This window comes from Balaenoptera acutorostrata, chromosome 4 (assembly GCF_949987535.1).
Source record: "Balaenoptera acutorostrata chromosome 4, mBalAcu1.1, whole genome shotgun sequence".
NCBI classification, from domain to species: domain Eukaryota; kingdom Metazoa; phylum Chordata; class Mammalia; order Artiodactyla; family Balaenopteridae; genus Balaenoptera; species Balaenoptera acutorostrata.
Window position 1 is genome coordinate 31,523,821 of NC_080067.1, and position 62,104 is coordinate 31,585,924.

The window sequence follows — 62,104 nt, forward strand, 5'->3', positions numbered from 1 at the left end:
GAAATCCCAGGACCCTATCCCATTCCTTAGCTCAGGACAGCATAGAAGCCTCAATTGTTCAACTTGCCCTTGGGTCTCATATCTTTGGGGCTCCCGTACATACATCATTAAATTTGTCTTTTTCCTGTTAAACTGTTTTATGTCAATTTAATTATTAGACCAGCCAAAGAACCCAGAAAGGTAAGGGAAAAAAGTCTTTCTCCCCTACAAAAGTATTGAGAAGCATACCATTACACAGCCACAAGTATGCCTAAAATGGAAAAGACCAAACAACCACACCAAATGTTGGAGAGGATTTGAAACAACCAGAATTCTCATACTTTGTGATGGTGGGAAAATATAAATGACACAACCAGCTTGGAAAGCTGTTTGGCAATTGATTAAAAAGCTGAAGATAAACTTACCCTTTGACCCTGCAACTCCAATCCAAGAGAATTGAAAGCATATGTCCACAAACACCCTTTTATAAGAATGTTCAATCAAATTTATTCATAATAAGCAAAGTCAGCCAGATATCAGCAACAGGAGAATGGATAAACAAACTGTGGTAGATTCATACAGTGAACATATTGTGTGTGTTCCTCACAATAAAAAGGAGCAAACCTCTGATACATCCAGCAACATGGATGAATATCAGAATATTGTGCTGAGTGGAAAAAGCCAGAAACAAAAAATATTCTGTGTGTACAGTCCTAGAATAGGCAAAACTAACTTATAATGATACAAATCAGATCAGTATATTCCTTTAGCTTCAAGGGTGGTAGAAACTGACCAGGAAAGAGCACAAAGGAACTTTTTTGGTTTATGGAAATGTTCTGTGTCTTGAGTGAGTGTGTCTACATTTGTCAAAGCAAATTGAAAAATTCACTTAATATTTGAATATATTACTCTATGTTTATAATAGCTTGACACTTTGAAAATTCAAAAGTATTCAGAGGACACTTCAATCATACAATTTTTAATACTTTATTTGAACAATCTAATACTATTCATTAGCTAGTTCAGGATATTTGATTTAACTCAGATTTTTAAGGTAATGTTTTACTAAGAAGTTTTGGGATGAAATTGTACTTTAACAAACTGAAAATTAGTAAAAACATCATTACTCTGATAATAGTCCAAGACAGTACAATTCAATACATTCTAGACTGCTTCAGATGCCTGTGCAAATTTTTAAATAAGGAAACTGTATTGAAAGAAAAACATTAAATCACCTGGATGCTGATATCTCATAGAGCATTTCCATCCTCTACTTCACCAGTTAGACAGCTATTTAACTATTAGCATCACTTATGATAAAGCTTGAGCTTTGGAAAATGATAGACAACCATCTAACTAGCCGTTGAGCAAGATACCTAATTACTCTCAGCTTTTCTCTCACTTACTAAACAACATATAAAGCATCTAAAATAGAACCAGGCACATGATATAAACTTAATAAATGTCAGTTATATTCTTGCACATAAAGTACCTTCAAAAATGTGTTTTCCTCCTCCTCCTCCTCCTTTTCCTTTTTCTCTTTTTTCTACCTTTTCTTTTCCCCTTTCTTTTTCTCTCCTCATGTTCCTGCTTCTTCTTCCTCCTTTTTCCTGAACCTTTCACAATATAGTCCCATGACAAGTAGGGAGAAAATAAGAGAAATGCTTATGTTTGAGGTTTTTAAAATCTGTCCTTTCTAGTTATCTTCAGATCTGTTACCTAATGTATTTAACAAATGTGAAAATAAAGGAAAGTATATTTCTGTTGCATAAATAAATTCTAAATTTTTGAGCTTAGAAATTTAAGACTAGAAGATTTTTCGTTGGATAGAGTGTGAGTCTTTTCTGTAAATATGCATGAATTCTAGGTATTAACTTGACTAGGAGAAGAACAAATAACAATCACTGAGCAGCTGTAAACACCGCTATTGGGAAATCTTGGCTGCCCCATCCCATAAAATCTAATCTGACAGGAGGAAATAGGCAGTCTACCTGAAAAAGAATCCAGAGTAATGATAGTAAAGATGATACAAAATCTTGGAAATAAAATGCAGAAAATACAAGAAACGTTCAACAAGGACCTAGAAGGACTAAAGAGCAAATAAACAATGATGAACAACACAATAAATGAAATCAAAAATTCTCTAGAAGGAATCAATAACAGAATAACTGAGGCAGAAGAACATATAAGTGACCTGGAAGATAAAATGGTGGAAATAACTATCACAGAGAAGAAAAAGAAAAAGGAATGAAAAGACTTGAGAACGGTCTCAGACACTACTGGGACAACATTAAATGCACCAACATTTGAATTAAAGGGGTCCCAGAAGAAGAGAAAAAGAAAGGGACTGAGAAAATACTTGAAGAGATCACAGATGAAAACTTACCTAATATGGGAAAGGAAATAGTCAATCAAGCCCATGAAGTGCAGAGAGTCCCATACAGGATAAATCCAAGGAGAAACGTGCCCAAGACACATATTAATCAACCTATCAAAAATTAAATATAAAGAAAAAATATTAAAAGTAGAAAGGGAAAAGCAACAAATAACATAAAAGGGAATCCCCATAAGGTTAACAGCTGATCTTTCAGCAGAAACTCTTCAAGCCAGAAGGGAGTGGCAGGAAATATTTAAAGTGATGAAAGGGAAAAACCTACAACCAAGATTACTCTACCCAGCAAGGATTTCATTCAGATTTGATGGAGAAATTAAAACCTTTACAGACAAACAAAAGCTGAGAGAGTTCAGCACCACCAAACCAGCTTTACAACAAATGCTAAAGGAACTTCTCTAGGCAGGGAACACAAGAGAAGGAAAAGACCTACAATAACAAACCCCAAACAATTAAGAAAATGGTAATAGGAACATACATATTGATAATTACCTTAAATGTAAATGGATTAAATGCTCCAACCAAAAGACATAGACTGGCTGAATGGATACAAAAACGAGACCCATATATATGCTGTCTACAAGAGACCCACTTCAGACCTAGGGACACATACAGACTGAAAGTGAGAGGCTGGAAAAAGATATTCCATGCAAATGGAAATCAAAAGACAGCTGGAGTAGTATTCTCATATCAGACAAAAGAGACTTTAAAATAAAGACTATTACAAGAGACAAAAAAGGACACTATATAATGATCAAGGGATCAATCCAAAAAGAAGATATAACAATGGTAAATATTTATGCACCCAATATAGGAGCACCTCAATACATAAGGCAAATGTTAACAGCCATAAAATGAGAAATCGACAGTAACACAATAATACTAGGGGACATTAACACCTCACTTTCACCAACGGACAGAACATCCAAAATGAAAATAAATAAGGAAACACAAGCCTTAAATTACTCATTAAACAAGATGACTTAAATGATATTTATAGGACCGTCCATCCAAAAACAACAGAACACACTTTCTTCTCAAGTGCTCATGAAACATTCTCCAGGATAGATCATATCTTGGGTCACAAATCAAGCCTTGGTAAATTTAAGAAAATTGAAATAACATCAAGTATCTTTTCTGACCACAATGCTATGAGACTAGATATCAATTACAGGAAAAAAACTGTAAAAAATATAAACATGTGGAGGCTAAACAATACTAAATAACCAAGAAATCATTGAAGAAATCAAAGAGGAAATCAAAAAATATCTAGAAACAAATGACAATGAAAACACAATGACCCAAAACCAATGGGATACAGCACAAGCAGTTCTAAGAGGGAAGTTTATAGCAATACAATCCTACCTCAAGAAACATCTCAAATAAACAACCTAATCTTACACCTACAGCAATTAGAGAAAGAAGAACAAAAACACCCCAAATCTGGCAGAAAGAAAGAAATCGAAAAATCAGATCAGAAATAAATGAAAAAGAAATGAAGGAAACAAGAGCAAAGATCAAAAAAACTAGAAGTTGGTTCTTTGAGAAGATAAACAAAATTGATAAAGTGTTAGCCAGACTCATCAAGAAAAAAAGGGAGAAGACTCAAATCAACAGAATTAGAAATGAACAAGGAGAAGTAACACTGACACTGCAGAAATACAAAGGATCATGAGAGATTACTACAAGCAACTATATGCCAATAAAATGGACAATTTGGAAGAAATGGACAAATTCTTAGAAAAGCACAACCTTCAGAGACTGAAACAGGAAGAAATAGAAAATATAAACAGACCAATCACAAGCACTAAAATTGAAACTGTGATTAAAAATCTTCCAACAAACAAAAGCCCAGGACCAGATGGCTTCACAGGTGAATTCTATCAAACATTTAGAGAAGAGTTAACAGCTATCCTTCTCAAACTCTTCCAAAATACAGCAGAGGGAAGAACACTCCCAAATTCATTCTACGAGGCCACCATCACGCTGATACCAAAACCAGACAAAGATGTCACAAAGAAAGAAAGCTACAGGCCAATATCACTGATGAACATAGATGCAAAAATACTCAACAAAATACAAGCAAACAGAATCCCACAGCACATTAAAAGGATCATACACCATGATCAAGTGGGGTTTATCCCAGGAATGCAAGGGTTCTTCAATATATGCAAAACAAACAATGTGATACACCATATTAACAAACTGAAGGACAAAAACCATACGATTATCTCAGTAGATGCAGAAAAAGCTTTTGACAAAATTCAACACCCATTTTTGATAAAAAAAACCCTCCAGAAAGTAGGCAGAGGGAAGTTACCTCAACATAATAAAGGCCATATATGACAAACCCATAGACAACATCGTTCTCGATGGTGAAAAATTGAAACCATTTCCACTAAGATCAGAAAAAAGATAAGGTTGCCCACTCTTACTACTATCATTCAACATAGTTTTGGAGGTTTTAGCCATAGCAATCAGAGACGAAGAAGAAATAAAAGGAATCCAAATCAGAAATGAAGAATTAAAACTGTCACTGTTTGCAGATGACATGATACTATACATAGAGAATCCTAAAGATGCTACCAGAAAACTACTAGAGCTAATCAATGAATTTGGTAAAGTAGCAGGATACAAAATTTATGCACAGAAATTGCTTTCATTCCTATACACATATGATGAAAAATCTGAAAGAGAAATTAAGGAAACACTCCCATTTACCATTGCAAGAAAAAGAATAAAGTACCTAGGAATAAACCTACCTAAGGAGACAAAAGATCTGTATGCAGAAAACTATAAGACATTAATGAAAGAAATTAAAGATGGTACAAACAGATGGAGAGATATACCATGTTCTTGGATTGGAAGAATCAACATTGTGAAAATGACTATACTACCCAAAGCAATCTACAGATTCAATGCAATCCCTATCAAACTACCACTGGCATTTTTCACAGAACTAGAAAAAAAAATTTCACAATTTGTATGGAAACACAAAAGACCCCAAATAGCCAAAGCAATCTTGAGAAAGAAAAACAGAGCTGGAAGAATCAGGCTCCCTGACTTCAGACTATACTACAAAGCTACAGTAATCAAGACAGTATGATACTGGCACAAAAACAGAAATATAGATCAATGGAACAGGATAGAAAGTCCAGAGATAAACCCATGGACATATGGTCACCTTATCTTTGATAAAGGAGGAAAGAATATACAGTGGAGAAACGACAGCCTCTTCAATAAGTGGTGCTGGGAAAACTGGACAGCTACATGGAAAAGAATGAAATTAGAACACTCCCTAACACCATACACAAAAATAAACTCAGAATGTATTAATGACCTAAATGTAAGGCCAGACACTATAAAACTCTTAGAGGAAAATATAGGCAGAACATTCTATGACATAAATCACAGCAAAATCCTTTTTGACTTACCTGCAAGAAAAATGGAAATAAAGACAAAAATAAACAAATTGGACCTAATGAAACTTCAAAGCTTTTGCACAGCAAAGGAAAACATAAACAAGATGAAAAGACAACCCTCAGAATGGAGAAAATATTTGCAAACGAAGCAACTGACAAAGGACTAATCTCCAAAATATACAGGCAGCTCATGAACTGCAATCAAAAGAACAAAAAACCCAATCCAAAAATGAGCAGAAGACCTAAACAGACATTTCTCCAAAGAAGATATACAGATTGTCAACAAACACATTAAAGGATGCTCAACAGCACTAATCATTAGAGAAATGCAAATCAAAACTACAATGAGGTATCACCTCACACCAGTCAGAATGGCCATCATCAAAAAATCTACAAACAATAAATGCTGGAGAGGGTGTGGAGAAAAGGGAACCCTCTTGCACTGTTGGTAGGAATGTTACAGCCTCTATGGATAATAGTATGGAGGTTCCTTAAAAACCAAAAATAGGACTACCATATGACCCAGCAATCCCACTACTGGGCATATACCCTGAGAAAACCATTATTCAAGAAGAGACATGTACCACAATTGTCATGGCAGCACTATTTACAATAGCCAGTACATGGAAGCAACCTAAGTGTCCATGGACAGATGAATGGATAAAGAAGATGTGGCCCATATATACAATGGTATATCACTCAGACATAAAAAGAAATGAAACTGAGTCATTTGTATTGAGGTGGATGGACTTAGAGTCTGTCATACAGAGTGAGGTAAGTCAGAAAGAGAAAAACAAATACCGTATGCTAACACATATATATGGAATCTAAAAAAAATGGTTCTGAAGAATCTAGTGGCAGGACAGGAATAAATGCGCAGTCATAGAGAATGGACTTGAGGACACGGGGAGGGGAAGGGTAAGCTGGGATGAAGTGAGAGACTGGCACTGACATATATACACTACCAAATGTAAAATAGATAGCTAGTGGGAAGCAGCTGCATAGCACAGGGAGATCAGCTCAGTGCTTTGTGAGCACCTAGAGGGGTGGGATAGGGAGGGTGGGAGTGAGACGCAAGAGGGAGGAGATATGGGGATATATGTATACATATAGCGATTCACTTTGTTGTACAGCAGGAACTAATACATCATTGTAAAGCAATTATACTCCAATAAAGATGTAAAAAAAAAAAGAAATAAAAAGAACCCCAAACAATTATGGTTTAGTAACTGTAGGACATTGCCCAGTTTTGAATCTCTTAGCAAATTCATTTCAGCTCCTTTGGAACAACTTACAGTATAAATCTGCATTCCTTGCCTCCTCCTTGGAACCACTCTTGCCATCATTTTGTTTCCCTCATTAATAAGTTGAGGAAAATTTTTGACACATGTTCATTCTAAAAAAAAAATAAAATCTAATCTGGCAGATACATGTTCTCATTTCTCCAGAGCAAAATTGAGTCCTTGAGTACATTCCCATGACAACTTTCTTCTTTTTTCAGTGTTCTTTCAAGCTGTTTGGTCTGAAGAAGATTATAAGTGAGACCTAATCAATTTTATATGTTTTTGTACATACCTTAGTTTGAGGGTTTTGGGTTTTTTTTGTTTTTTTTTTTGATGTTGCCTCCTGGTGGAAGCCACATTAGATTTGGGGGAGGAATTTGGCAGAAGAGATGCTATCTTTTTTTGTTGTTGTTGTTGGCCACGCTGTGTGGCATGTGGGATCTTAGTTCCCTGAGCAGGGATCAAACCTGTGCCCCCTCCACTGGGAGTGTGGAGTCTTAACCACTGGACCACCAGGGAAGTCCAAGATGCTATCTTTTTATCATTCTATTAATCTTGTACATGATGTTGAATTTTCTTATCATTGGAGTTGTTAACTTTGACTACTTAATTAAAGGGGATCCTGCCAGGTTTGTTTGTTTGTTTTTCTCACTATATGGTGGCTCTTTTATCCTTTATCACTAATAAGTATTTTGTGAGGAAATACTTTGAGATGTAAATATTCTATTCCTCATCAAACTTTCACCTATAGTTTTCACATCCTTTGATATTTCTTGGCTGAATTAATTATTACTAGGATTGCTGTTTGTTGCTTTTTTCTACTTTTGTTGTGTTTTTTTCCCTACATTTATTAGTTGACGTTATATGAAGGAAAACCTTTCCCTTCTTCTTTATTTATTTATATTTAGTATGGAGCCATGGATTCTTATTTTGTTCCATTGATTATAATCCATTATTATAAGTCTTGTCCCAAAATTGTCCTAAACTTGGTCAGCAGTAACCTTTTGAAGCTGACTCCTATGTCATTTTGACATACCCCCATCATTCTTTGAGAATTCCTTACTTTCTGGTACAAAATAATGTTGTTCCAGGTTCATTGTGTGCTTTCCCTTCTCCAGTCCCAGAAACAGCCATTTATTTCCTCAAGGAGTTCCAGTTTCTTTAGTGAATAATATTTGATAGAAATCAACATCTGGGTGATAGCTATGCCCATTATTATTGGGGTGTTTTTATTCATAGAGCTGGGGAACATGCACTGTTTATACACATGCATTTATAACCATATTCATTGCCACATTGAAAACCATCACATCTACCATTTGAAGCCCAAGCCACAGTTTTATATAATGTTCTCATTTTCTATATTTGCATCTCCTGTCTCTGACATGGCTCTTATTAACCTTAATTTATTTTTGGTTCAATTCCCCCATGCACAACAAATGTCCCAGTGTTACCACTGCCCTTCGTCCCCAACACCTCTCCTCCCTCCCTCAGATTCTGACACCTCACGCTGAGTCCCTGCAACCACCACTGCCCTCCTCTCCGATGCCCTTCTTGCCCCGCTGCTCGACTCCAATATCCTGCACAGGCCGAGGCCACCAGCACCACCAGCATCCTTCTCCCACTGCTCAGGCTCTACCATCCTGCTCTAATAAGTGGACACCCTCATTCAAAAGCCAAATTTAAGCACTTATGTTAGTCCTGGTCCCCCAAGAAGCAGACATCAAGATTGGAGTAATGTAGAAGGATTTAAGTCAAGGACACGTCTGTATGAAAGAAAATAGGGAGGTAGCCAGACAACTGTGGGAGAGCCCTCAGGGTGCAAACAAGTCTGACTCCAAGTGTAAAGAAAAAGTTGAGAAAGGCTGGATGGCAGTGTCTAAGGGAATTTTGACAAACTCCTCAAGGGGTCCTCCACCCAAAGCAGATTATCAGAGGAGTCCTGTGTCTCCCAGTTATCTTTCTGCTTCAGTATCCATCTCTGCCATGCTCCATCATTGAGCGCAAAGAGCCTGTCGGGAGTGTGGGATGAGCACAAAGCAAGGGATGGATTTCAGAGCCTAACAGCTGGGAGCCCTCAGCAACCATACGCCCTGTGGTTAGAGAAGCATGATCTACATTCTCTTGTAGAACATTTAGATCATTTTTCCCTTTAAAACATTTTTCCCTTCAGAGCCGCAACAAAGCAAACTCTTTCTTATCTATTGAGTTTATCAATAAGAAGACATTCTTTACCAAACCATTGGGCCTTTATTTTTTCTTCACAACTCAGAAATAAAGACAGCACCACATAGTCAAACACTTTTAATATAAAGAAGATGTTTGCAAGTGTGTCCTTTAGGAACTTTCTGAAGAAGAGTTCTTATTGCATAAGTAGTTTTTAGTTATCAAATCACTGGACCTCGTGGCTGGTATTAAGAGGCAATGCTGAACATATTGAATGAACACTTTTTTGGCAAGTATATTCCTTAACGATGGTGCCAGGAGGCTGGCAAAGATGATGGGGAGTGTGGGAAGTCTGGTGGTTGGAGGGGTGGGTGGGGGGAAGTGGGGGCTGGGTGGGGGGATGCTCTGGGGTAGGAGAAAAATAGCATTTCAGAACTTTGATTTCTTTATTGAGTATGTTGTATTTTTCTTAATGTTGTGTCAAACTTTCTCAAATAAACAAATACAAAGAGTAGGCAGAGTATTTACATTTTGGAAAATGTAAGCTAAACAGGAGGGTGTCATAGCAATAAAGAACAGTTTTATATTACACAGTTTTATTGAACAGTTATAGACATAACTGAGCCTCAGAACTACAACTTAGCATTTCCTGCTTTCCTGAAAATTACTTCTGCATTTAATCCTCACATTTTAACAACAATTTGGGTGGAGGCCATATGTTCAAACTTCATAAGCTCAGCTTAAATTTGGCATAATTCTGAAAAGCCCTGTTGTCCCCAAATACATAAAAATGTTATACAGGAAAGATAGCAAGGAAGTGTAGATAAAGATATAAAACTAGGCACCTAGAGCAAATAGAAAAAGATATAAAATATTAGACACTTGTAATGATTTTTCTGATGAAAATTTTAAAATCTAATTTCCACAAACATCCCTGAAATTTAGAATGTGCCTTAGAAAGTAGGAGAAATTCACAGGAGGAAAAAATTTGAGAAGAAAACCCAAGACCAAAGCACATTGGTATGACAAAGAAGAAAACTATTTTTTAAAAAATATTTATCATTTACAATCATTCAACATTTTATACAGATATATGGAATGCCTACTGTGTGGTAGATATTGTCTTTCCATGCTCAAAATGTTGTTCAAATTGGAATTCTCCAGTCACATATATTTACTGAGCACTTAAAATTGGGCTAGTTCAAACTGAGGACATGTTTTAAGTGCGAAATACACACCAGATCTCTGAGACTTAGGATGAAAAAAATAAAAGCAAAATATCTCATTAGTAATTTTATACTGATTCTTTGTCAAAATTATATTATTTGGATATATTTAATTAAATAAAATATTTTATTAACATTAATTTAACCCACTTCTTCATACTTCTCTAATGTGGATACTAGATCATTTTAATTACATATGTAAATCCCATTATATTTCTATTGGAAAAAAATGTGATACCTAGTATTTTAGTAGATATTCACAATGTTCACTAAACAAATCTATCTTTCCATCCTTTGTGGTGCCTGGTAGGATGGTACTACCTCACACCTCTTGAAGTTAAGAGTGGCCAAGAGGGCTTCCCTGGTGGCGCAGTGGTTGAGAATATGCCTGCCAATGCAGGGGACATGGGTTCGAGCCCTGGTCTGGGAAGATCCCACATGCCGCGGAGCAACTGGGCCAGTGAGCCACAACTACTGAGCCTGCACGTCTGGAGCCTGTGCTCCGCAACAAGAGAGACCACGATAGTGAGAGGCCTGCGCACGGCGATGAAGAGTGGCCCCCGCTTGCCGCAACTAGAGAAAGCCCTCGCATGGAAACGAAGACCCAACACAGCCAAAAATAAATTAATTAATTAATTAATTTAAAAAAAAATAGATGAAAGTCAAAGTCTTATTAAAAAAAAAAAAAAAAAGAGTGGCCAAGAGAGGTTTCCTTTGACTGAAAAATTATGAGGGGAAGAAAGTGTCACTTCCCAGAAGAGATGTTAAGAGTCAGTATGTATTTCACTTTACAGCTGCTGTTACTACAGAAACAGATGTTGTAAAGAGCCTTCCGTCTTCCTGGCTGCCCCACTGCAGGCATGTAGTGTGACATAGAAACTGTTAATGCTTTTTTAAGCCATTAAGTTTGGAGTTGTAGCATAACTTGGAGTCTAGTATTTCCCAATCGTCAGCATACATCAGAAACACCAGGAGGTTTGTTAAAACACAGACCACATGTCTGACAATTTCCCAGAGGATGCTGATGCTGCTGGTCTGGAGATGACATTTTTGAAAACCACTGGCCTAGGCAATCCTGACAGGTAGGTGTTATGAATAGAAAATTTAAAAAAGGAAGAAAAGAGTGCTATGAAACTTGGGGTTGACCAACAGTTTAAACAACCCCTATAGAATTGTTGATAATGATTCCAATATTACTGCTTATCAAAATATACTAATGAGATGAATGTCAGTACATCTATGTTATGAGAAGTTAAGATTATGGATTAAACAGGTTTTTAAAAAAAATTAAAATATGCTTTTACTTACTCTATTTTATCTCAGGTATTGTCCACATCAATACAAATGACATTTTCTACTGATCACTTTCCTTTGCCTACCCATTAGAAAATACAGGGGATAAGTTGTATTCCAGTCACACAATTTATAACTTGGTTTCTAAAAAGAAGTCTTGTTAGAACTTGAACAAAAAAATCTTAAAATTTGTATGGAGACACAAAAGACCCCTAATAGCTAAAGCAGTCTTGAGGGAAAAAAACAGAGCTGGAGGAATCAGACTCCCTGATTTCAGACTATACTACAAGCCTACAGTAATTAAGACAATATGGTACTGGCACAAAAACAGAAATATAGATCAATGGAACAAGATAGAAAGCCCAGAGGTAAACCCATGCTCCTATGGTCAACTAGTCTATGACAAAGGAGGCAAGGATATACAATGGAGAAAAGACAGTCTCTTCAATAAGTGGTGCTGGAGAAACTGGACAGCTACATGCAAAAGAATGAAATGAGAACACTCCATAACCCCATACACAAAATTAACTCAAACTGGATTAAATACCTAAATGTAAGACCAGACACTATAAAACTCTTAGAGGAAAACATAGGAAGAACATTCTTTGACATAAATCACAGCAAGATTTTTTTGACCCATCTCCTAGAGAAATGGAAATAAAAACAAAAATAAACTAATGGTACCTAATGAAACTTCAAAGCTTTTGCACAGCAAAGGAAACTATAAACAAGACGAAAAGACAATCCTCAGAATAGGAGAAAATATTTGCAAATGAATCATCGGACAAAGGATTAATCTCTAAAATATATAAACAGCTCATGCAGCTCAATATTAACAAAACAAACAAGCCAATCAAAAAATGGGTGGAAGATCTAAATAGACATTTCTCCAAAGAAGACATACAGATGGCCAAGAGGCACATGAAAAGCTGCTCAATGTCACTAATTATTAGAGAAATGCAAATCAAAACGACAATCAGATATCAACTCACACCGGTTAGAATGGACATCATCAGAAAATCTACAAACAACAAATGCTGGAGAGGGTGTAGAGAAAAGGGAACCCTCCTGCACTGTTGGTGGGAATGTAAATTGATACAGCCACTATGGAGAACAGTATGGAGGTTCCTTAAAAACCTAACAATAGAATTACAATATGACCCAGCAATCCCACTACTGGGCATATACTCAGAGAAAACTATAATTCAAAAAGAGGTATGTAACACAGTGTTCATTGCAGCACTGTTTACAATAGCCAGGGCATGGAAGCAACCTAAATGGCCATCGACAGACAAATGGATAAAGAAGATGTGGTACATATATACAATGGAATATTACTCAGTCATAAAAAGGAACGAAATTGGGTCATTTGTAGAGACGTGGGTGGACCTAGAGACTGTCATACAGAGTGAAGTAAGTCAGAAAGAGAAAAACAAATATCATATATTAACGCATGTATCTGGAATCTAGAAAAATGGTACACATGAACCAGTTTGCAAGACAGAAGTAGAGACACAGATGAAGAGGACAAACGTATGGACACCAAGGGGGGAAAGTGGGGGATGGGGGGTGGTGGGATGAACTGGGAGATTGGGATTGACATATATACACTAACATGTATAACATAGATAACTAATAAGAACCTGCTGCATAAAAAAATAAAATAAAATAAAATTCAAAAAAAAATGTCCTGTTAGATGGTTTCTGACAAATTCTAGAATTTATTTACTAATGAAAAAAGGAAGTAAAATTATTTAACTTGTGCTGAAACAATTTTTAAAAAAAAATTAACCTGGAATCCATAGAAGGTACTCTTAATGTCCACAAGGGATAATGACATAGTTTCTAGCTATTTTTCAAGATGGAAAATGGAAACAAAGATCCTCAAGAATATCCACTGATTATAATTGACTAATGTGAAAAAACACAAAGGAAGCACAGACACAAAAACTCAATATGCAGGTGGCTCATGCTTCTTCACTTGGGGGCAGAATAAAGAGCCATTTCTCCAACAATGTTCCACAGAAAATCATCCACTACATACAAATAAAACATAACTTTTAAACAACTGATGGTACACCCTGTGCTCATATTTTATTTCTAATACAATTTTCCAATTTCTCCTTGGAGACAGGGCAAAATGAGCCTGCAGCATCTTGAAGTGCCCCAAAGTAAGAAAGTACACAAAAGACAAGACAATGGAGGTGATATGTCCAAAGAACACAGGAGCCAATTGAAAGAGCTCTAAATGGTCAAAGTTGGAATAATTGGAACACCAAAAATAACATAATATTTCATCATACCTCAAAGAATAAAATAAATATCCATGAGTCCATAGTGAGATAACTGATTGAATATGTAAAATCTCCCTTGCAGAAAAATTCCTAATTATATAGATATTCTCCCCTCAAAGAGGTAAAGCTGAACTCCCCACCCTTGAATTATAAGCTATGCTTAGTGATTTGTTTCCAAATAGTAAAGTATGGGAAGCAGAGTGGGAGGAACAAGTCACTTCACAGTGGAGAAGCCTGGCAGACCTTACTTTTTCCAGGTGATCAAGGTCAACATCATTGATAATAGGTCATGTGGCTAAAATGTACCCTTAATACATTAATATATTAATATATAATGTTGAGAGTGGCACTTCACCTCTGTGGTCTTCCTCCCCAAAACCCATAACCTACCTAACCTGAGAAAAACATCAGACAAACCTAAATATCAGACATTCTGCAAAATACCTGACCTGTACCCCTCAAAAGTGTCAAGGTCATAAAAAAGCAAGGAAAGTCTGAGAAACTGCCACAGCCCAGAGGAACTTAAAGAGACATGAGGACTAAATGTAATTTGCTATTCTGGGAACAAAAACAATGAAAAAAAATTAGAGAAAAACTAATAAAATCCAGAGGTCAGACAGCAGAAGCAAGAACTAAAATCCTGTAGCCTGTGGAACAAAAACTACATTCATAGAAAGATAGACAAGATGAAAAGGCAGAGGGCTATGTACCAGATGAGGGAACAAGATAAAACCCCAGAAAAACAACTAAATGAAGTGGAGATAGGAAACCTTCCAGAAAAAGAATTCAGAATAATGATAGTGAAGATGATCCAGGACCTCGGAAAAAGAATGGAGGCAAAGATCGAGAAGATGCGAGAAATGTTTAACAAAAACCTAGAAGAAATAAAGAACAAACAAACAGAGATGAACAATACAATAATTGAAATGAAAAATACACTAGAAGGAATCAGTAGCAGAATAACTGAGGCAGAAGAACGGATAAGTGACCTGGAAGACAGAATGGTGAAATTTACTGCTGCAGAACAGAATAAAGAAAAAAGAATGAAAAGCAATGAAGACAGCCTAAGAGACCTCTGGGACAACATTAAATGCACCAATATTTGCATTATAGGGGTCCCAGAAGGAAAAGAGAGAGAGAAAGGACCAGAGAAAATATTTGAAGAGATTATAGCCAAAAACTTCCCTAACATGGGAAAGAAAATAGCCACCCAAGTCCAGGAAGCACAGAGAGTCCCATACAGGATAAACCCAAGGAGGAACACACCGAGACACATAGTAATCAAACTGGCAAAAATTAAAGACAAAGAAAAATTTTTGAAAGCAGCAAGGGAAAAATGACAAATAACATACAAGGGAACTCCCATAAGGTTAACAGCTGATGTCTCAGCAGAAACTCTACAAGCCAGAAGGGAGTGGCAAGATGTATTTAAAGTGATGAAAAGGAAGGAACTACAACTAAGATTACTCTACCCAGCAAGGATCTCATTCAGATTCGATGGAGAAATCAAAAGCTTTACAGACAAGCAAAAGCTAAGAGAATTCAGCACCACCAAACCAGCTCTACAACAAATGCTAAAGGAACTTCTCTAAGTGGGAAACACAAGAGAAGAAAAGGACCTACAAAAACAAACCCAAAACAATTAAGAAAATGGTCATAGGAACATACATATCGATAATTACCTTAAAGTGAATGGGTTAAATGGTCCAACCAAAAGACACAGGCTTGCTGAATACATACAAAAACAAGACCCATCTATATGCTGTCTACAAGAGACCCACTTCAGACCTAGGGACACATACAGACTGAAAGTGAGGGGATGGAAAAAAATATTCCATGCAAACAGAAATCAAAAGAAAGCTGGAGTAGCTATACTCATATCAGATAAAATAGACTTTATTTATTTTTTTTTTCAAACATCTTTATTGAAGTATAATTGCCTTACAATAGTGTGTTAGCATCTGCTTTATAACAAAGTGAATCTGTTTTACATATACAATATGTTCCCATTTCTCTTCCCTCTTGCATCTCCCTCCCTCCCACCCTCCCCATCCCACCCCTCTAGGTGGTCACAAAGCACCGAGCTGATCTCCCTGTGCTATGCGGCTGCTTCCCACTAGCTATCTATTTTACATTTGGTAGTGTATATATGTCCATGACACTCTCTTACCCTGTCACATCTCACCCCACCCCCTCCACATATCCTCAAGTCCATTCTCTAGTAGGTCTGTGTCTTTATTCCCGTCTTGCCACTAGGTTCTTCATGGCCTTTTTTTTTTTTTTTTTTTCCCTTAGATTCCATATATATGTGTTAGCATACTGTATTTGTTTTTCTCTTTCTGACTTACTTCACTCTGTATGACAGACTCTAACTCCATCCACCTCATTACAAATACCTCCATTTCATTTCTTTTTATGGCTGAGTAATATTCCATTGTATATATGTGCCACATCTTCTTTATCCATTCATCTGTCGATGGACATTTAGGTTGCTTCCATTTCCTGGCTATTGTAAATAGAGCTGCAATGAACATTTTGGTACATGACTCTTTTTGACCTATGGTTTTCTCAGGGTATATGCTCAGTAGTGGGATTGCTGGGTCGTATGGTAGTTCTATTTGTAGTTTTTTAAGGAACCTCCATACTGTTCTCCATAGTGGCTGTATCAATTTACATTCCCACCAACAGTGCAAGAGTGTTCCCTTTCCTCCACACCCTCTCCAGCATTTATTGTTTCTAGATTTTTTGATGATGGCCATTCTGACTGGTGTGAGATGATATCTCATTGTAGTTTTGATTTGCATTTCTCTAATGATTAATGATGTTGAGCATTCTTTCATGTGTCTGTAGGCCATCTGTATATCTTCTTTGGAGAAATGTCTATTTAGATCTTCTGCCCATTTTTGGATTGGGTTGTTCGTTTTTTTGTTATTGAGCTGCATGAGCTGCTTGTAAATCTTGGAGATTAATCCTTTGTCAGTTGCTTCATTTGCAAATATTTTCTCCCATTCTGAGGGTTGTCTTTTGGTCTTGTTTATGGTTTCCTTGGCTGTGCAAAAGCTTTTCAGTTTCATTAGGTCCCATTTGTTTATTTGTGTACTTATTTCCATTTCTCTGGGAGCTGGGTCAAAAAGAATCTTGCTGTGATGTATGTCATAGAGTGTTCTGCCTATGTTTTCCTCTAAGAGTTTGATAGTGTCTGCCCTTACACTTAGGTCTTTAATCCATTTTGAGTTTATTTTTGTGCATGGTGTCAGGGAGTGTTCTAATTTCATACTTTTACATGTTCCTGTCCAATTTTCCCAGCACCACTTATTGAAGAGGCTGTCTTTTCTCCACTGTATATGCTTGCCTCCTTTATCAAAGATAAGTTGACCATATGTGTGTGGGTTTATCTCTGGGCTTTCTATCCTGTTCCATTGATCTATATTTCTGTTTTTGTGCCAATACCAAACTGTCTTGATTACTGAAGCTTTGTAATATAGTCTGAAGTCAGGGAGCCTGATTCCCCCAGCTCCATTTTTTGTTCTCAAGATTGCTTTGGCTATTCGGGGTCTTTTGTGTTTCCATACAAATTGTGAAATTTTTTGTTCTAGTTCTGTGAAAAATGCCAGTGGTAGTTTGATAGGGATTGCATTGAATCTGTAGATTGCTTTGGGTAGTAGAGACATTTTCACAATGTTGATTCTTCCAATCCAGGAACATGGTATATCTCTCCATCTATTTGTATCATCTTTAATTTCTTTCATCAGTGTCTTATAATTTTCTGCATACAGGTCTTTTGTCTCCTTAGGTAGGTTTATTCCTAGATATTTTATTCTTTTTGTTGCAGTGGTAAATGGGAGTGTTTTCTTAATTTCACTTTCAGATTTTTCATCATTAGTGTATAGAAATGCAAGAGATTTCTGTGCATTAATTTTGTATCCTGCTACTTTACCAAATTCATTGATTAGCTCTAGGAGTTTTCTGGTAGCATCTTTAGGATTCTCTATGTATAGTATCATGTCATCTGCAAATAGTGACAGCTTTACTTCTTCTTTTCCGATTTGGATTCCTTTTATTTCTTTGTCTTCTCTGATTGCTGTGGCTAGGACTTCCAGAACTATGTTGAATAATAGTGGTGAGAGTGGGCAACCTTGTCTTGTTCCTGATCTTAGTGGAAATGGTTTCAGTTTTTCACCATTGAGGACAATGTTGGCTGTGGGTTTGTCATATATGGCCTTTATTATGTTGAGGAAAGTTCCCTCTATGCCTACTTTCTGCAGGGCTTTTATCATAAATGGGTGTTGAATTTTGTCAAAAGCTTTCTCTGCATCTATTGAGATGATCATATGGTTTTTCTCCTTCAATTTGTTAATATGGTGTATCACATTGATTGATTTGCGTATATTGAAGAATCCTTGCATTCCTGGGATAAACCCCACTTGATCATGGTGTATGATCCTTTTAATGTGCTGTTGGATTCTGTTTGCTAGTATTTTGTTGAGGATTTTTGCATCTATGTTCATCAGTGATATTGGCCTGTAGTTTTCTTTCTTTGTGACATCTTTGTCTGGTTTTGGTATCAGGGTGATGGTGGCCTCGTAGAATGAGTTTGGGAGTGTTCCTCCCTCTGCAATATTTTGGAAGAGTTTGAGAAGGATAGGTGTTAGCTCTTCTCTAAATGTTTGATAGAATTCGCCTGTGAAGCCATCTGGTCCTGGGCTTTTGTTTGTTGGAAGGTTTTTAATCACAGTTTCAATTTCAGTGCTTGTGATTGGTCTGTTCATATTTTCTATTTCTTCCTGGTTCAGTCTCGGCAGTTTGTGCATTTCTAAGAATCTGTCCATTTCTTCCAGGTTGTCCATTTTATTGGCATAGAGTTGCTTGTAGTAATCTCTCATGATCTTTTGTATTTCTGCAGTGTCAGTGGTTACTTCTCCTTTTTCATTTCTAATTCTATTGATCTGAGTCTTCTCCCTTTTTCTCTTGATCAGTCTGGCTAATGGTTTATCAATTTTGTTTATCTTCTCAAAGAAACAGCTTTTAGTTTCATTGATTTTTGCTATTGTTTCCTTCATTTCTTTTTCATTTATTTCTGACCTGATCTTTATAATTTCTTTCCTTCTGCTGGCTTTGGGGTTTTTTTGTTCTTCTTTCTCTAATTGCTTTAGGTGCAAGGTTAGGTTGTTTATTCGAGATGTTTCCTGTTTCTTGAGGTAGGCTTGTATTGCTATAAACTTCCCTCTTAGCACTGCTTTTGCTGTGTCCCATAGGTTTTGGGTCGTCGTGTCTCCATTGTCATTTGTTTCTAGGTATTTTTTGATTTCCCCTTTGATTTCTTCAGTAATCACTTCGTTATTAAGTAATGTATTGTGTAGCCTCCATGTGTTTGTATTTTTTACAGATCTTTTCCTGTAATTGATATCTAGTCTCATAGCATTGTGGTCGGAAAAGATACTTGATACGATTTCAATTTTCTTAAATTTACCAAGGCTTGATTTGTGACCCAAGATATGATCTATCCTGGAGAATGTTCCATGAGCACTTGAGAAAAATGTGTATTCTGTTGTTTTTGGGTGGAATGTCCTATAAATATCAATTAAGTCCATATTGTTTAATGTATCATTTAAAGCTTGTGTTTCCTTATTTATTTTCATTTTGGATGATCTGTCCATTGGTGAAAGTGGGGTGTTAAAGTCCCCTACTATGATTGTGTTGCTGTCAATTTCCCCTTTCATGGCTGTTAGTATTTGCCTTATGTATTGAGGTGCTCCTATGTTGGGTGCATAAATATTTACAATTGTTATACCTTCCTCTTGGATCGATCCCTTGATCATTATATAGTGTCCTTCTTTGTCTCTTGTAATAGTCTTTATTTTAAAGTCTATTTTGTCTGATATGAGAATTGCTACTCCAGCTTTCTTTTGATTTCCATTTGCATGGAATATCTTTTTCCATCCCCTCACTTTCAGTCTGTATGTGTCCCTAGGTCTGAAGTGGGTCTCTTTTAGACAGCATATGTATGGGTCTTGTTTTTGTATCCATTCAGCCAGCCTGTGTCTTTTGGTGGGAGCATTTAATCCATTTACATTCAAGGTAATTATCGATATGTATGTTCCTATTCCCATTTTCTTAAATGTATTGGGTTTGTTATTGTAGGTGTTTTCCTTCTCTTGTGTTTCTTGCCTAGAGAATTTCCTTTAGCATTTGTTGTAAAGCTGGTTTGGTGGTGCTGAACTCTCTCAGCTTTTGCTTGTCTGTAAAGGTTTTAATTTCTCCATCCAATCTGAATGAGATCCTTGCTGGGTAGAGTAATCTTGGTTGTAGGTTTTTCTCCTTCATCACTTTAAGTATATCCTGCCACTCCCTTCTGGCTTGCAGAGTTTCTGCTGAGAGATCAGATGTTAACCTTATGGGGATTCCCTTGTGTGTTATTTGGTTTTTTTCCCTTGCTGCCTTTAATATGTTTTCCTTATATTTAATTTTTGACAGTTTGATAAATATGTGTCTTGGCGTGTTCCTCCTTGGGTTTATCCTGTATGGGACTCTCTGTGCTTCCAGGACTTGATTAACTATTTCCTTTCCCATATTAGGGAAGTTTTCAACTATAATCTCTTCAAAAATTTTCTCAGTCCCTTTCTTTTTCTCTTCTTCTTCTGGGACCCCTATAATTCGAATGTTGGCACGTTTAATGTTGTCCCAGAGGTCCCTGAGACTGTCCTCAGTTCTTTTCATTCTTTTTTCTTTATCCTGCTCTGTAGTAGTTATTTCCACCATTTTATCTTCCAGGTCACTTATCCTTTCTTCTGCCTCAGTTATTCTACTATTGATCCCATCTAGAGTATTTTTAATTTCATTTATTGTGTTTTTCATCATTGCTTGGTTCCTCTTTAGTTCTTCTACATCCTTGTTAAATGTTTCTTGCATTTTGTCTATTCTATTTCCAAGATTTTGGATCATCCTTACTATCATTATTCTGAATTCTTTTTCAGGTAGTCTACCTATTTCCTCTTCATTTGTTAAGTCCAGTGTGTTTTGAGCCTGCTCCTTCATCTGCTGTGTGTTTTTCTGTCGTCTCATTTTGCCTATCTTACTGTGTTTGGGGTCTCCTTTTCACAGGCTGCAGGTTCGTAGTTCCCGTTGTTTTTGGTATCTGTCCCCAGCGGCTAAGGTTGGTTCAGTGGGTTGTGTAGGCTTCCTGGTGGAGGGAACTAGTGCCTGAGTTCTGGTGGATGAGGCTAGATCTTGTCTTTCTGGTGGGCACGTCCACGTCTGGTGGTGTATTTTGGGGTGTCTGTGGCCTTATTATGATTTTAGGCAGCCTCTCTGCCAATGGATGGGGTTGTGTTCCTGTCTAGCTAGTTGTTTGGCATAGGATGTCCAGCACTGTAGCTTGCTGGTCGTTGAGTGAAGCTGGGTCTTGATGTTGAGATGGAGATCTCTGGGAGATTTTTGCCGTTTGGTATTACGTGGAGCTGGGAGGTCTCTTGTGGACCAGTGTTCTGAAGTTGGCTCTCCCACCTCAGAGGCACGGCCCTGATGCCTGGCTGGAGCACCAAGAGCCTTTCGTCCACACGGCAGCGCCGCCGCGCTCGCCGGGCCTGTCCGCGCGTCCAGCCGGCTCCCTGCTCCCGGCTCCCGGTCCCGGCTAGCAGCTCACTGGCCTAAAATAGACTTTAAAATAAAGAATGTTACAAGAGACAAGGAAGGACACTACATAATGATCAAGGGATCAATCCAAGAAGAAGATATAACAATTATAAATATATATGCACCCAACATAGGAGCACCTCAATACATAAGGCAACTGCTAACAGCTATAAAAGAGGAAATCGACAGTGACACAATAATAGTGGGGGACTTTAACACCTCACTTACACCAATGGACAGATCATCCAAACAGAAAATTAATAAGGAAACACAAGCTTTAAATGACACAATAGACCAAATAGAATTAATTGATATTTATAGGACATTCCTTCCAAAAACAGCAGATTACACTCTCTTCTCAAGTGTGCACGGAACATTCTCCAGGATAGATCACATCTTGGGTCACAAATCAAACCTCAGTAAATTTAAGAAAATTGAAATCATATCAAGCATCTTTTCTGACCAAACACTATGAGATTAGAAATCAATTACAGGGAAAAAAAAGGAAAAAACACAAACACATGGATGCTAAACAATACGTTACTAAATAACCAAGAGATCACTGAAAAATCAAAGAGGAAATCAAAAAATACCTAGAGACAAATGACAATGAAAACACAATGATCCAAAACCTATGGGTTGCAGCAAAACCAGTTCTAAGAGGGAAGTTTATAGCTATACAAGCCTACCACAAGAAACAAGAAAAATCTCAAATAAACAATCTAACCTTACACCTAAAGGAACTAGAGAAAGAAGAATAAACAAAACCCTAAGTTAGCAGAAGGAAAGAAATCATAAAGATCAGAGTAGAAGTAAATGAAATAGAAACAAAGAAAACAATAGCAGAGATCAATAAAACTAAAAGCTGGTTCTTTGAGAAGATAAACAAAATTGATAAACCATTAGCCAGACTCATCAAGAAAAAGAGGGAGAGGACTCAAATCAATAAAATTAGAAATGAAAAAGGAGAAGTTACAACAGACACCACAAAAATACAAAGCATCCTAAGAGACTACTACAAGCAACTCTGTGTCAATAAAATGGACAACCTGGAAGAAATGGACAAATTCTTAGAAAGGTATAACCTCCCAAGACTGAACCAGGAAGAAATAGAAAATATGAACAGACCAATCACAAGTAATGAAATTGAAACTGTGATTAAAAATCTTCCAACAAACAAAAGTCCAGGACCAGATGGCTTCACAGGTGAATTCTATCAAACATTTAGAGAAGAGCTAACACCCATCCTTCTCAAACCCTTCCAAAATATTGCAGAGAAAGGATCACTCCCCAACTCATTCTATGAGGCCACCATCACCCTGATACCAAAACCAAACAAAGATACTACAAAAAAAGAAAATTACAGACCAATATCACTGATGAATATAGATGGAAAAATCCTCAACAAAATGCTAGCAAACAGAAGCCAACAAAACTTTAAAAGGATCATACACCATGATCATGTGGGATTTACCCCAGGGTTGCCAGGATTCTTCAATATACGCAAATCAATCAATGTGATACACCATATTAACAAATTGAAGAATACAAACCATATGATCATCTCAATAGATGCAGGATAAGCTTTTGACAAAATTCAACACCCATTTATGATAAAAACTCTCCAGAAAGTGGGCATAGAGGGAACCTACCTCGACATAATAAAGGCCATATATGACAAACCCACAGCAAACATCATTCTCAATGGTGAAAAACAGAAAGCATTTCCTCTAAGATCAGGAACAAGACAAGGATGTCCACTCTCAGCACTATTATTCAACATAGTTTTGGAAGTCCTAGCCACAGCAATCAGAGAAGAAAAGAAATAAAAGGAATACAAATTGGAAAAGAAGAAGTAAAACTGTCACTGTTTACAGATGACATGATACTATACATAGAGAATCCTAAAGATGCCACCAGAAAACTACTAGAGCTAATCAATGAATTTGGTAAAGTTGCAGGATACAAAATTAATGCAGAGAAATCTCTTGCATTCTTATACACTAATGATGAAAAATCTGAAAGAGAAATTAAGGAAACACTCCCATTTACCATTGCAACAAAAAGAATAAAATACCTAGGAATAAACCTACCTAGGGAGACAAAAGACCTGTATGCAGAAAACTATAAGACATGGTAAAAGAAATTAAAGATGATACCAACAGATGGAGAGATATACAATGTTCTTGGATTGGAAGAATCAATATTGTGAAAATGACTATACTACCCAAAGCACTCTACAGATTCAATGCAATCCCTATCAAATTACCAATGGCATTTTTTACGGAACTAGAACAAAAAATCTTAAAATTTGTATGGAGACACAAAAGGCCCCGAATAGCCAAAGCAGTCTTGAGGGGAAAAAACGGAGCTGAAGGAATCAGAGTCCCTGACTTCAGACTATACTACAAAGCTACAGTAATCAAGACAATATGGTACTGGTACAAAGACAGAAACATAGATCAATGGAACAAGATAGAAAGCCCAGAGATAAACCCACGCACCTATGGTCAACTAGTCTATGACAAAGATGGCAAGGATATACAATGGCAAAAAGACAGTCTCTTCAATAAGTGGTGCTGGGAAAACTGGACAGCTACATGTAAAAGAATGAAATTAGAATACTCCTTAACATCATACACAAAAATAAACTCAAAATGGATTACAGACCTAAATGTAAGACCAGACACTATGAAACTCTTAAAGGAAAACATAGGAAGAACACTCTTTGACATCAATCACAGCAAGATCTTTTTTGATCCACCTCCTAGAGTAATGGAAATAAAAATAAACAAATGGGACCTAATGAAACCTAAAAGCTTTTGCACAGCAAAGGAAACCATGAACAAGACGAAAAGACAACTCTCAAAATGGGAGAAAATGCTTGCAAACGAATCAACGGACAAAGGATTAATCTCCAAAATATATAAACAGTTCATGCAGCTCAATATTAAAGAAACAACCCAATCCAAAAATGGGCAGAAGACCTAAATAGACATTTCTCCAAAGAAGACATACAGATGGCCAAGAAGCACATGAAAATCTGCTCAACATCACTAATTATTAGAGAAATGCAAATCAAAACTACAATGAGGTATCACCTCACACCAGTTAGAATGGGCATCATCAGAAAATCTACAAGCAACAAATGCTGGAGAGAGTGTGGAGAAAAGGGAACCGTCTTGCACTGTTGGTGGGAATGTAAATTGATACAGCCACTATGGAGAACAGTATGGAGGTTCCTTAAAAAACTAAAATAGAGTTACCATATGACCCAGCAATCCCACTACTGGCCATATGCCCAGAGAAAACCATAATTGAAAAAGATACATGCACCCCAATGTTCATTGCAGCACTATTTACAATAGCCAGGTCATGGAAGCAACCTCAATGCCCATCGACAGACGAATGGATAAAGAAGATGTGGTACATATATACAATGGAATATTACTCAGCCACAAAAAGGAATGAAATTGGGTCATTTGTAGAGACGTGGATGGATCTAGAGACTGTCATACAGAGTGAAGTAAGTCAGAAAGAGAAAAACAAATATCAGATATTAACACATATATGTGGAACCTAGAAAAATGGTACAGATGAACCTGTTTGCAGGACAGAAATTGAGACACAGATGTAGAGAACAAATGTATGGACACCAAGGGGGGAAAGCTGCAGGGGTGATGGTGGTGGTGTGATGAATTGGGGGATTGGGATTGACATGTATACACTGATGTGCAGAAAATGGATGACTAATAAGACCTGCTGTATAAAAAATTTTTAAAAAAACACACACACACGAAAAACTAATAAAATCCACATAAAGTATGGAGTTTAGTTTATAATAATATATCTATATTGGTTCATCTGCAATAGTAATATATTAACAATAGGGGAAACTGGGTGTGGTGTATATGGGAACTCTTTACACTGTCTTTGAAACTTTTCAATGAATTAGAAACTATTGTAAAATAAACATTTTATTTAGATATTAAAAACGTTTATAGCCACTTTTAAAATTCCCCTATCTTTTAATTGTGAGATAGCTGAGCCAAGATTCAGTCTTTCACTTTCTGAATTACCTCCTAGGAATTTTCCATGATGAGCTACCTCAGAGGGCAATTGTGTCAACCAAGGAAGGCTTGCCTTGGTCGACAGGATGTGAGCCTTCACTCTGGTGAAATATTCTGGTGTTCACAATGACACTGGTAGCTGTTTCAATTAGCCTTGAAAAGTCACTGAAATACTGAGTTATTAGAAATTAGACTAAAATTAGTAAAATTACAACAGATAAAATTATGTTTGTTATTCTCACTCCTTCCGCAGAGCTGATCCCTTGAGCTTTGAATGGTCCTGGGTTCAATTAAATCTGAACGAGAAGTTTACTGATTTCCACTTAGAGGAATGAGCTTCAGTCCATGCCTCTGGGAATAAATTAGATGATGGAACTGACTCTACTCAAAGTCATTATTAACTGATTTGTATAAACATATATGCAGCATGGAGGCCAGAAATGGAAATTATGTTATGTGGTTAAGATTATATCCATACCTCTTAATCCCTAGTTGTTCTCATGTAACCAAATTCAAATTTCAATCCAATAACCTTGAAATGATGTTCCCACCATCTTTTCTTTATTTTTCCCTCTGTCTTCTTCCTCTCTCTCTCTCTCTCTCCCTCTCTTGAATTTTGGTCCATTTCCCCATATTCCTCCATGTCCTAGAAAGAAACCTGAGAAGGGGAGGTTTCTAGGGAAGTCTGGGTGCCTGCTGTTGAATGGGATGGGATGGGATGTGAAAATATAACCCTTCAGCCCAATGTGACACAGGACTAGCTCAGTGACAGCATTACCTCCGCTGTATATTCACACAGCTGTGGAGTCACTGAAATGACCTATAGGCTCTATTGCTGCACATATTCAATTAGAACTCTTTATTAATGGGCCGAGGATGAACAAGGAAATGGGGAAATTACTGTGCAAATTGCTTAAATCCATCCTGTTCTCCTTCCCTTTGCCTTCATTGATTAGTCTCAGAATTTTTTCTCTCTTTTCTCATCCTCTTCCTGTAAAATCTATATCCTTTACTTTGTGTTTTAATCTACATTTATTTTTCTTTCCATTACCATGCATGCATGTGTGTGTGCACGTACACACACACACGCACATACGTCCCAGGTGTGCAACAATGTTTCCCTCCCTTAAGGGTTTCTTTGTTATGCAAAACTCTTCTCTATGTGTAATTTCTTGAAAAATACTGGTTTATATAGAGTTCTAAATCTCCTAGAATGAATAAATACATGCCCTATTTAAGGTGAGCATTCAGTGTTTGACTAGAATTTCACAGGAATTATACAGTGCTTCTTACTTCTAGATAAGAACAGTTAAATTTAAAACTAATTAAAAATTAGTCAAATAGAGCTCTCTACGTATACGCCAACAAGGTCTGTTTAGAAACTTGCATGGGCTCAAATTATCATACAGTCTTAAAGTTCAAAATGGGAAGTCAGAGATCTTTCTTCAAGTAAATAACTAGAAAGAAAAATACACCTACTGACCATTATCTAAAATCCACTTTCTCTGATAAGGTTGAAGTGAATTGTCCAGATGGTAGTTCAGAGCCAAACTATTCTTCCTGGTTGTAAATAAACAGAATAAATCCCCCAAAGATATTACTCAGATCTAAAATACAGACCAAAGATGTGTGCCAGTGGTTTCTGCATTTGACTTTACACATATCTGCCTTTTAGACCTGAGTAATTATTTGGGGGGTCATCAATTATTTATTTTTCCTAAAGTATCATTTCCACATATCCATGCTATTGGGTTAGATGTAATGAAAGACACAGAAAATTATAAGATGCAATTTCTACCCTCCAGGAGATTATAATCCATTTGTCATATTATAATAATATAAAAAGAACAAAGATCTGCCAATCATAAATGTTAAGACGTGTAGGTAGATTGAAAAAGGTAAATCTTACGATAATGCTCCTCATTGGCACATTTGTCTACCCCCATCCACTCACACCTACCCAGAGGCATCGTATTAAACAAAAGATATTGAGGAAATATTTTAAATATTTCCTAATGTCCATATATTTTCCCCCTTTACTCTGAAACACCACATGCATCACCACTTCTAATCTTTGATCCACTCTACTTTTAACATGGAAGTAGAGATAAGGAGCAAGCCCCCTAAGGTGTGCCTTGCTCTGTCTCTTGGGAAGCTCTGTGACCTTGAACACCTAATATACAAACTCTATAGCTCAGTTTCCTTATCCAGTAAATAATGTTAATACTAGAACTTATAGCATTGTTGTGAGGGTTAAATAAATTTATAACAGTATTTGGATAACAGTGTTTGGCATACAGTAAGCATTTACTAAATGTTGGCTTTTGTTATTATTGATCCAGTAGTTTACTGCTTTCTTGGACTCAGGAACTAAACCACAGGCAAGATGCACCATGCTCCTGAACCCAAATGGGGACTTAGGTCAGCAACAACCAGACCCGTATCACTATGCCCTGGTAAATGGGACATATAGACATTCGGAGGAGACAGAAATTGCTTTTCCAATCTAGGAGAGTCTGATAAGGCTTCACAGCAACACAAAATTTGTCACTTTCTCACACAAACACATAGTTATATTTAAATTCTACTTACAAAGCTTGCTTCAAAAATTCAAAACAGACTTGCTTTCATTCAGGTTGAAATGACAGTGTGCTGTATCTTTTTATGAAGATAACTCTGATATATGACCAAACTTCATAGCTTAAAATCTGGCTGAAATTTAATTTTGTCTTGTTCTTTATAACTCACTTTAAACATTACATTTGGTTAACTCTTTGCTCTGAGAGCCTTATGGTGGCATTTAAATGGAATCTCAAATTCTGACCCAAGGAAAGGTGTTGAAGCAGATTAGAGATTTGAACTATAAGAATTCTTATCTCTTTAAGCAGAGCCATCATCGGCAGACCATGCATAAAAATATTAAAAATATCATTCGATTTCTAAAGAATTTAAGAATTTTCAACATCTAAAATAAAGAAAAGCTGCACAAAGGAGAACATGACCTTCTCCAAAGGGACAGCAATGGTTTGGCTTTGGGTGACAAGGATAATTTACATCAATTTACAAATTAAATAGCAGTATGACAAACATGAAACCAGTCAGTATTCGACGTGGGGATAGTATTAAATAACTGTCATCTTGTAGTATGTTAAATTAATTTGTTTCGATTCATTAATTTTTAAATTAATCCGTTCTATATGTTCTTTTGCAAAAAAAACTGCAATGATTTTCCTGCAGCTCAACATTGCCCTCCTATGGATTAAAAGCCATAATATAGTATTCTGGATATTTACAAAAGAAATAGGAAAATTATACTCCTATGGCACAGGTTTTTAAATAAGCAGTGAGCTCTCAGAATTCTGAATAGCAGCACACACAAGCCTCCCTAACACGACCTTATCATGCTGGAACTTCTCCTCCCACGGATAAGTGCTGCCTTGAAGACATTTCCCAGATTTAGACAACCCTGCAGTCTTGTGGGTGGGCAACAATTACCGAAAAATGAGCAACGTCATGACGAGTCAGTCATTTCACTGAGCCTGGCCAATACTTACAAAAGGCTTTTGTAAAAATTTACAAAACCTGGTAGATTTCTGGGAGGTATGGTGAGCTTAAAAATAAGGGAAACATTGCATTAATTAAGAGAAGAATAAAAAGTGCTCGTGAGTTTGATAGTCAAAGCTGCCAGATAGAAATAAGCCTGATTCTGCTAGGAATTCAGCTGGACCTCTGGACTGAGCTTGTGTAAGTGAAAGTCAAACAGTTGGGCAGGATAGAAATAACTGTTGAGCCATAGGATCAAGCTGGACCAGGCAAAAAGAAAATGTGAGGAAGTTGGGAAGATGAGTTTTTTTTTTTTTAATAAAAGCCACCGGAAAATTTCACTGTCTTTTTTGAAATGACAATATTAAGAAAATGTTTTGTGTGGGCACAGATGATGGTCAAAAAGAGTAAGTGGCCCAATGGCAGTCATTTTCATACAATGCATATGCAAATAATATTCTTTAATCATTGTAAAATAATTACTAGTAAGTTGGGGGTAAGTTGTTTTAACAACCTCTATGAGCCTCAATTTCCTCATTTGTAAAATAGTATTATTACTCCTATTTTGCAAGTTTGAGAATGTAGATGAGAAATAACCTGGGCAAGGTACCTTACTTAGCAAATTTTTTGCCATGGAGTGGAAGCTTTGTGAAAGGTAACTGATTAATAAACAGTAACCAGGCCTTCCCTAGTGGCGCAGTGGTTAAGAATCCACCTGCCAATGCAGGGGACATGGGTTCGAGCCCTGGTCCGGGAAGATCCCACATGCCGCAGAACAATTAAGCCGGTGCACCACAACTACTAAGCCTGTGCTCTAAAGCCCGTGTGCCACAACTACTGAAGCCCATGTGCCTAGAGCCCGTGCTCCTCAGCAAGAGAAGCTACCGCAATGAGAAGCCTGCGCACCGCAATGAATAGTCCCCACTCTCTGCAATTAGAGAAAGACCGTGCTCAGCAATGAAGACCGAACACAGCCAAAAAAATAAATAGATAAACAGTAACCATAATTATCACCTTAGATTTTAGAATATGTCATGTCCTTTCCGTGTATTTTAAAATTTCATTTTATTAAATATAGTACAATTATTAGAGTCACTGCTCAGTGGTATGACTCCCCTAGAGTCTTCAGACTAGAGAACAAAAAGACCAATCTAGCTTAGGAAATTTTAAGAAACTCAATGAGAGCAAGCAACAAATTTATCATCTCAAGACCAACTCGTAAGTGCATAAAATTTCACTGAGGCTTTATTGTAAAAAATTGCAGCCAAAATTGAACATAATTTCAATTGCCTCACACTTGAGTCCCTCCCTTTTAAACACCATAAAAAAAATCTACATTCCAAAAACGTGGTAGGAGCCATTTGTAAGAAAAGCTGGAGAAATGAGTCTAAGACCTTCATCCCTAGGCCCAAGTGTTTGTCCTCGAGAGCCTTTTCTGGAAATTGTATGTTTTTCCTGTGGGTTCTTGGTGTGCCAGGAAATGTAGCTCCAGCCACTCACTCTACATAGACTTCCTTGGGCTCCAATCACCTTGGCCCCAAAGATACCATGTATGCCACCTGTGTCCTCTTCAACATCCAGCATGTCTGGGTAAGTCAAACACTAGCTGCAAGCAAAGATGGGGAAGGTAAAGATACCAATTATTTAATTATATTTCAATCACAGAAAGGAGCCAAACAAGTTTTCTGAGGCAACAGAGATTGTTACCTACAGCACTCAAGAAATGGAGCTTTATAAAATAACTCTTGATGGAGGGAGATGCAAGAGGGAAGAGATATGGGAACATATGTATATGTATAACTGACTCACTTTGTTATAAAGCAGTTATAACACACCATTGTAAAGCAATTATACTCCAATAAAGATGTTAAATAAATAAATAAATAAAATAAAATAACTCTTATCTTGCCATTTTGATGTTATCTACTGTCTTCCCCCCTCAAAGAACACCAATTTTGACAGTCACAGATGAGACCACCTTTGTAGAAGCCCAGGGGTCCAGCAGAGAAGTTCCAGCACACTACTGGGGCAAAAAAAGAGATTAGATGCATTGAAGAGGGTAAGAGGAAGAGTTTCACTTTACCCATGAACCCTCCCCTAAGGTAGTACAGCTTAGTGCCAAGAGGGACCTTCTCAGAACATGACGCAACCCATGGAGGAAAGTGACAGTGTGCGAGTGGGTGTCCAGCTTCCCCAGTTGTGTAGGAGGCTACCTAAGAGAAGCACTTCTTTCTCCTCCCATCCAGAATACTGCGGAGTGCTGAACAACTGGGGGTCAGGCTGGGGGAACAGCAGTCAGGGCTCGCTGAGAACATCAAAGCAGATCCTACTATTGCTTTGCAGACTCCTTCATAAAGCCCATCCATGAGCCACTGGGATTACCTTGAAGGCAGAACCCGTCACCTAGACCATGGGCACCTTCAATGCTCTGTGCACCTCATTCATAACAACCCTACACCACAGACAAATTCAAAATATTAGTGGGTCGTATTAACCATTGAAAAGGACACTATCCAATAAAACAGAAAGAGGTATGAGCCAAACCATGAAGTGATTTGAAATAATAAGACTTCACTTTTATTTAATTCTAAGACACGGTTCTAAGTCCTTTCACACGAATCGACACACTTAGTCATTGCAGCAAACCCATAAACTATGAATGTATTATTTATCCACATTTTACAAGTTTGGAAACTGAGGCCCACAAAGGATAGGTTTCTTACTCAAGATTACACATGTAGGGGAGGAGAGAAGATGGCGGAAGAGTAAGACGCGGAGATCACCTTCCTTCCCACAGATACAGTAGAAATACATCTACACGTGGAACTGCTCCTACAGAACACCCACTGAACGCTGGCAGAAAACGTCCGACCTCCAAAAAGGCAAGAAACTCCCCCCGTACTTGGGTAGGGCAAAAGAAAAAAGAAATAACAGAGACAAAAGAATAGGGACGGCACCTGCACCAGTGGGAGGGAGCTGTGAAGGAGGAAAGGTTTCCACACACTAGGAAGCCCCTTTGCGGACAGAGACTGCGGGTGGCAGAGGGGGGAAGCTTTGGAGCCACGGAGGAGAGCACAGCCACAGGGGTGCGGAGGGCAAAGCGGAGAGGTTCCCACACGGAGGAGCAGTGCCGACCAGCACTCAGCAGCCCGAGAGGCTTGTCTGCTCCCCCGCCGGGGCGGGCGGGGCTGGGAGCTGAGGCTCAGCTTCGGTTGGATCGCAGGGAGAGGACTGGGGCTGGTGGCGTGAACACAGCCTGAAGGGGTTGGCGCACCACAGCTAGCCGGGAGGGAGTCCAGGAAAAAGTCTGCAGCTGCCAAAGAGGCAAGAGACTTTTTCTTGCCTCTTTGTTTCGCGGCGCGCAAGGAGAGGGGATTCAGAGCGCCGCCTAAACGAACTCCAGAGAAGGGCGCGAGCCGCGGCGATCAGCGCGGACCCCAGAGACGGGCGTGAGACGCTGGGGCTGCTGCTGCCGCCTCCAAAAAGCCTGTGTGTGAGCACAGGTCACTCTCCACACCTCCCCTCCTGGTAGCCTGTGCCGCCCGCCACTGCCAGGGTCCCGGGATCCGGGGACAACATCCCCGGGAGAATGCACTGGGCGCCTCGGGCTGCTGCAACGTCACGCCGGCCTCGGCCGCCGCAGGTTCGCCCCGCCTCCCGGCCTCGGCCGCCGCAGGCTCGCCCCGCCTCCTCTGTACCCCTCCCTCCCCGCAGCCTGGGTGAGCCAGAGCCCCCGAAGCAGCTGCTCCTTTAACCCCGTCCTGTCTGGGCGGGGAACAGACGCACTCAGGCGACCTACACGCAGAGGCAGGTCCAAATCCAAAGCTGAACCCCAGGAGCTGTGCGAACAGGGAAGAGAAGGGGAAATCTCTCCCAGCAGCCTCAGAAGCAGCGGATTAAAGCTCCACAAACAACCTGATGTGCCTGCATTTGCTGAATACCTGAATAGACAACGAATCAGCCCAAATTCAGGAGGTGGACTCTGGGAGCAGGAGATATTAATTTTTCCCCTTTTCCTTTTTTTTGTGAGTGTATATGTATATGCTTCTGGGTGAGATTTTGTCTGTATAGCTTTGCTTTACAATAGCTTTATTTTACTTCACTATATTATAGCCTCTTTCTTTCTTTCTTTCTATTTTTTCTCCCTTTTACTCTGAGCCGTGTGGACGAAAGGCTCTTGGTGCTCCAGCCAGGCATCAGGGCCGTGCCTCTGAGGTGGGAGAGCCAACTTCAAAACACTGGTCCACAAGAGACCTCCCAGCTCCACGTAATACCAAACGGCAAAAATCTCCCAGAGATCTCCATCTCAACAAGACCCAGCTTCACTCAACGACCAGCAAGCTACAGTGCTGGACACCCTATGCCAAACAACTAGCTAGACAGGAACACAACCCCATCCATTAGCAGAGAGGCTGCCTAAAATCATAATAAGGCCACAGACACCCCAAAATACACCACCAGACATGGACGTGCCCACCAGAAAGACAAGATCCAGCCTCATCCACCAGAACTCAGGCACTAGTTCCCTCCACCAGGAAGCCTACACAACCCACTGAACCAACCTTAGCCACTGGGGACAGATACCAAAAACAACGGGAACTACGAACCTGCAGCCTGTGAAAAGGAGACCCCACAGTAAGATAAGCAAAATGAGATGACAGAAAAACACACAGCAGATGAAGGAGCAGGGTCAAAACACACCGGACTTAACAAATGAAGAGGAAATAGGTAGTCTACCTGAAAAAGAATTCAGAATAATGATAGTAAGGATGATCCAAAATCTTGGAAATAGAATAGACAAAATGCAAGAAACATTTAACAAGGATGTAGAAGAACTAAAGAGGAACCAAGCAATGATGAAAAACACAATAAATGAAATTAAAAATACTCTAGATGGGATCAATAGTAGAATAACTGAGGCAGAAGAAAGGATAAGTGACCTGGAAGATAAAATAGTGGAAATAACTACTACAGAGCAGGATAAAGAAAAAAGAATGAAAAGAACTGAGGACAGTCTCAGGGACCTCTGGGACAACATTAAACGCACCAACATTCGAATTATAGGGGTCCCAGAAGAAGAAGAAAAAAGAAAGGGACTGAGAAAATATTTGAAGAGATTATAGTTGAAAACTTCCCTAATATGGGAAAGGAAATAGTTAATCAAGTCCTGGAAGCACAGAGAGTCCCATACAGGATAAACCCAAGGAGGAACACGCCAAGACACATATTAATCAAACTGTCAAAAATTAAATATAAGGAAAACATATTAAAGGCAGCAAGGGAAAAACAACAAAAAACACACAAGGGAATCCCCATAAGGTTAACATCTGATCTATCAGCAGAAACTCTGCAAGCCAGAAGGGAGTGGCAGGATATACTTAAAGTGATGAAGGAGAAAAACGTACAACCAAGATTATTCTACCCAGCAAGGATCTCATTCAGATTCAATGGAGAAATTAAAACCTTTACAGACAAGCAAAAGCTGAGAGAGTTCAGTACCACAAAACCAGCTTTACAACAAATGCTAAAGGAACTTCTCTAGGCAAGAAACACAGGAGAAGGAAAACACCTACAATAACAAACCCAAAACATTTAAGAAAATGGGAATAGGGACATACATATCGATAATTACCTTGAATGTAAATGGATTAAATGCTCCCACCAAAAGACACAGGCTGGCTGAATGGATACAAAAACAAGACCCATATATATGCTGTCTACAAGAGACCCACTTCAGACCTAGAGACACATACAGACTGAAAGTGAGGGGATGGAAAAAGATATTCCATGCAAATGGAAATCAAAAGAAAGCTGGAGTAGCAATTCTCATATCAGACAAAATAGACTTTAAAATAAAGACTATTACAAGAGACAAAGAAGGACACTATATAATGATCAAGGGATCGATCCAAGAGGAAGGTATAACAATTGTAAATATTTATGCACCCAACATAGGGCCACCTCAATACATAAGGCAAATACTAACAGCCATAAAAGGGGAAATCGACAGCAACACAATCATAGTAGGGGACTTTAACACCCCACTTTCACCAATGGACAGATCATCCAAAATGAAAATAAATAAGGAAACACAAGCTTTAAATGATACATTAAACAAGATGGACTTAATTGATATTTATAGGACACTCCACCCAAAAACAACAGAATACACATTTTTCTCAAGTGCTCATGGAACATTCTCCAGGATAGATCATATCTTGGGTCACAAATCAAGCCTTGGTAAATTTAAGAAAATTGAAATCATATCAAGTATCTTTTCCAACCACAACGCCATGAGACTAGATATCAATTAAAGGAAAAGATCTGTAAAAAATACAAACACATGGAGGCTACACAATACATTACTTAATAACGAAGTGATTACTGAAGAAATCAAAGGGGAAATCAAAAAATACCTAGAAACAAATGACAGTGGAGATACGACGACCCAAAACCTATGGGACGCAGCAAAAGCAGTGCTAAGAGGGAAGTTTATAGCAATACAAGCCTACCTCAAGAAACAGGAAACATCTCGAATAAACAACCTAACCTTGCACCTAAAGCAATTAGAGAAAGAAGAACAAAAAAACCCCAAAGCCAGCAGAAGGAAAGAAATTATAAAGATCAGGTCAGAAATAAATGAAAAAGAAATGAAGGAAACAATAGCAAAAATCAATGAAACTAAAAGCTGGTTCTTTGAGAAGATAAACAAAATTGATAAACCATTAGCCAGACTCATCAAGAGAAAAAGGGAGAAGACTCAGATCAATAGAATTAGAAATGAAAAAGGAGAAGTAACCACTGACACTGCAGAAATACAAAAGATCATGAGAGATTACTACAAGCAACTCTATGCCAATAAAATGGACAACCTGGAAGAAATGGACAGATTCTTAGAAATGCACAAACTGCCGAGACTGAAGCAGGAAGAAATAGAAAATATGAACAGACCAATCACAAGCACTGAAATTGAAACTGTGATTAAAAACCTTCCAACAAACAAAAGCCCAGAACCAGATGGCTTCACAGGTGAATTCTATCAAACATTTAGAGAAGAGCTAACACCTATCCTTCTCAAACTCTTCCAAAATATTGCAGAGGGAGGAACACTCCCAAACTCATTCTACGAGGCCACCATCACCCTGATACCAAAACCAGACAAAGATGTCACAAAGAAAGAAAACTACAGGCCAATATCACTGATGAACATAGATGCAAAAATCCTCAACAAAATACTAGCAAACAGAATCCAACAGCACATTAAAAGGATCATACACCATAATCAAGTGGGGTTTATCCCAGGAATGCAAGGATTCTTCAATATACGCAAATCAATCAATGTGATACACCATATTAACAAATTGAAGGAGAAAAACCATATGATCATCTCAATACATGCAGAGAAAGCTTTTGACAAAATTCAACACCCATTTATGATAAAAGCCCTGCAGAAAGTAGGCATAGAGGGAACTTTCCTCAACATAATAAAGGCCATATATGACAAACCCACAGCCAACATTGTCCTCAATGGTGAAAAACTGAAACCATTTCCACTAAGATCAGGAACAAGACAAGGTTGCCCACTCTCACCACTATTATTCAACATAGTTTTGGAAGTGTTAGCCACAGCAATCAGAGAAGACAAAGAAATAAAAGGAATCCAAATCGGAAAAGAAGAAGTAAAGCTGTCACTATTTGCAGATGACATGATACTATACATAGAGAATCCTAAAGATGCTACCAGAAAACTCCTAGAGCTAATCAATGAATTTGGTAAAGTAGCAGGATACAAAATTAATGCACAGAAATCTCTTGCATTTCTATACACTAATGATGAAAAATCTGAAAGTGAAATTAAGAAAACACTCCCATTTACCATTGCAACAAAAAGAATAAACTATCTAGGAATAAACCTACCTAAGGAGACAAAAGACCTGTATGCAGAAAATTATAAGACACTGATGAAAGAAATTAAAGATGATACAAATAGATGGAGAGATATACCATGTTCCTGGATTGGAAGAATCAACATTGTGAAAATGACTCTACTACCCAAAGCAATCTACAGATTCAATGCAATCCCTATCAAACTACCACTGGTATTTTTCACAGAACTAGAACAAAAAATTTCACAATTTGTATGGAAACACAAAAGACCCCGAATAGCCAAAGCAATCTTGAGAACGAAAAATGGAGCTGGGGGAATCAGGCTCCCTGACTTCAGACTATATTACAAAGCTTCAGTAATCAAGGCAGTTTGGTACTGGCACAAAAACAGAAATATAGATCAATGGAACAGGATAGAAAACCCAGAGATAAACCCACACACATATGGTCAACTTATCTTTGATAAAGGAGGCAAGCATATACAGTGGAGAAAAGACAGCCTCTTCAATAAGTGGTGCTGGGAAAATTGGACAGGAACATATAAAAGTATGAAATTAGAACACTCCCTGACACCATGCACAAAAATAAACTCAAAATGGATTAAAGACCTAAGTGTAAGGGCAGACACTATCAAACTCTTAGAGGAAAACATAGGCAGAACACTCTATGACATACATCACAGCAAGATTCTTTTTGACCCAGCTCCCAGAGAAATGGAAATAAGAACACAAATAAACAAATGGGACCTAATGAAACTTAAAAGCTTTTGCACAGCAAAGGAAACCATAAACAAGACCAAAAGACAACCCTCAGAATGGGAGAAAATATTTGCAAATGAAGCAACTGACAAAAGATTAATCTCCAAGATTTACAAGCAGCTCAATAACAAAAAAACGAACAACCCAATCCAAAAATGGGCAGAAGATCTAAATAGACATTTCTCCAAAGAAGATATACAGATGGCCTACAGACACATGAAAGAATGCTCAACATCATTAATCATTAGAGAAATGCAAATCAAAACTACAATGAGATATCATCTCACACCGGTCACAATGGCCATCATCAAAAAATCTAGAAACAATAAATGCTGGAGAGGGTGTGGAGGAAAGGGAACACTCTTGCACTGTTGGTGGGAATGTAAATTGATACAGCCACTATGGAGAACAGTATGGAGGTTCCTTAAAAAACTACAAATAGAACTACCATACGACCCAGCAATCCCACTACTGGGCATATACCCTGAGAAAACCATAGGTCAAAAAGAGTCATGTACCAAAATGTTCATTGCAGCTCTACTTACAATAGCCAGGACATGGAAGCAACCTAAATGTCCATCGACAGATGAATGGATAAAGAAGATGTGGCACATATATACAATGGAATATTACTCAGCCATAAAAAGAAATGAAATGGAGGTATTTGTAATGAGGTGGATGGAGTTAGAGTCTGTCATACAGAGTGAAGTAAGTCAGAAAGAGAAAAACAAATACAGTATGCTAACACATATATACGGAATCTAAGGGAAAAAAAAAAAAAAAGGCCATGAAGAACCTAGTGGCAAGACGGGAATAAAGACACAGACCTACTAGAGAATGGACTTGAGGATATGGGGAGGGGGTGGGGTGAGATGTGACAGGGTAAGAGAGTGGCATGGACATATATACATTACCAAATGTAAAATAGATAACTAGTGGGAAGTAGCCACATAGCAGAGGGAGATCAGCTCGGTGCTTTGTGACCACCTAGAGGGGTGGGATGGGGAGGGTGGGAGGGAGGGAGATGCAAGAGGGAAGAGAAATGGGAACATATTGTATATGTATAACTGATTCACTTTGTTATAAAGCAGAAGCTAACACACCATTGTAAGGCAATTATACTTCAATAAAGATGTTTAAAAAAAAAAAAAAGATTACACATGTAGTGAGTGAGTGCACTCATATTAAAACCGAAGATGAAGCCAATATTCAAATCAAATGTGTCTAGTTCCAGAGTCTAAGCTCTTACCACTCCATGATATTGCCTTTCTAAATCATTAAAATTATTCATGCATATTTTTTCTCTTAAAATACACCACAAATCAAAGATATCTTTGTACTGGTTGGGAGACCCAGTAAGATTTATTAAACATGTCTCCCTCTACAAGGTAAAGCTATGAGCTAATATAATTAGACTTGTACTTTATCAAGAAATGAGGCAATGAAAAATCATGTCTTCTTCTGCTAGGGGAGAGGGGCTGGTGAAAAGTTGATTTTCTTTTGATGGGTAGAGTTATTGTGAGAGCAACATGGAAGGCCTGATCCTGAGTTACAGACTGGAGTTGCTTTGCTATGGATGGCGTTACATTGTCCCTGATTAGATGTTGCTCAGAAACCCAAATCTACCCTGCTATCTCTTTGAGACATGAAGAGGTAACACTGTGTCCCTGAGCCATGGTAAGGAAAGGGGAGCCCCTATCAGCAGCTACAGAAATCAACACTTGTCCCAAGGGAAAGAATGCCTACACCCTAAAACTAGCCTATGCTATAATAAATTTATGACAATGAGAAGATCATAGTTAATGGTACTATCTCCTTTGTTTATAACATCCACTTAAGTAGACCTCTTTTCCTTTAGAAATTCCTTGATATAAAAGCAATTTTTTTAGTTGATACATTTGTTTGGATCAATTTACATAAGCTGCTGGAAAACTGGTCTGGAAGGTATTCTGGAACAGCCCCTTAAAGAGGATCTCCTTAAAGAAATACTAGAGAATTTGAGCAGAGTGGGGCATGTCAGGGGTCCGACTAGTTAATTTTAGGACTGACTTTCCACAAGAAAAAATTCAAGTCAGTTATACCATACAGAAATGAGAGTAAAATGAGAATCAAGTCGGTCCCCCATGAAATGAGTAAGCATTAGAAAACGGCAAAGTCTTGGAAGATATGACTTCTATGAAGGAACTCCAAACCCTATCAGAAAATTAATTTTAATGTAAATTTGTTCCTTAAGACAATTATTGATGTCAGAATGTTAATGAGGATTTATCAACAATAATCAAGAATTTTCCTCAGGAAGAGTGCACATTGGCAGGGATGGAAACAAGGCAGTAAAGTACAAATAAGAGCAAAATTCAGGTGGCTTTAGCTTTGAAGAAGACACGTCTATTTCAAAGATCAGCAAAGGACTGAATTTTAAAGATGAAGGAGCATTGATGGTAGCCGGATATCACAAGGTAAGTACTGCATATTATAAAGAGGAACACTGAAAGAAGTCACTTATCTCAGAAGAGGAAATGGACAATTTTACAGTGCTTCTAAGTATTACCATTCAGAAACAAGCAAAAAGAAAAAAAGCCAATTAGAAGGTTTGAGCCTCAGACACATTTACTGAACTAGAAATTCCCACTATATTCGTAGTGCTAAACGCTTTGCCTCCAGAGACAAACTTTACATCATGGCCATGCAGATTCCTTCCATAGGTGTATTTGAAAATGTTAACAAAAACTTCCCACCTTCAAAAATAGATGGGACACGGGGATAAGAATAAGGAAAAAAAAACTATTGATCTTTATTATTTCCCTAAAGGATGTGGAGATCATTTTAAGAGCTATCTGAGCTGGAGCTGGTTAAATTCTTAAGTTATGGCTTTGTGAGCTTTAAAGTTGCCTACTGTGTTGTTCAAAACTAAGAATCCATTCTAAAGGAGGACAGGAGGCCATTTTTTTAAAGTACATCATCTGGTTATGAGGATATGATGGTTAAAGGGAAAGTTAGTGTCGTCAAAGGAAGCTGTGGAAAGATACATGGTACAGAGAGCCTGCCACCCACAAGGAAAACCTGGAGAAGAAAAAAATGTCTGGTTATGTTAATTAAGTCTGGTCTTATACTAAGGTTTTCCAGCTTATTTGCCAGGCTGCTAAAATAGCAATACGAAGAAGATGTAATTATTGGTTTGCCCAGTGAGAATGACAGACTTTTTGAGATGAAAGAAAAGCATCACAGAGATCACAAGCCTAAATCCCTTAGGTCACAAACTGAAATCCTTGCTGATGTCAAGGACATGTGTGGGTAAGGGTGGCCCAGTGGGTACTGTGGCGATCAGGAACGCACGCGCCCCTTGTAAAATGGCAGGACCACCACTTAGTTCTAGCTGGTTCTCCCATGTGAGGACCCAGGCTCTGCATTGCCAGGTCTTCTAATTTCTCATAAGAAACAGGAAACACAGAGTTATATGTAAAATAACCTAGTGTGTTTTGGTTTTATTTTATTTTATTTTATTTTATTTATTTTTAATAGACAATTTTAGAGCGGTTGCAGGTTCATGGCAAAATTGAACAGAAAGCACTGAGATTTCCCATAAACCTCCTGCCCCTACACGTGTATAGATTCAAAGGTCTGATTCCTAAGATCATGTTATTTCCAATGTGTCAAATGGCTTCTCAATTCCAAATGCCCATTAACAATTTTTTTAATTAATAAACTTTATTTTTTTTAGAGTAATTTTAGATTCACAGCAAAACTGAGCAGAAACTGAGTGGAAAGTACAGAGAGGCTCTGTCTACTCCCCATCCCCACGCATGCATAACCTCCTCCACGTCAACATCGCCCAGAAGAGGGGTACATCTGTTATCATTGATAAACCTACATTAGCCCATCATTATACCCCAGAGTCCATAGTTTACATTAAGGTTCACTCTTGGTGTTGTATATTCTATCTGTTTAGACAAATGTATGACATATCATTATACACATAGTGTTATTTTCACTGCCCTAAAAATCCTCTGTGCTCAGCCTATTCAGCCCTCCCTCCCCTCAACCCCTGGCAACCACCAATATTTTTACCACCTCCATACATAGTTTTCCTTTTCCCAGAATGTAATATAGTTAGAAGCATACAGTATGTAGCCTTTTCAGATTGGCTTCTTTCACTAGTAATATGCATTTAAGTGTCCTCAGTGTCTTTTCATGGCTTGACAGCTCATTTCTTCTTTAGCACTGAATAACATACCTTTGTCTGGATGGACCACAGATAATTTATCAATTCACCCACTGAAGGACATCTTGGTTACTTCTAAGTATTGGCAGTTGTGAGTAAAGCAGCTATAAGCATCCATGTGCAGGTTTTTATGTGGATATAAGTCTTTTAACTCATTTGGTTAAATACCAAAGAACACAATTGCTGGATCACCTGCTAAGAGTGTGTTTAGTTTTGTAAGAAACCACCAAGCTGTGTTCCAAAGTGGCTGTACCATTTTGCATTCCCACCAGCAATGAATGAGGGTTCCTATTGTTCTACCTCCTCGCCAGCATTTAGTGTTGTCAGTATTCCGGATTTTGGCCATTCTAATAGGTGGGTAATGATATCTGTTGTTATAAGGAGTTTTTAAATGTTCAAGACTCTTTGGCTAAAATACCAAAAATGTTTATATTGCTTAAACCTCTGGCTTAATTTAATTAAGACAAGGAAGGAAGGGAGGGAGGGAGGGAGGGAAGGAGATGGAAGGAGAGAGAGAAGGAAGGAAGGGGAAAAGGAAAGAAGCAAAAAAGGAGGGTGAGGGCTATGTGAATCAAATAAACCACATCTATGGGCTATCAGAGTTCTAATTCCATTCAACCTGTCAGAGATAAGGAGCTTGGCCAGGAAAAGGGAAGAGCTTGGTGAAGATCATGTACTTAGCTTCTGATAGAGCAGTGATCATGTTAGGATGCAGGTTTCCTTTTTCCCACCTCAGTCTTTCCTGGCTTGTGCAGTCAGATATTTTCACCAAATCACACTGAAATTCTTACTTTGGCAGCAGGCTTGCTTGTGTGCTTCACTCTCCTTAGCAGCTTGGTTGAAAAGTCTCCAGATAAACTCCAGCTCCACAGCCAGCATTGCTGTGGTCCATCAAGTAAATCTTCTCTCAATCTGGGAGGCAAGTTGGAAAAGAAGGTTAAACACTGATGTTTTACAGAGGTTATAAGAGTTGGAGTCAATGCAACTGAAATCTTCACTCCGTGCTGGGCCTAATGTTTTGGAATCTATGTCTTTTCTTTCTGTTAAACATTTTCAAAGTGTTAGTGCTGAGCCGACTATAAAAGCTTCTCCAGGAATAAGATTTAACAAAGGTCTTAGGTTTTTTAAAGTACTCTGACTTGTGCAGGAAACTTGGAGTCAAAGATTCCCTGAAAGAAGCAAAGTTTTAAGTAGTCAGAGGCATAAAGATGCTGCATAAAATGAAAAATTTTAAAGGTCAAAGGGACAGAAAGGTGAAAAAAATGAGAGGGAAAAATCATATGCCCAGAATAAATAAGAATTTAATGCTCTTAAGGAGTGATACTATTGTACTGAATTATAAATATGGCTCAAAAGGTATTTTTTTAGGAAAGAGATCCCTTAATACACCTTCAGTCATACACAGGAAAAAGAAGTTTTAAGGCAGTATTTGAAAAGTAATTACATAAAAATAAGTGGAAAAACGTCTACAATTTGTGGTTTTTTCAATGTCATAATCACCCAGTGCCACGTGTCTGCATTTCACTCTAAAATTGGCTCTTTCACAGTATTTTGCTTGGTGGATTTCTAGAGATTCTCACACAATCACAATTATTTTTAAGAATCACGACTACTATGAATCATAAATATTTATATTATGCCTAATTTTATTTTTTAAAAAAAGATGTTTACTATCTAAATACATGAGAGAGTTGGGGAGGGCTTTGTTTTATAATACTAGAAAAAACTTGGTGATCCCTGGGAGCCCAGATCACCATTTTTCTCTTAGGAGCTGATATGGTTATTGTCATCAGCAGTCTCCTTCATAAACTGGCGATTTTGATAAGAGCAATTCAGAGCTATGCATAAATGAAAAATTCTTTCATGTGCTTTCAACCATCAGAATTTAATTAAACATGGTTCATATGTTTTGTATTTTTTTAACCAAATCTGCAGCATTGTCTGCTGTAATTGACAGCTTTAGTCAACAAGATCAACATTTTGAGCGGGGGAAGGCATACGTGTAGCATCTACTATTAAAGTTGAGGAAGACAGGAAAATAAATGTCGAAGTAGTTTGGCTTTGAATTATTTTTCACTTTCAGTATAAGTACAGATACAAGTTTCCAATAATCAAATTCATTTTCAAAAATATCATTACTATAGAAGAATGAATACATGAATATATTTCAAAATTCAGGATACCTTTCATCACATCTCTCTAGCAGAGTCTTTTCCTTCTTGCTTGCTTTCCTATTGAGGTGGCCCAAGGTCCACCTGTGTGGGAAGGATGGCATTTCCTAAAATAACTACAAACATGGGGCCCTCCCCTCAGCTGGTCCATCGTTGAGAAGCTTGTCCCACCCCCCCCATCCCACAATTCCTTGGCTTCTGTCATCAGCTCTAAATCCATGGAGACTGTTTTATCTTATGTGCTAACAATCTTTCTGGTGGTGGGGTGTTATGGGGGGCAGATCTCTTCTAACCCCCATGGTGGTAAATAGCACTTTTATACTGAAGATTCCCACATCCACCTCTTTTAAGGAAAGCCCCTCTCCTGAACTTAGGCTTATACATCTAACTGCCTTAAAGGCACCTCAAATTCAACATCCAAATGAGCTCGTCATCTTTCCCTGAACATAAACATGCTTTTGTTTTATGATAGTAGTAGCTAGAACTCAACAATCCACCAAATTGCTCAAGACACAAATCTGGTTGCAAGGGTTGGCTCTCATCTCTCCTTTTTCTCCTTGTATCTGATCAATTATGCATTATCTTTTATTCAACATTCCATGTGCCTATAATTTGCCAAATTTTCTTCATACTCACATTGAAGGACACCATGATATGTTTCCTGGATCACTGCTGTATCTTCTTACCTGGGATCTGCTACTCTAATTTTTTAAACCAATAATTTTTAAACCAATAGTTCATTTCTGTAAGCAGATTGACCTTTAAAAAATGTAATGCTGACCATGCTCATTTGCTAAAACACTTCAATAGTTCCCCATGCTCTTAAGGTAAAGTCCAAAACCTACATGGCTTACATGGCCGATGTGACTGTGCCTACCATATACCTCTTGGATACAAGGCCATGGACAAATGTTTAAAGAAAACAGTGCAGTAGCTTTTTTCACTTATTATCACTGCCTCAGTTACCAATTTATGTCAACAAATAAACCTTGGTGAATTTTGATTAAACTATTATCTTGTTTTAATGAGCTTATACTGTGTACATCTTAGCTGTACTCTGACAGATCCAGGGGTTACTGCAACTCTATATGGTTTCACAGAGGCCCCAGTACAGTTCTTCCTTCAGCAACAAAGGCCCCAAGGAGCCAGTGATAGCACATGCTATTGCTAAACATCAGAAGTTCTGCTTCCATTAGTATTTCTAATCTTCACCCCACCTCACGCTACCTTTCCTTCCTTCAGAAGTTGACAGAAGATAATTAGGATCACTTATTGACCCTCTATGTAAAACACACACAAAGTAAATTCCCCTGTGTCTTAGTCCATTTGGTTGCTATAACAAAATACTATTGACAGAGTGGCTTATAAGCAACAAAATTTATTTTTCACAGTTGTGAAGGCTGGGAAGTCCAAGATCAGGTTGCCAGCAGATTTGGCTTGCTTTCTGATGCAGGCACTTTCTAAAACAGCTTGTATCTCTTATCACAGATGATTAGCTTTTGAAAAACAGTTTCAAATAAAAACTAAATGAGACTTCTAAAAACAGATGTAAAGAGGTTTTGTAAAAAAAAAAATGGCTATATTGACTATCCAAAGAAAATACAATCTCTTCTTGATTCCTTTAATCCTGAGAGTCTAAAACCCCATGTATTTTGTTCTATAATGCATGGAGGTACAATTTTATTGGAATCCAAGGCATCTCCGCAATCTTTTAAAATTCCTTTTTTCTAAAACATAGATTTTTTTTTTTTTTTAATCCAGGGGCCAGTTGTCTAGGGATGATGTGGTGTTCCAGAAAGGGAAGGTTGAGAAATTGAATATTTACACTTTCTAGCTTTGATAGTGGAAGGAGATGAGAAATTTGAATGGCTTTTAGGCAGCCTAAGTTCACATCTGCCCATAAATTGACATTCTGGATGACTTGATGATGAAACAAATAAGGCACCCAAACTTACTCTCTACAGATGAAATTCTTCTACAAATATGGTGTGTGTTAGTCTTTTGTACTGCAGATTTTCATAAAAGTTTTAACCCCTGCTTAAAAAAAAAAAAAAGATGAACTATGTAAATTGTTTAAATAAAAATAAGCTAGAGTATTTACAGAGTGCTTTAAGTTAGCCAGATGTTGGTCAGATGCTAGATATATCCAGACTTGACCCCAAATGTAACTTTGCTCTTTCTGTGGGTAAGCTCGAATTACTGCTCTCTATGCTTTATTTAACTTAGGCTTTAAGCTTGCAAGTAATGGTAGTCTGTGCTCTCAAATTGCATGAGTGGGAGACCCCAGGGCTGTCTGCGTGGCACAGACTACAAGCATATGGGGCTGATAAATTTCTCCAGTGAGAAGTAGTGATGAACTAGGGCCATAATTAGAATTGGATTATAATGTGATAAAATGCGTAATGATTATCTTTCAAAAAGTAAATTCTTGATCAAAGTTCAGGACATTTGTGAATGCAAATCCCTCTACTTACGATCTTTTAAAGTTCATGTACAGCTAAATAGATTAACAAATCAATGACCTATTCTAGAATTATTTTTCTTAGTAGTGAATTTGAGATTCTAAACTGATTTATAAGTTAACATCCATACATTACCTTCAAGATGTCAAATTCCTCAATGTCTAAAGTTATATTGTCTTCATTTTCTCTTTTAATGAATATAGATTCTGCTTGTACTTTTTGTTCATATAAACTTATTCACACAAAAATGTAAAGTGGAAGAGAAAAATAATTTTGAATTTTGTCCAATTTTGACCATTACAGATAGGAAACAATTAGGAGTCCAACAAGGACAATGAGGTTACATACATAAAACTTCTTATTGTGTTGTGTTCCTAAGTTCTAAAAATTATTTTTAATTTTTAAAAATAATTTAAATAATAATAATAATGATTTAATAAAAACTAAAAATAATAATTTTAATAATTATTATTTTTAACTGAAAGAAGCAGGAGGTGTAAATACATCACAATCAATAACACTTTACTAAAGAACTGGGTTTTGTCTCTAGTATAAGAAATAGTACAAGAACACAGCCTGGATTTTCATGGTAATACCAGATTTTAAGAGCATCTTCTAACTGCTCTCACACTAATAAACTATGGTTTGAAAACTGAAGCCACAGAACACTTTTACTTGAATGGAACTTCAGAAAGATACCAAATATACATTGTTTTGTTTTGCATCTGTGTGTTTCTTTAAAGCCTCATATTCCCTCAAAATACCTTTCTTCCTACAGCCACATGTCTATCTGTGAGCAAGGCTCTCAGCTTGACAGGTGATTAAAAGGGGGAATAGAGGTTTTGCCAAAGCTTAAAACACTCATTCATTTTAAAGATGCCATAGAGAAGAGTTTTCTAGAATGTGCTTACAATATATAGTTCTGCATCTAACTATATTTAAAAGACCCATAGCAAAGAAAAGAGCTCACAGACAAGTACATAAATCTATTCCTTTATCTCTTGAGAGTTCAAAATGTACATTAACCTATCTGAGGCTTCAAGAAGTCCCACAGTGGGGAAATCTGTTTGGCTTTGTTTAACATGGGGGGTCTCACCTTTCCAAACACTGTAATATTTATTAATGTGGCAGTGTATATTGAGGAAATTGCCAAGAATAATAAAATTGAAATGGGAAAAATTATTTTCAAATTATGTAGAAGTATTCAAAGGCCAATATCTTACTATGATCATGATCATAAGGTACTTTACAGTTTACAAAACACTTTCATATACGCCATTTCATTTTATTCCTATAAATATCTTAGGAATTAGAAAGGGAAAATATTAATAACACTCCCTTTGAAGATGAAGTAACTGAAGTTTACAAAACTTAAGTGAGGGTTCAAGTTCCTGTGAAGATGAAGTAAGCAGCTCCACTCTGTCTCTCCAACCACATACAACCAAAGCCCTTGGCCAGAATGCATGGAGTGGGCCATTCCACACAGGAACTGTGCATTCCACACAGGAACTCTAAGTAAATGGTAGAAGGTGGCTTGGGAAGAAAAGCAGAACTCAAAGTACAAGCAATCAGTGGGACGTTTCCTTGTTTTATTCTTTTTTCATACATATCTCCTTGTCTTTGAGTCAGCACAAATCCCAGAATAGTGTACCAGGCATGGACAAAAAGAGTTCCAAGAGAAATTCATCTTCTTTTGTTCTTAGGATTGGGAAGTGCAGCCTCTAGAAGACGGAGAGAGTAGGGGTAAATTCCTAACCTTTTCTTCTTGCTTTCTCAGCTTTGCTGCCAGCAAGCCCCACTCCTGAAGCTGCAACCCTGTGGTGGTGGTGGCAGTGGCAGTTAGGTGAGTACCTGAAAAGAGGATCATCCTGCTCTCCAACCAGAGAAACCAGTGATCCAAAGGGCATAAAAGAATATCTCCATTTTTTCTCTCTATCCTCCTGCCACTTGCATCTAGAAGCAGAAGCAAGCTCAGGACATGCGTGCAGGTTAAAAAGACTAGCAGAGGACCAGAAAGGAGGAACCCGGCGAGCAAGATAGTTTGGGGAGACACTATAGAGAAGAAGGAGCTCAAGAAAAGGATTTCAAAACATTTTATATGAACCCTTTGGCTCACCCCTGAGCTGAGCGGTAGATATGACCCTAAACAGTATACCAATCAGCTTTGAGAACTGACGTATGAGGTAGACTGCACTCAGGCTTCAGACTGGCCCCTATGAAGCACACATGCAGGAGAGAGCTGAATAACATTGGGAAGACTTTGAAAGGTATTCTGACATTTGAACCACAGTCCACATAAGTCATGTCAGAAATTGCAGCCAGCACCTGAGTCAATTGCTTACTAAAACGAAACAATAACAACAAGAAAGCATTCTCCGTAGGATCTAATCTAGACCAAGAACACTATAACTTAATATTCAAAATATCCCAGTCCCAAATTATTCAATATATGAAAGAATCAGAAAGGTCTCACAAATTGCCAAAGGAAAGGAAATCAACAGACATCAACCTAATATGAATCAGATGTTGAATTATCAGACAAAGACTTTAAAGAAGCTATTATGAAATGTTTAAAGAAGTAACAAAAAACATTCTTAAAACAAATGGAAAGATAAAAATTTCATCAGATAAATAGAGGCTATAAAGGAGAACCAAATGGAAATTTTAGAACTGGGAAATACAATCACCAAAATAAAAAAAAAAATTTACTAGATGGGTTCAATAGCAGAATGAAGACAAGAGAAGAGTTAATGAACTTGGAGGTAAATTAGTAGAAATTATCCAATTTGAACATTAGAAAGAAAAAAAATTGAAAGAAAAAAATGAACAGTCTTAAGAACCTGAAGAAAATACCAGAAGGTCTAACATTTGTGTTTTTGAAGTTTCAGAAAGAAAAGAGAAAGATTATTGTACAGAAAAAAATGTACTTGAAGAAATAAGGCCTGAAAACTTTCCAACTTTGGGTAAAGACATAAGCTTGCAGATTCAAGAAGTTCAGCAAACCCCTAACAGGATAAAGTCAAAGAATTCCGTGCCCATACATATCATGATCAAATTGACGAAAATCAAAGAGAAAAAATCTTGAAAGCCATTAGAGAAAAATAAAGCATTACATGTAGGAGAATAACTATTCAAGTGATTGTAAGTTTGTCATCAAAAAGAAGGCAGTGAAGCAAAAACGATATTGCACTGTAAGAAAAGAACTGTCAGCCTACAATTCTCTATCCAGTAAAAATAACTTTCATTCACAAATTAAGATGAAATAAAGACATTCTCAAATGAATAAAAACTAAGATAACTTATCACCAGAAAACCTAATATACAAGAAGTGCAAAAGGAAGTGTTTCAGGTGAAAGGGAAAAGATACCAGAGAGAAACATGGAACTTTGGGAATAAAGGAAGAGCAACAGAAATGGTAAACATTGCATAAATAAATAGACTATTTTTCACTGAAGTTATTTTAAATGGTTCTTTAAATTTTTTAAATGGTTGAAAGTAAAAATTATAACTGGCGGATTGTTCAATGAACAAAGAGATAATAAATATCACAACTAAAATATAAAGGAAGATATGGTGGTAAGGTTTCTACATTTGACTAGAAATGGTAAAATATTAACTCTAAGTAGACTGTGAAAACTTAAGTATGCATATTGTAATACCACTGGAAAAGATACAAAAAGACATATTAAAAATATAATTGATAAATTTAAAAGTAATACTTAAAATATTCAAATAACCCAAAAGAAGGCAGAAGCAGTGGAATGAAAAATAGAGGGGACAAACAGAAAACAAAAAATAAAATGGTAGACCTAACTCTAAACATATAAATAATTAATTTAAAGATAAATAATTTAAACACGGCAATTAAAAGACACAGTTTTCAGATTAGGTAGAGGGTAACAAATATATATGGTCTATAAGAATTCCACTTTAAATATAATAATTTAGGTAGATTAAAAAGGAAAACAACAGTAATATATAAACATCAGTCAGAGAAAAACTGGAATATATTATTATCAGACAGAATAAACCTCAGAGCCAAGAAAATTACCAGAAATAAAGAGGGACATTGCATAATGATAAAAGAGTCAATACGTTAATAAGATATAACAATGCTAAATATATGTACATAACAACAGAGCTTCAAAATATTTAAAGCAAAAGTGAATAGACATGACAAGAGAAACATATCAATCTATCACTGTACTTGGGGATTTCAACACTCCTTTCTCAGGAATCATAAAGATACAGAAGAACTGAACAACACCATCAGACAACTGGACTGATTGACATTTATGGAACACGTCATTCAACAATAGCAGAATACTCATTCTTTTCATGTGCACGTAGAACGTTCACCTTGATAGACTACATCATGAGTCATAATACAAACCTTAACAAGTTTAAAAGAATGGTAATCACATAATCATGTACTCTGACCGTAAACATCATACACTTACCATGTAGCACAGCAATCCCACTCTTAGCTATTTACTCTAAAGAGATATAAACTTATGGTTATACAAGACATGTACATGAGTGTCTACAGACATTGTATTCATAATCACCTAAACTAGAAATAACTCAAATGTCCTTTGATAAGTCAATGGATTAAAAAGCTGTAATTCTTCCATATCATGGATTACTATTGCAATTACTATTACTATTACTGTACTATTGTACACAATAAAAAGGAACATGCAAGAGTATTGATGAATCCCAAAGACATTATGCTGAGTGAAAGAAGCCAGTGGCCAAAGGTAACATGCTGTATGAGTCCAATAATATGACAACCTAAAAAAGGCAAAACTATTTGGAAGAACAGATTAGCTGATGTCAGCAATTAGGAGTAGGGGGAGGTTTTAACTACAAAGGAGCAAGAAAAAAGATATTGTTTTGCTGTGATGTTCTGTTCTATATCCTGATTATGGTGGTTGGTACAAGAATTTACACCCACGTTAAATCTTATAGAACTGTACATCAAGAAAAAGAAAAGTTTAAAAAAAATCCTTAAGTGAGTTGCCGGAGATGATGTGATATTATGTGATGAATCAGAAGAGAAGGCAGGTTAGACGCTTTTGCCCTGGGCCTTCAAATATTTATTGAAAGAAATGAATTGATAAATGAAACAGCACCCTACTAGCATATGGCATAATAGTTACTTTGTAATACAGTGGACCCTTGAACAACATGGGTGTGAACTGCATGGGTCCACTTATTCCTGAATTTTTTTTCAATATGTACTAGCGTAGTACGTGATCTGTGGTTGGTTGAATCCGTGGATGCGGAACAGGGGATACGGAGGGCTGACTATAAAGTCTTACTCGGATTTTCAACTGCATGAGGGTTGGTGCCCCTAATTCCTGTGTTGTTCAAGGGGTCAACTGTACATTAATTAATTTCTTAAATTGGGATAATAATTTTTAATGTTTTAAATAACACTTCGTACCTTTCAACAGTCCTTCCTGCTTCCACATTCTCTGCCATGTTTCTCTTCCTAAGGGTGCCAAGTATATTTCTTTATCCTTCAGATTAGGTTCAGCAATATGACTTGCTTTAGCAAAAGAATAATATGGAAGTGGTAATGTGCCACTTCCAAGAGTCCTTCTATGTTTCCACTTGCCTTTCCCTCTATCATCGCCATGGGGGAAATATGCTGGGGTGAGACCATTGGGCCTGGGAGGGAACTTAGAGATTTACAGCAGAGAAAACCGCATTAAGCTGAGCCCAGGCAACTCATAGATCCATGAAATTAAATTATTGTAATTGTAAGGCACTGTGCTATGGGAGTGGTTTGTTATGTAATCTTTTGTGTGGCAAAAGCTAACTGGCATGTTTGTAAAGCGCAAACTGACCTCTAGTCCTTGACAGGATCCCAGTCTCAGGGTAACAGCAATGAGAATCAAGATATCCAGGAAGGTGTTCAGACAAAAAGAACAAGACCAATCCAGTTCTAATAAATGAAGAGTATGATTTCTCCACAGGCTCAAAATAAAACTTGGTTAACAAATCCGACAGGAAAAAGTCAAAGCAAAACAGGCATCAGTGTTAACTCGTTACTAGACCTACTTGGGGCCCTTGAGCACAGACAGGATTAGAACTGGGGTGAGGGCAAGCAAGACTGAATCTCTAGGTGAAGGTCTAATATATATAGATATAGGGGAGAAAAAAAAAGGTGAGTAACTGGGCAGTGAAAAATGTCTTTGGGCAACATCAAGAGACCTCTGTATAGTAACCTCTTGTGTTTCTTCTTTTGTCTTGGCTATACAGAGAGAAATAATAAGATTTGTGTGCAATTACAAAAAACATCTCACCACTTCCTCGAAGTGTTTTCTGACCTCGTATCTGCATTTTGATGGTATTAGCATTATTCCTCTGGACTATCCCTAACTCATTTTAAGTGGATGTGAAAAATACTGTGCGCATCAATGCATGATGCCTTAGCCTAAGAACTAGTGCTTTCAAAACTGTACATCATGATCATTATCAACAATGTACTCAATGTACCAAGAACGATGGGGCGTGCAGCATGAGGGATGCTCCTGGCCTTTTAAATAAAGGGCCAATAACACGGATTTTTCAGAAATTCTAATCCACTCTACTGCAAAGCTTGGGCAATCTTTTTTTTTTTTTTTTTTTAATTAATTTATTTAATTATTTATGGCTGTGTTGGGTCTTCGTTTCTGCGTGAGGGCTTTCTCTAGTTGTGGCAAGTAGGGGCCACTCTTCATCGCCGTGCACAGGCCTCTCACTATCGCGGCCTCTCTTGTTGCGGAGCACAGGCTCCAGACGCGCAGGCTCAGAAGTTGTGGCTCACGGGCCTAGTTGCTCCACGGCATGTGGGATCTTCCCAGACCAGGGCTCGAACCCGTGTCCCCTGCATTGGCAGGCAGACTCTCAGCCACTGCGCCACCAGGGAAGCCCCGCTTGGGCAATCTTGACCCAGAGATGCAAATTTAAATAACTGCAGTCGTTCCTCTTAACTCTTACTCAACGCTGATTAATTTCAGATATGCCAGACTCAAAGCTTTCTGCCGCCAAACTTTCTAAAACAACCTTCCTTTTAACAGCTGAAAGATATCGAAAGTTCAAGGAATAAAAAGTAGTTTAATTTGGCTATGCCTTGAAACCTAGTGTTTTAATAGAAAAAGAGCTAACGAACAGAGGATTAATGCTTGTTTTGTTTGGAAGGACCTGGAATTTGGAAAAACATTCTTGTATCCCGTAAATACTGGTCTCTGTCATCTGCTAACAATGATCGTCCAAGTTTATTCATAGTATGACGTAGGATGCTCTTACATACAGTACAAATTATGCATAAACCCAACAATGTAAGAAATATTAAATTGAAATGAATTCAGCCTTCTACTCCTTAAAATTCCTTTCCAAACTTTTCTAAATATCTTATGGACATTTTAGTAGTTTCAGTGTTCTAGCTTTGTTGAAGATTGTTGAAGATTGACCTCACAAAATTGCATTTGGAAATGATGGGACTCCTATTATCAGAGATAATTAAACTGGAACAGAGCAAAAGTCTGATATTTTACATTCAAATAAAAAATTGCATTTACATACAGGTTGAGAGAAGCCTCATTTAAGAGCAAAACTCATTACTGCACATTAAAATCACTGAAGCACTTTAAAAAGTAGCTGTACTTGGGCCTTACTCCTAGAGATTCTGGTTTCTTTGGTCAGGGCTAGGACGTGAGCATCAGCATTGTTTAACTGCTCCCCCAGGTGATTTTAATGTGCAGCCTGGTTTGAAAACCACTAATCTGGTGTTTTCTTTTAAATCATTGTGGCATAACCCCCTATACAAGATGATAAAATCTTAGGCTTTACATCTAGAAATATAGTGACCAGGCCAAAGAAGGCAATCAGAATCACTGCAGTAGCCAGGTTTCTAGGTGACACACTGTCAAGTGTGATGTTGACAATGGAGAGAGAACCAGAGAGCCACAGAGGACAGGATGATGAGATGGCTGTGAATCCTGAACTGTTTATCTTGGAGAGCAGATTTAGGAAAACCACAATCCATTTGCACTGCTAACACATAGAAAGGGCATTCAACTTAGTCTGTGTTCCTTTAGAAAGCAGAACAAGAGCTAACAGGAAGAAGTTGCAAGGGCAGCTGATATCAGCTCAATATAAGGAAAAGCATTCTGCTAACAAGAGCTTTTCAACCACAGATGAGCAATCTGCAAACCCTCAAGCAGAGGTCTAGTGATCTGTCACGGACATGGGAAGGAAGCTGGACTATGTGACCTTTCTTTCCCATTGTACAAATAACCTGAGAGAACATCTTGCAGCTTCATGAAATTCCTCAAACTGTGTCTGTGCTTTTGGAGCTGAAGAAACAAAAGACTGAGGGAACTCAGGCTATTGGCTGGAACCAAGGCTGTCTAATAATCATGAGCTCTCTCTTCTTTGCACGATTGCACCAAATCTTACTTGACCATCTTACCACTGGTCAAGTCTCTGGACATAGTATACCCTCGGGAGAAATTGGTTATTTTTGTCTTTCAATATAAAGGACTAGGGAAGAGTCTGATATTTTAAGTGTGGAAAAGATAAAAGGATGAGGCATAAGGGGTTGCGGGGAGAGAGGAAACAGTTGTGATTACTGCAGTTAAATATTGGAAAGAGACACCCATGTTAAAAGGCATTAATTTTTTTCATATCATTTTCAAATGTACATGGATAAACTTTAAGTAGAAGTTACAAAAGACAGATTCTAGCACAGTTAAGAAAATGCTCTGCTGTGTCTGTGTCAGGATTCAATGACTTGATCATCACTGGATTGTAATGCAAGGATGATAAATCCTATCTATTAATCTAAATCAAATCTATAATGTCAGGTACAATGATAGGCATGTAAAAGGCGCCTAATAAACATTCACTAAATAAAGTTTTCAAGTACAGTCTGGATGATCATCAACCAGGGAAACTTGAAAGGGATTTGTTTAGGGTGAAAGCAGGACAGAGATTGGACTACCTAGCTTTTAAGACCACTCCAATCTTGAGATTCTATTGTTAGATGATACAAATTAAATCACTAAACCCTGAAATAACTCTAGGTTTTCATTATTTTAAAACCAACACATACCTAAATCTATCTTCTTCAATTAAAATATGTATCTTTTTCTTAAACATGTGATTGGTATATTAGGTAAAAATAAGCCATCTTGCAAGCCTGGAAACCTCAGTGGCTTAACATGTAAAACTTATTTCTTTCTCACACATATCTGTTGTGGGTCTGATACCCGTTAACGGAAACTCCCTTCCAAATAGTGACTCAGGATCCAGACATCTCAGTATATATGCTTCAAGGGTCGCTATAATGGGCTCTTAAATGTTTGGCCTTGGGAGTGATCCACATCATTTCTGGTCATAGGCCAGTGGCCAAAAAACAGTCACATGGCCCCACTTAACTATGAGTGGGTGGAAAATCTGGGAAGAACAGGGATGTTCAGGGAAAATTACATGTAACTGTTACAAATGTAAACCATCATTGAGGATTTACATTCTGGGCTACAAGCATCTGAGCTCTCCAATTAATCATGTGACGTGGACAAGTACGCATTCTGCACATCTCGTTCTGTCCTCATTTTAGACTTTAAAAAATAAGGAAACATTGGAATAAGTATTTGCAAGAAAGTCTGTTGAAGGATGAAACTGTTTGAAAAACAGTGCACACAACATGCTTTCCCCCCAAAAATAGAATCTGAAATCTTAAGGCCAAAACAAACGTCCCAAATTAGGAGATGAAACCTTTCTAATCATTGGCAAGTTAGCTGGGGTTTATGTCCATTTTTCACATCCTCCCTTTGGACTATAATTAGATTGATTATAACTCCTCGATCTCATTGTTCTCTCCCATGTCTTTGTCACTTTACACACTTGAATTCACTGTTTGTTACCCTTTTAACCTCTCGGATCTGCCAAATCCTTTACCAATTTTAAACAGTTAAAGATATCTCCTCTGTATTTGTATAAAAATACTTTTTCCCTAGTCTGTTTTACTCAAACTATTACTGACATGCAGTCAAGAAGTTTCTAAATTCTGTTTTTTCTTTCTGACATCATCCACATTACAGCTCTCCTAAACAATTCATTTTTTGAACAAATTCATACAGCTCCATACTTCTGAAATTATAAAGTTTTAATTCCATTATTGATCACATTTCTAGCACCATACTGAATAGATGTTAAAATGCTGTTTGGTTAACATCAACAAGCCACACCCAATGAGCAGTGTAATCTGTAACTATGGTAACAACAGTAGTTCCAGTGAAAATACACCTCAAGGACACACTCCCCTTGGCATTTAGAAATCCACCGTTTTCACATGTTTCTACCTTAGAACTATTTCTTAGTTTAAAGTGGGATGATAAAATATAGAGTTTTTAGTCAGTATATGGATATAATGCTTTTGCATTTTACTAAAAACTGTTTTAAGACGTGTAAAACCAAATTCATTCAATTCAAAATATTTATTTAAAGTCTAGTACACATATGGCCACCAAGCAGTTTACTCATAAACTGACCATTCCCTGTCTCGGTCCTTTCTCACAGGATATTGAGTATAACAGTGATATGGGTTTCTTTTTATAACATCTTAGTACATCACTCTATCCAACTTGGGGCCGCCTACATATCCTTTTATTCAGGAACAGATTGTACAGTCTTCCTCAAGGCTTTACCTCACACAGCACAGCCAAAGAACACATAGATTTTTTTTTTTTTTTTTTTTGGTCTGTTAAATTCAAAACTCCTATTTCTTTCGGGGATCATTTTGATTCAAATACAACAAAATCTCAGACATAAAATCAACTCCCAATTACTCATTCACACATATGAGTGCCTACTGTATGCCAGGCTATCTCTAAAACTGAAAAGACTGAATAAGGACCAGTCCCTTCTTTCAAGAAACATGGCTTTATTGAGGAAAATGAAAGGTAAATAAACAATCCAGCACGTTAAGTGCTCAGGAAAGCAGGGCCTATTAGAGAGGAAGTACGGGCAGTTATCCCTGTTTTGGTATCTATTGCTGCATAATAAACTATGCAGAGGGCTTCCCTGGTGGCGCAGTGGTTGAGAGTCTGCCTGCCAATGCAGGGGACACGGGTTCGAGCCCTGGTCTGGGAAGATCCCACATGCCGCGGAGCAACTAGGCCCGTGAGCCACAATTACTGAGCCTGCGCGTCTGGAGCCTGTGCTCCACAACAAGAGAGGCCATGATAGTGAAAGGCCCGCGCACCGCAATGAAGAGTGGCCCCCGCTTGCCCCAACTAGAGAAAGCCCTCGCACAGAAACGAAGACCCAACACAGCCATAAATAAATAAATAAATAAAATTTAAAAAAAAAAACAAAACTACGTAGAGCTTAGTGACTCAGAACAATGTAATCTTCCTCTCTCACGGCTCTGTGGGTTGACTGGGCTCAGCTGGGTGGTTCTCGCTTGGGGACTCACATGTGGTTGCAGGCGGAAGTCAACCATGGGGACAATAGTCATCTGAAGGTTCGACAGAGCTTGATGTCCAAATAATTCACTCACACGGTGCCAGATGATGTAGGAACTGAGCTTCCACTGTTGGCTGGAGTGCTTTTATGTGGCATGGGCTTTTCACAGAATGCTTTTATGTGGCATGGGCTTTTCCAGGGCTTTTCACTCCTGGATTCCAGGAGTACCTAGGAGAGAATGTTCTAAGAGCTCAAAGCCACTGGGTCTCTCCTGACTCAACCTGGAAGTTATGCAGAGTAACTTCTACTGCACTCCACAGGTTACAGAAGGCCCACCCAGGTTCAAGGTGAGAGCGAAGTGTGCAGAGGTACGAATCCTGGGAGGCATGGGTCATTGAGGACCATCTTTGGAGACTTGCTGTCACAGACACCAAACCATTTAGGTTTTGATCATACGTATATTTTTAAATTTCCTCTCCTTTTGGCTCACAGAAGATCAAAAGGAAAGCCACCTTAGGACAATATGAAAATCAACGAAATTGCTCTAGACTTAGATGAGCAGCACCTGAATTCAGTCAAGCAGCCAGGGTGCAAGGCAACTCAGAGGAGGGAAAGATGATCACGAAGGATGTGGGGCAACATCTGAATATGTGAGAGCTAGAGTAATTTAGAACTACTCTAGTACACCTCCCTTCAATAATGTCAGCAGGAACAAATTTTCTTAATCCTCAAAAAACCAAAACAGAGAGCTTCCCTAGTGGCGCAGTGGTTGAGAGTCTGCCTGCCAATGCAGGGGACACGGGTTCGAGCCCTGGTCTGGGAAGATCCCACATGCCGCGGAGCAACTGGGCCCGTGAGCCACAGCTACTGAGCCTGCGCGTCTGGAGCCTGTGCTCCGCAACAAGAGAGGCCGCGATGGTGAGAGGCCCGCGCACCGCGATGAAGAGTGGCCCCCGCTCGCCGCAACTAGAGAAAGCCCTCGCACAGAAACGAAGACCCAACACAGCCATAAATAAATAAATTAAAACAAAACAAAACAAAACAAAACAAAACAGAGACCCTGTCTTCATTGCTGCAGTTTACTAGCCCTGTGCTGATTATGAGAAAAAAAAAAATGTGATTTACCTTTCCCTGCCACAAAGGAATTTTTAAAAATACATTTGTTCTTTATAATCAAACCCTTTGGAAGTTTTCTAAAGTCATGTAAGTTATTTTGTTTACTCAAAACCAATTACTGCATCAGCTGTAATTGAGTCTGACCATTTCTAAACTGATTTTATCATTGGCCCATATTACCTAGTGAAAACAGATTAGCAGTTTCCAAGGTACATAAAGTATAGAAAACAAATAACTTCATCAGTACTAACTAGGAATATGCTAGCTACCCCTGATTTCAGAATAAGGTATCCCAATTGCTCCTTTTAAAACACTGTGTTGTATCTAAAAAAATAAAAAAAGGAATTCCTGAAAAAAAATCACCCAAATTTATATCATTTTTATTTATGTTAGCCTTTAAGAAAAATTTTGAAAGCATGAACCTGAAAAAAAATTTAAGGCTCTTGCTTTCTGTTTAAAATTTAGACTCTATTAGTTATCTACAGTGGCCACAAGGTGGGGCTCTGATGTCACACTTTGGCAAGATTTGTAAAATGTATATTTATGTAATCATAAATGAAAATAATAAAACAAAATTTAATAGAATAATCTCATTTTTAAAATATGCACATTTTCAATTAATCAATTATCTAATCATTTATGATCAGCAGAAGAAAGTCATGCTTTAATTTGTCCATTTCTCACCTGGAAGTTAAGCTCTGTCAAATTTTAAAAGTCTCCTGAGTAGGTGCAGGATTTTATCTCATTATGTGCTTTCCTTAAGGATTTTTTCTGCCATTTCAGATTACATTCCTAAAGGAAAAGTAACTGAACTTAAATCAGTGTTAAGAAAAATGTCTTTTAAAATTATTTTATTATTAAGCACAGAGAAGTTCATTACTTATTACAAATCAACATGAAAAATTTTTTTCTCCTTCTACATCCTTGAATTCTCTTTTTGCAATCTAATAGTTACTTTGGGATGAGGATAATTTGAAAGGAACAATATTTTTCTTAAATTGTTGATAGCATGCATGATGTTTTCCATTTCTTTTGTTAAAACCATTCTTTAAGTCGATTACTTTATTTTATATTGTTAAATAGGCAGAAATTCTTTTCTAATTTTCAAAAGAGTTTAATCAGATTTTTTTAAGTCAGCCATTTTTCAGTAAAGATAGAATAGCATGCTAAAATAATCATTGTTACTTGATTTATCAAAAAAAAATTACAGTACCTCAAGAATCAGCAAAGAACCTACTCTTCCAAATTAATATTTTCTAATTTACTTCAATATATTAAGAATAAAACAAAATTATAATTTAAAGTTTATCTTTAAAATTAAAAAAATACTGTCTGGAAGATTTGAAATTTATGAAGTCCACACATCCCTTGCATATATATCCATCTTTCCAGTTTTCTAATTCTTTTTATTAGAATACTTTAGCAATATAGTACTCTGCATTTTTAAAGCATGTCTGTGTGTACAGTTTTCTTCTCTTTTCATTACTTATTTCTTAGTGTATTTCTCTTCAAATTTAATCCAAACTTCATTGCTTTCATTGAAGAGCTTTATACATGTCCCCCCTGTTTCTCCCCAATGGCTTTTTCTTAATAAAGAGTTACACTAAAAGAAGTCTGTAGCTTGCTATTCTGAAAGACACAGATAAACAGTGCAGTTTGACAAAAGCTGCTTTCATCAAGTTTAAAGACTTTAATTTTCTGAAATAGTCAACATCTAGTCAAAGTGAGGTATTTACTGAGACTGACCCTCAACTGTGACAGAAAATTTTGTTTGGCTTTCCTGCAACTTGAAGAGATCTGTTGTATAGACCACTCCATATTCCAAATGAATGACATGCCCCAAAAATGTCATACAAGATAGGCTTTAGGGCTTAGCAAGCAGGGAAATTAAGAAGTGCACATGACAGACAGGAAAATAGGAGTGAAGGAAAATATAAAGAGATTCTGTCATTAGGATGGGCCACTCAAATTATATGTTAACTGTTTTCCATATGTTTATTCTGTAGAAGGGTACTTGATTTCGTAGGTAAGTTTCCAATACAGGTAAATTACTAGTGTTTTTCAAAAATAAAGCAGAGTGAAAAAAATTAATATACTGGACTACTACTAAAGTATCCATATTAAGGGAAGATATTCACATTGATTCCTATGCACATTAAGAATGAGAAAAAATGCCACCATTAGCATTTAAAGCCCTTTGGTAATATATGTATACACACATTCACACACACACACTCACATACATGTACCCGCAGACACCAATAGTTACTATTGACATCAATACACTTCAATTTATTGTAATTAAATTACATTCTCTTTTCTTTCTACTGTTTTTTTCTTTAAATTAAACAATTAATACACAGATGTATTTCCATAGTAAAAGATTTTGGTCTCTCAAAAACTTAAAAATGACGATGATATGATCTAGCAATTCCACTTCTGAGAATATATCTGAAGGAAACTAAATCATTATCCCCAAAAGCTGTTCACATTCCCATGTTCACTGGACCATTATTTACAACAGCCAAGATGTGGAAACAACCTAAGTGTCTATCAACAGATGAATGGGTAAAGAAAAAATAATATATATAAATACACACACACACACACACACACACACACACACACATGCACACACACTGGAATATTATTCAACCATGAGGTAGAAGGAAATATTGCCATTTGTGACAACATGGATGAGGCTTAAGGGCATTGTGCTAAGTGAAAT

At 37.5% G+C, this 62,104-nt stretch overlaps 1 long non-coding RNA gene across 1 annotated transcript; it reads right to left on the reverse strand.

Annotated features, from left to right (window-relative positions):
• Positions 1-21,624: 21,624 nt before the first annotated feature.
• LOC130708143 (uncharacterized) lies at positions 21,625-60,159 on the reverse strand. The gene is made up of 3 exons (XR_009008210.1): positions 60,061-60,159; positions 42,956-43,076; positions 21,625-21,711 (listed from the first exon to the last, which is right to left on the reverse strand). It is a non-coding gene; the product is annotated as an uncharacterized LOC130708143 (long non-coding RNA).
• Positions 60,160-62,104: the final 1,945 nt, after the last annotated feature.